Here is a 72,089-nt window from a genome sequence, read left to right as displayed (position 1 = left end):
TATGGTGGATCAAATGCTAAAATCAACATCATTAACAAAGCGATTAGATGATAATTAAGACGTGATTAGTGAGTAATTAATGTAGGCATGGATAATCAAAAACCAGCAAATTCTCATTAGGCCAGTAATTAACTAATAGCTTAATGTAGGCATGGATAATCAAAAACTAGCAAATTCTCATTAGGCCAATGCCTCAATTTATAGTGTTTACATCCAAGCATCTAATCCCACTAATTTCTCCTTGATTCACTCCACCTCTTTTGATTGATTCTCTCCACCTGTCCCAGAATATCTCCACACTTCCTAAATCTTCTCATGCTACCCTTTATTCTCTCCCAGTAGATTCTTCTCACTTTTCACAGGTTCTTTCACATTTACACATTCTCTTTTACAGCCTCTAGCCAAGGGCTTGTTCCTGCACACACCCTATTCACTTGGTTATTTCAACACCTCCCCTCAAGTGAATACTGCTAGCACACCTGGACCCTATACCAAGTTTCCCTCTTACTTGATAGTCCGTTGACCAGTGCCTAGCACACCTCTTCTCAAGTTAACTTAGCACACTTGGACCCTATATCAAGTTTCTCTCTTACTTGATAGACCGCGACCAGTGCCTCAAGTCCCTAAACTCATAGTCCTTGACACTCTCTCTCTCTCTATGTGTCCAAGGCTTACTACAAGTGCCCGCGACCTTGACTAAAGTGCTCACACATACATCTATCTACCACGTGGCCTACATCATCGGTGGCTCAGAGGTGGTTTTACTTTGTTGGGGCAGGTTACATTGGGTTGTGGGGTTTCTCTCTCTCTTTCTCTCTCAGAGATTTTCACATGGCTCCTCACTCTTTGGAGCCTCGCATCTTCTCGTCTTTAGTCTTCTTGTCGTGGCAGCTTCTCTTCACGCGTCCATGTCTTTCTCTTCTTTCAGTCTTCTTGTGGCAGCTTCTCTTCTCATGTCCATGTCTTCCTTCAATGCTTCCTTTAGCTTTTCTTCTTGGTGTGGATCTTCCTCTTGGAAAGAGATGTTCTTCTTCTTTCATGGCTGGGGCCATGAGCTTGTCCATCAGGTCTTCTTACTCCATGTGAGCAACATGTTTAAATGTTTATTTGACAGTTCTTTTGGGCTTTTGATGTTTATCTTGTATCATTATATCATTATGCAATGCAAACCCAAATCTATGCGGGAGGTCTTACCTCTTGCCTTATTCTGGACAAGGGCAGTGTCTGATCCCATTTTTACACTGATGTAATGTGCCCAATACATAATGCATATAGCATTCATTCTTATGCACATTCCCAAATGCAACTCTGGCTATGAATAATCTTGAATTTAAGTGAGATTTACAGGTATTAACCAAGGGTTAAATACAAAATAATGATTATCACAAATTTACTAGCATAATTTTACCAAAAATTACATTAAATTTACCAGCATAATTTAACCAAAAATTACATTCAAATCAAGGGTAACCAATTTGTACGGAATGGTTGGAGTATTAAACCAACTCCGAATCGAAATCTGAAGTTATAGGGATCTGTATCAGATACCTGATGGTTAATTTGAACCCTCAATTGCACCAAAATACCTGATGGTTAATTTGAACCCTCAATTGCACCAAAATATAGTGATTAGCATTGATTAATCTCAGTGATTAGCAAATTAATCCTCTATTTTGTGTGCAAAAAGTAGAGTATGCGAGGAGCCCAGATCTGGGGCCTTAGACTTCAAATGAGCTCAAATGCTTTCAAGGCCATCAATAGCAATTAGTCTAGTAGAGGATTAAGCCAAGAAACACAAGATTTAACTAAACATTGAATGCTTAATCTCTGTTTTACCAAAGTCACCTGTAGATTTGATGAAGAGCTTGGATCTCACTGTAGACTTGATCAAATCAATTTTTGACTTCACCAGCTTGTAGAGCATGCTTGAAAACCCCCGGAGCTAAGAGGAATTAGGCTGATTTGATTCGATGAAGTAGAGATCTTTGATTTGCTGCAAAAAAATGATGCCCACTAATCAGCAAATTTTCGGAGTTCTACACGGCGGTTTGACGTTCTGTCTTGATGGGCTGAATCGTGGGAATCATAGATGTATGTGGCTAGAAGCAATGGGCCTAATGTTGAGCATGGAGGGAGATCAAGCCCCTCCACCAGCTGGGGGTGCAGAGAATAGTTGGATTCTAGGCTTGGCTCTGATACCATGTTAAAATTATAGCAATGTGATGAGCTATGGTGGATCAAATGCTAGAATCAACATCATTAACAAAGTGATTAGATGATAATTAAGATGTGATTACTGAGCAATTAACTAATAGCTTAATGTAGGCATGGATAATCAAAAACCAGCAAATTCTCATTAGGCCAATGCCTCAATTTATAGTGTTTATATCCAAGCATCTAATCCCACTGATTTCTCCTTGATTAACTCCACACTCCACCTCTTTTGCTTGATTCTCTCCACCTCTCCCAATGTCATTTCTATACCCTTATGGATCCCAATAAACACAGGGAAGCATGCCATGATTGAGGAGATAGAAACACCAAGCACGGTGACATCAGCTCATGAAGCAAAAAAGGCAGCAATTCCACAATCCCTATGCAAAAAGCAACCCAAGTCACAGGGTACACAACATTGGGTGCCTAAGGGTCAACTTGGAAACCAGCTCTACAAGGATGAGAGGAGCATCAATAAGGAATCAACAAGAAGGGTTCAAAAGGGAAACAAGGGACAAAAATGGTCTTCATAGTAGGTAAGTTGGCGGTACTCCAAACAAAACAACACTCCACAAAGCATTCGTAAGCAATGGGTCCGAAAGGACTTGCTAATGGTACATGGGTGCCCAAACTCCACCCAGTGGCCATCGTTGCAAACACCTCGAAATACAAAGGAAAGGGTAGTAAAGGCATTCAAAACCAACTCCCAACTAAAACCAATGCTAAAAGTGCATAAACACTAGTGTGGAGGAAGAAGCCAACCCAACACGATGGGTTAAATATAACCAAACCAATACCTGTAACCACCTCGATCAAGGAGCTGGACAAGGACCTTGAAAGGAGAAAAAAGAAGGTTCAACAAATGGACACTAATACAAGCCCCAACCCATAGGACTTAATAGAAACACTATTTAGTTGGGTGGAGGGAAGAATCAAGCACTCCCACACGGAGTTAAAATGCCAGCAACAACACCTACCCAAAAGTGCCAAAGTACCACCTTAGTTTCCATGGCAATAAAAAGATGAAGGTATCCATTAGTCACAAAATGGATACAAGGTAAAACTAGGTATCATTCACTCCTTTAAATGCATGTTTGAATGTCTAAGCATAAAGAGAAATATAGGGTATCGATCTTGCACACACATGATCCAAAAAGATTCATGCTATGAACTGATCCAAAATGCTTCACGTAGTGAACTGGTACAAAAAGGTTCATGCCATGAACTGATCTTAAAAGGTTCACGTTGTGAACTAGTATGAAACGGTTCATGCTGTGAACTGATCCAAAATGCTTCATGCTGTGAAACGATTACTTTTTCTAGACCAATCATAGGAAGACACATGGAATTCTTCATTAAGGGAGCCGCCCAGTCCGACGACTACGCCATAAATTTGAAATTCTTTCCTTTTTCATCATTTTGCAATCGCCAGTCATCGTGTGTACAAATGCAATCGTGCCTTCCTTGCATCGCCTTCCTCCTCGCCTCTTCGAGTTTAATCGACACCTACGTGAGGTGGGAGCTTGGGCCCTTCTTTGTTGCTTTTTTCCTTTCATATTTTCAAACATTGATCGTAATCAATTCAATGCCAGACAAACACTGTCTTTATATGTCGAACAAAGTCCTTGCATTTCAACAATGTCTTAAATTGTCGAAACACTGTCATCATCATTAATTGCCTCGTGATTCCTTACACAAAACTCTGCTATATGATCTGATCCAATAATGCATTCATCAAAACGAAACATAAAAACTTCACATACAAAATCCTACAATTCAATGGTGGCTATGGACAAAACCTGCAAACTCACGACTATGGCCAAAACATGTAACCTCACGGAAATACGTCTCATAGATTTTCTTCTCACGGAAATCCGTCTCACGAGACTAACTCTCACGAAAATCCATCTCATGGAAATCCACCTCACGAAACTAACTCTCACGGATTTCCATCACCTTACGAATCTAACTCTCATGGGAATCCATTGCACGGATTTCCATCTCACAAAACTAACTCTCACGGAAATCCATCTCACGGATTTCTAACTCACGGAACTAACTCTCACAGGTTTACCTCGGTTCATAGGATTACCCCTCACAACCTGCACTTTCACGGTACTTAATTTGACCTTGTTATATCACAGCAGCTAACATACCTCGTTTATTGCTCGCACCACTAACACCCTTCCCATCACAATTAATATTCTTGCCATTTTTTTTTCAAAGGAGAAAAAAGACAACAACAAGGAGTGGCACATGCCCCACCAGTCTATGGATTGATCTTTTTTCATTATACAGATGTCAACCTAAGACTTAGAAGCCGTAGAGACCCCTGTGGTAATACAGGCCAGTGCGACGAAATCCCTAGTGAGCCAGAAGAAAAGACCAACACGGGGCCCAAAGATGAACTACTTGGGTCCATACGCCCAGGCTTTCCATGGTGCCATCATCAGCAAAACAACAAGGAGATCCAAACAGCACATGGAAAGGTGGCCTTGCAATATCACAGCCCGGAGTGTCTCCCTAAGAGGCAGAAGTTAAAGACAAGCTAGAGAAGGTGGGCCTTGGCAGGATGGCACATCTTCTCCCCCGAAACATCAACATAGAACTTTATGCAGAATATAGAAAGACGTATGACAAAGCCACCAAGAGGGGGACAATAACAAAAGCAGATGGCACCACGGAGCAAGTACTGATCACATAAGAGTTAATACGTGAGGCTCTGTAGCTCCCAACACCAGTCAAGATACATACACATGCCTTTGACAAGATGCCCCTAGATGCCGTGTTGAAGAAGAGCTCCTACAACTCTAATGCAGCTGAATACGAGAACATCAGGGATGAAGTCATAGAGAAGGCATGTAGGGCGATGTCCTTAATCGTGCAAGTGAAGCCGGTGGATAGGTATAATAGGGTGCCACTGAATCGAATTGCAAAGGTGCATGAAGAAAAGAAGGAGGATTGGACATATTACATCCACAGGGAGATGGAGAACTACCTTAAGAAGGCGCATCAGTCAAAGATATGCAACCCATACCTGATGACACAGGTACTGAACCATGTGGCTCAGAGGCCTCTCCCACAACCAGAACCAGAAGAGAGAATGCAATTGACACTCCTAACAGAGCAACCAGTGCTGAATGCTACAAAAATGCAAGAAGGATAAGCTGTCCTCATGGAAATCAAGGCAATGATGAAGGAGATCAAGAGAGGAAGAAAAAAGAAGACTGAAATAAAGATGAGAGGTGTCATACCAGATGTGGCTGAAGAAACACAAAGAATTGAGGCTGAGCTCACACAAGAAATCAAGTCGTACCAGGAAGTACTAGAGCAATAAGATGCCACTATCAGCGAGGCCACACAAGAAGAAGCACAACAAATGACTCTGCCTCAAAGCTCAACTCAAAGCCCAGCTCAATTAATCTTCAAAAACCTGTCTCCCCTAAAGAATTCTACTATGTTACACCCTATAGGGATGCAGCTAGAGACTGAAGCAGAAGCAATGCTAGCAGAAGAACCCCAAGGATTTGAAGAAGCAACATCGCTCCCAATGCAAGTCACAACAATGCCATTGGATACAGGTAAAAGTTCAAGGGATGAAGATACACCCAGTCCAAGCAAAAGGAGGAGTCTAGAGGACAAAGAGGTGATACCAGAGCCATTATTCCTACATAATCTGGACTATGAAAAATTCTTTCAGGAAACTCTGGAAGGACTGGATAAGCTATTAAATCTACTGCATGCAAGATTGGAAGGGGCAGCGGCCACAAGTGCTTCACTGTGGGAGCAGGAACAACGAGTATGACGGTGCCATCTCCTCATGACACATATACTTCATGATCGCAATGCCACCCTCTAGAAGCAAGTTCAAGAGGCTAACAACCAAGTACAAACCTTGCAAGAACACTTAATAGTGGCGGAGGCCACCCATAGGGATGTGATCCTGAAGAGTTTAAAGGCAACTAAGGAGCAAGAGTTTAAAGGCAACTAAGGAGCAAGAGGCTAGGTACCAAGCGGCGCTGGAAAACAATAATTTGATTCTCAGCCAAACTATTGTGCAAAGAATTAAAGAGAATACGGATTTGAAAGTGCAACTCGAGCAGGCTAAAGAGCAACTTTAGAAGGAAGTCACCCATAACCAAGAGCTAGCAGCTATCCATGCCCAACATGTATAGGAGCTCCAGACACTTCCCTAGCCAAAGAAGAAGAGCTACAAAGCCAGATTCCAATGTTATCCTTAAGTCTCAAGGAAGCAAAAAGCAGAGTGACCCACTTGTAACAAGAAAGAGAATAGAATAACAAGGCAAATGCGGAGAAGGTTAGAGCGCTTAATGACACCATCATCACCAATCAAGCTGAGATGCAGAGAATGATCATTGCACACCAAGAAGCAATGGCGCAAGTCACCCAACAACTACAAGATAGTCAAAGATTGGCTACCAAAAGACTTCAAAGAACCACAGAGGCTCAGGGAAGGGAGGCTACCACTCAGACGTGCGCAAGAGGAAGTAACAAGGCACTTCCAGGAGCTGGATGCTGCCAGAATGGTCAGAGAAATAGCTATATCAAACCTCCTTAGCACCAAGGACTCTCATATCCAAGAACTGGAACGTCAACTGGCCATATAAGACCGAAGTCAAAGATAAGAACCTACAGATGAAATGCGTCTACTCCTTGAGCGAGCCTCGGAGATAGGTCAATTACTAGTAATTCCTTGGGCCCCTCCTCAAACTCTTACTCTTTTTTTGTCTACACACCCTCTCATTGCTTCAATATGATATAAATCTATACGAGGACCTAATCCTAGGAGAACTAACACTCAGTGATGCTGATCCCACTATCATTATGGGAATTTTTCGGGGGGATGTAGTATTAACTAATCCACAGGATATTTACTTTTATCCCTTGCACCCAATTGTGCTAAACCTTTGCAGTTGGTGTCAGGTGCTCCAAAACTGTAAAATCCTAGACAACAGTTTGTTCGAGAGATGATATTCCTGAAACACCGGCCAACTACGAGGTGGTAGCCTAGAGTTATCAATGGATTATAAGCCATGGGTGGCTAGAAGTATACAATATTCACCAACCACCACTTAAACTTATGTGAATCTTCCTTATATCACCCTTTTGGTATTCTAAAGCTATATCATAATATCTACAAACATTTAGAATCCATGTTAACCAACGTCCTCTACACTTTTGATAAAACACATATTGAATATCCTAACATAAGTCCTAAGGATGTCACTGAGCTCCAAGATTTTATGAAACTCCACAAACCTAGCCACCCACCCCCAAGCTCAGGCCATGGTTAGGAAGAGACATCCAGTTCATCATCTAACCCTACTTACCCCATGTATTCTAATGTAGCCAGTAAATTACTTAATCCGTATCCTAATGCTCCGCCTACTGACAAGTCTCAAGAAGACTGCATTTTTTATGCTCTCCCTTCTCAACCTTAAGAATTTCCCACTAACACGCCCCCGAGGAGGTACCAGCACACCTGACCCGTCTCCCCCACGGCAAACTCAGGAGGTACATCATACTCTCCCACAAGACACCGTTGAAGCTTTTATTGATGATACTATTCTGGAGTCCTTGTCTCGTGCAGAGTATGAAGGATTCATAAGAGTGGGCAATCCACTACTAAAACCAAAACTGATGTTCAAGGTGCTAATGCAAATAACACCATTTGAACCAACTAGGCGGATTTTACGAGAGGCCTACTCATATGTCACACCAACAAAGCAACATTATGTATCATACCCTCTCCGAGCACCTCACCCGAAATTAGAAGAACTTCTACCTTTGGTTGGAGAGGGCACATTATGGTCTAACGTGGCACGGCACACCAAGTTAGAAAATCCACAATTGGCTAACCTGTTGGAAATCAGAATGGTGACATTTATGATCAGTTAATTGCTTCCGCACGTGGAGGAAGACTCACCCAGTCCACACAAGAGGGGGGTATACAACAATTATCACAGATGATGCACACCCCAGGCTAGAAGATTTTGGCATATAGCCAGACTGGAGAAAGGAGTTCCTCACAATTCCATAATACAACCATGAATATATGTGTGCGCCACCAGCTCAACGAGTTGATCCCTTGTACATGCCACTAAAAAGGAGATGGACACCTTTGGAAATTCAAGAGGTCAAGCAGCAGGATTCACATGTCTGTTATAACTTCCCCATATTTATACCAGCTACATTTACAGACATAAGGGAACAAAGAAAGCAGATGCTGAATTGGATACAAGCATGGCATCGTATCCCGGACCCAACAATAGCGGCCAGTGTTAGATTCTTAAAAGTTCTCATGGTCTTGATTGATCAACCCAAGGAACAGTATGATGGGTATGATGCTGAGCAGTTGTAGTTTGACATGAATCAAAGTTCCTCTCTGACAGAGGCATGATGCTGTACTATCATCGCCTAAGGTTTCCTCCTACCTACATACATGTCACATTCAAGGACATGCCGACACCGGGTTCTGGCAATCACACTCGGCATTCTGAAGAACCCTAAAAAATCTTCAATCACACTGTAACTTCTACCATCACGAGTTCGACAACCAGGTCTTTCAACCTCGATAACAAGTTATGGTGAGGACAAAACCTACATCAGGTGTAGGGGGGGATGTTAATCCATTTTGGATTAACAAGTATGCTCTTCCATTTGAGGACATTAATAATAAGTGTCATACAAAGGCACTATGAAAGTTGTACATTATGAGAAACTGGCCACCCAAGGCCTTAGCTAAGTAAGTTTTGGGTGCCCAAGTGTGAATAAGGGCCAATTGTATATAAGGCATTTTCTCATAAATGAATAGACACAATCCCCCTTTGTGCAATTGTTGAGAGCTCTTGTTTGTGTCTTGAGAGAGCATTCTAGCACTTGTGCCTCTTCTATGCTTGTATGTTGCATGCTTGTGTTGAAGAGTGAGAGAGTGACTGCCTTGTGTGATGGTGTGCAAGCAACTCTACGGTGGATGTGAAGCTTGGAGGATTGGTGTGCGAGCAACTCTACGGCGGTGACAGCATGGATGTGAAGCTTGGAGGATTGGAGCTTCTCAAGTGAGCTTGGAGGCCTCAAGGGACTCAAGTTCGAAGCATTGGTAAGTGCCCTACGATGATAGTTGTGTTCTATTTCTCTTCCCTTAGGTGAATGCATTGAGTTCTCTCTTGGAGGTGTGGTAGCCCATAATAGACTATCCCCCCATAGATCCACACGAATGCTCCCCACTTCAGTTTGCAACATACACTAAGGAGGCACCTTACTTTGTATCCTTTTGCATCTACCTTGGAGCACATATTTGTCACTTGATACATTGATTTGATGACAACAAGTGTGCCATTGTCATCAAGTACAGTGGATGCCAGGTCAAGTAAATATTACTCATCGCTCTCTGCAATGTAGTTTATAAATACTTGTAAGTATGATGAAATACTCTTCCGAATGCAATCTATTATCTTTAAAATCACTCACCACAACCAATCTCATTCTATGTAGGGGTTGCGTCTGTATCAATACCAAACATAGGCCCACTAGTTAGCTTCACGATCAACCTATACTCGTGAATCAATTCCGCAAATTTTGAAGGTGTCCGCCGTGATAGTAGCATTACCTTGAAGGTTTTAAGGGAGGTTAATATATTATTTATTTACTTTCAAATTTCTAATGGCCTGTCCCATTTTCACAAGGTTGCTAACGTCTTTATTTTCCTTGTATCTAGAGTCCTAAAGTAAAGAAAAGCCACTTTGTAATTGATTGGCTAAAAACTCATTTGCTATTAGAAAAGATATTATTGTATAGTCAAAAGTAAGCTTACTATTTTTTTCTTAGAATGGATTAAGAGATGAACATTTTTGTACCATCCTAGCAACAGTTTCACTACCAATGTATAGTGTATGATGGCCTTCCTCTATGAACAATTTAACTTTTGGTGGATTTTCTATACATTATATAAATCCATTACACATCAATGAACATTCTTAGCTATACCTGGTTCGTTTGACATGCTTACACCTGCCTCTACATTGATGGACATATTTTGTAGATGAGAGGCTGGGACACCTAGAATGTATTCTTCCTCTTCCTCATCACTCAAAGGTAGCTTGTCTCTCCAAGAATCGCAGATTGACTCCGTAGCATTTTTCCCTTTGCATAAAATAACATTGTCCAATTTAAAATACACAACTGATGCTTGTTTTATATAAGGATGTAAACCCCATATAGTAATTATGTCTTGTTTAACTAATACAACAAATTATTAAAATATAACTTACCACTCTTATCTATTTTTTTGGCAATGCCTGTAGATATATTTTTCTCTCATCTTTTAGATACTCATCCTTGGGGTAGTCGAGGAATAGCGGACAAGTGATATATATAGTTATACCACACAGATGTCGCTTTCATGATTAAGGACTTGCCGTTCCTTTATAATAGGTGGCACGTGCTTTAAGTTTTTTTGTGCATATCCATCTGTTAATGTCCACGTTTTATTATATGAGAAAATGCTTATGCATTATTGATGAGGAAATGCTTATGCGTTATTTTTCAAGGTCATGATAATATAAATTTGCACACGCACCTGTATACAGCTCATTTGGCGACAAGTTTAACCCAAGGATGTTGTTCGATTGATTAAACAATTTTGATTTTTTTGACACACTCCTTGAACAAGCTACCATAATGTAAGCGCTTTAGCTTCATAGTGTCCATTATGTATGATTGGGGAAACCTCACCTTGTAAACATCCTCTATTTATGTGATGAGCTTCATGAATGCTATACTCCTTGAACAAGCTACCATAATACAAGCACTTTAGCTCCATAGTGTCCATTATGTATGATTACGAAAACCTCACCTTGCAAACACCCTCTATTTCTATGATGAGCTTCATGTTGTACTCCACAATCTGATGCCACAGAACCTCAACTTTCCACCAAACATGCCATTGATCTCAGTGCTAGCTACAAGACAAATGAAATTCAATTAGCATTGGATCATACCTAATACACCACAAATGTAGTTAAACAATATATAGCATAGTTAACATCTTAAATTTTAGAAGTTTCAACAATTATAGCCTCTTCTTCTTGTTAGACACCATTACTGACAAAATACTAACTTTGTGCTCTTTAGGCAATGTGCATGTAACTAGGATATAGAGTCGCTCCTCATTAATGCAATTTGGCTTCTCACCCCAGTTAATTTAAGCTACTAGACTACATCACCATTGAAATACCACATTAATACGAGTTTAAAAGTTAAATTAATGTACATATATCGCAAACTTCACCTTAATCAATCTTTCCCTATTTCTATGTTTGCTACCACAGCTAGTTTCCTTGTACGTATCTTCGAGCTGGGATCATTTTTTTATTATGCTTTCCTCCACCTATCTTTAAATTCTTCATTGCTAATAGAATCCTTTAATATTTCTCTCTCTAGTGGCATAAAGGTACTCATCCTACATATTGTATTAAGTATGTTTATTACCTTGTATTTATATATAGCTTTATACATTAGAAATTATCATATTATTACCTAAAGTATGATTTGTGCCATGATTAAAAGAAGACAATTATACCAAGAAGGTCGCCCCCTTCGTTTTTGCTTCAGTGTATATTAGACATCATACACAAAATTTAGATTAAAAAATGTCAATTATCTAGATTTTATGACGTGCCTATCACATAAGCACACTAAGAGAAGGCTAAGCATATGGAGATCCCACATAACCCATTTGCACAGATAATGTATGGACCATCCAAGGTCATGATTTATAGATGATACAACCTATCACACATGTATGGACCATCTAGGGTCATATGGACAATACTAAGCATGTAAAGATCTCGAGTAGTCCATTCTAACCATGTACATGCCATATTCATCATACAAGCCACACCAAGGAAACAACACGTGTGTAAAAATCTCGAGAAGCTTGTTTCAAATATATATGCATGAATCACATACACTGTGTAGACCACATTGAGATGACATCAAGCATGTGAAGATCTTGGTAATCCATATTCTGACCATGTACATACCACATGGACTATGCAGAGCACACAGTGAGAAGAGAGATATACAAAGATCACATAGAGCCCACTCCACCCATGTATGGGACACATGGATTGTATAGACCACATGGATTGTACAGACCACATCGAGAAAACAACAAGCATGTAAAGATCTCAGACAACCCACATGAACTCGTTATATGTTGACATGGACACGTCAAATTACCGCATCATCAGAGTAGTTCATATAAGCAAAACCCCTAGAACCAAAGCTCACCAAATGCTTGCCAAAAAAGGTTCCCATAGTGCATCTAATGATCCAAGATCTTTATATCAACCAAGCTTAGGTTCACAAACCCTAGGAAGTGTTGTTGGTCTCAGGTGCCAATGGTATTTTGACACTATGAATTAGAGGGATGAGAGTGAGGATTTCAACTATGGGTATGCAATAGTAATAGAAGGAATTGCTAATCCAATAACACCACCCTCACTTGCATAGTCCCAAAAGTAAGCATTAGTAGGCTACTAAGCTAATATTTCGATATTTATGGGGCACAATCCCTTGGGCTATTCTATGCTAAGGGGGATGATATTCATCTCCATGTTTTTAGTGGCGATTCATGTATATCATGGCTTAGCACGACAGTGTATATCATGGATTTTGCTTTCATCTTGGTGGGCTAGATGTTATGGTCCATGAGTGTCCACTAGAGGCTTTTACTTTCATCTTGGTGATTCGTGTATATCATGGCTTAGCACACGAAAGTGGCCACTTTGAGTTGTGAAGTTGAGCACATGACAGCTTTTACAAAAACTATGGAGTGTGTACGGCTTAGACACCTTTTTGACAGATCTTTGGTGTTGGGACAACACACATTGATAGCCAGAGTGCATTGGCCATTGTGCGAGGAACCTAGTATTTCATACTCTCACACAAAGCACATTGAGGTGTATTATCATTATGTCAAGGAGGAGATTGCACAGGCTTATGTCTCTACACACGATAATGTGACAGATATGTTTGTAAAGGCCCTCTCATGATAGAAGTTTGAAGCTTTTCGCAAAGCTTGAGGCTTATTGCCATTTGGGGATTGATTAGCCACATGATCCTTGTACATGTTCACATCATCACAAGAAAGATTTGTAGCCATTTTCTTGGAAGTTACGTCCACGCGGATGAGAATGCATTGAACCAGTCTAATTCTCGAGAGGTACATCCACATGGATGCGAGTACATTGAGAACAATCCAATATCTTATTATAAGCTAAATTAGGTTCACATCACTCTATAGATTCTCAGGGGAGTGTTACTAGCCTAAAATGACATCTAATCCATGGATGGAAGACATGAAAGGTAGCAAGAATATGTAGTCAAGAAGGGGACTCCAAATCCAATCATACCACACTACTTAGGGGAGTGTTACTAGCCTAAAATAACATCTAATCCATGATGGAAGACATGAAAGGCAACAAAAATATGTAGTCAAGGAGGGGACTCCAAATCCAATCATACCACACTCACCAATTGTAACATCCAACTACCTATTAGGGAGAGCATTAAATTTATTTGGAATGATCCTTATGGTGGAAGACCCTTTTTAGAGGGACGCAAAAATCTCGGTTAAAAACTTTGACCTTGTCTTGAGGAAAACCAATGAAAATTTAACCTTTTTAGTCATAAAATCGGACAATCATAGGATTTTGATGAGCTCCAACCTTGCCCTTTTCTCACTAGCTAGGATTTTTTTTTTCACGAGCACTGGTTTGGCCTTTTAAGACCGAAAGCCTTTCTCGTTCTTGTGTTTTCGTCAAATGGGACCTTTTGACCGTATAGAAATTAGGCGGGAGCTTATGTACCCAGCTTTGAATTTGTGCCCGCCTCATGTGTTTTACCTTCCAAGTTGCTTAACTACAAGTCGTGGGGCATAGTAGCAAACTCAGTAAACTGAATCAAATTTTAAGGCATTAGAAAGTGAGTCCAAGACATGAGGTTAACTATTAAGTTGCACTCCGGCTTGGACTTCCATATATGGTCCAATCGAGTCATACAAAGATCATCATAGATCCTAAAGAGATGTCTACTTCAAAATAATTGTCTAGTTGTGACTTGATGTCTATAAGCTCAGGATCATCATAGATCCTAAAGAGATGTCTACTTCAAAATGATTGGCTAGTTGTGACTTGTAATAGGTGCTTTTCCCAAGTGCCTCCTGGTGTAGCAATTTACAACTCCTTTGAATTTGGGTGCGACAACATTGTGCTCTTTTTTCCAACTCTTTATGTTTCTCATAGCTATACAACATCAACGAATGATGTTCTTGAAGCTCTTTGAGTGTAGGGTTCAAGGGTAGATTGGACTTTTTTTGTAGTTATCGGCTAATTGAGGTTATAAAACCATCTCAAATTGCTTTAATCGAGGCCTAAGTTGTGACCCCACTATTCTTGAGGTTCTCATTGTCTACCAAATTCCGGGTCTCTTGAGGTAGTGTAAGGTTAGAGAAAGACTGAGTGATGATCAATTATTGCTGCGTTTCCTTTTGAGATTGCATAGCACCATCTTGACTAAGTCTCGTTAAATTCTATGCAAAAGAGCATTTAGATGGTTAAAATGGGTTCCCCTACTAGGGCTATACATGTGGGGTTATTGGTAGGTGTCCCATTTTATCAGCCCGTGTGACCTACATAATCTTGAGCTTATAAGCATCAAGTCACAACTAGCCAATCAAAAGGGCCCTATTTGACAAAAACACAAGAACGAGAAAGGCTTTCGATCTTGAAAGGCCGAACTGGTGCTCCTGAAAAACTTTTTTCCTAGCGGCCAAGGTTGGAGTTCATCAAAATCACATGATTTAAAACTAAAAATATTGAATTTTCATCGATTTTCCTTAAGACAAGGTCAAAGTCGAGATTTTAGAATTTCAGCCACCAGTGAAAAAAACACTAAAGACTGAGTTTTTTCAAGCACTGGCTTGGACAACATTGGGCCCTGAGACTCAACAATTTTAACAATTTCACCCATGCTTGTCACACAGGCCCCAAAATCAAAGTCTTGGACATCAGGTCACAACCCATCATCCTGTCTCACCATGCAACTTGGCTCCATCTATTAAGCGCATCTTTGCACATTTCACCTTTTTGTCAGGTCACACCCATGTCATGTCTTCCCAGCCTACCTTAATGGCCTTGGTAGGCTTGGGTCATGTCACACGAGCCCCAAAATCAAAGCCTCGGGACATCGGGCCACAAGGTGACCCATCATACCGTCTCACCATGTAACCCGGCTCCGTCGACTGGCCGCCGTGGAGCGCGTCTTCATGCGTTTCACCTTGTTGGATCACACCCGTCTCAAGTCTCCCTGGCCCAGATTAATGGCCTTGGTAGGCTCATGTCATCCCTTCCATCTCGGTTCCATGATCCCACAGGCTCGGCCTCGTCAGCTCGGCATGGCTCGCCATCTCGGGGGCTTCACTATTTCCATCGTTTTCCTTCCATCGGTCCCATTTCTACATCGGCAATCTTGCCGTCAAGGTGGGGAGGGCTACTCCCAAAGGCACGCGGCACCACTTAACCCCAACTGCAACTTAGGAGGCTGAACATGCCTACCCGGTGCATGGGTGCATATTTTAAGTGTGCCTAGGTATGAGTCTGTGCTACGCCTCTCCTTTACACTTCTCATCCCCATATAGATGTATGAAGCTCGGCACCAACTAGCATCCCCCCAAAAGCCCCAAGGGTCCTCGATAGAAATCCCAACCTCATATACATCCTTGTTAATTGATTTTTGAACTAGGGTGCATGTCTTTATCATCTCTATTATTTATCTTCATTATGTGTCTATGTGCTGCTAAGATAAAACAGAAAGTGAGAGGTCTTAACCTTGCTTTATTTCCATGAGCAAAGTCAGTATCTAACCCATTATAACAGTGCATATTTTTGTATTTTTGATCTATTTTGGCCTGGACTTCAAGCCCCGGCTTGAGAGTCCCTCGAATCCCCAATGTGGGAGATACCAAACTGTTGCATTGGTCTCCATGTGTGTGACTCCTATCTAAGTTTGATGTCGATTTCTTCTAGACAATGCAACACTTGCCTTGTATACCACACCACTACATTGGCCTTCAGGAATGCCTTCTTCAAAGATAGATTGTTGATGTAATTTTGTGACAGTCAGCTATTGAGTCCTGTATGTTATGGCCTTCTTAGTCGCATTCCCAAGGGTTCCCAATGATGTTCCAATCGTCAAGGAGGTCAACTTCATTGATTGTCACTCATGAACTTGTTTCCTCTTAGCCTCTCATCACACCAATCTAATCATATGCCATTCCAATCTTTGTTGTTGGTGTTGTTAAGGACAGGGTTTTCTTGGTCAAGCCAAGCCTAGCTATCTTGACACCAAGATAAGCTGTGCCCGTTCTTTTTTCATTGATTCCTTGAATCCTTGGGCTCATTTGAGCATGTTGCCCTGTTTTGACTCGTTTGCATTGTGGTCCAAAATAATTATTATTGGACACGAGTTGCCCAACCTCACTGACACCATCTCGGCATGCAATGGTCTTTGTCCTGTCTATCTTCTATAACCTTGTTCAAGTTTCTTTGACCTTTGTGTAATGATTAATCTGCTAATGCTATTGGGCATAAAGTCATTTTGCTTGAGCTTGCCTTCATGACACCATGTTGGCCTTTACATAACCTCTTACCTTTGGAAGCTGTAACTCTGTAAAGGTGAGGCTTGGCAACCTCTCACCTTTGGAAGCTGTAACTTTGTACATGTGAGCCTTGGTGCTTGAATCCGTGTTATGTCCATTGTCTTTATGAGCATGCATGCTCGGATGTAGAAGCTTGAAGATACAAGTAGCTTAGTAGGCTAATCCTAAGTACATGTTTGAGTTGTCTTCCAACTTTGAGTACATGTTACATCTTTTTTGCCCTCTACGGGCTAAGTATAGATGCTTCCACAAAAACCAAGTGTTGCCTTGGATTTCCATGCTTTGCCACTAAGCATCCACTTGTACATAGCACAATTGCCACTTTGTGCGCATGTAGTTTCCATCTCAGTTTCAATCTTCAACTTCACTTGCCCCAAGTCACCATTTGACTTCGATGAGAGCAATTGCCACCTTGCTACCATCATCCAACCAAAAGTACATTGCCACTTGCACTCCTGGCTATTTCCATCCTTCAAGTTCCTCTTGGTATGCATGCGTGTCTTCATGGTCCTACTTTGACCTCATGTAGCACGATGTAGTACATAAATGTTTGCCCTCCCTAGATTTCTCCAGTTTGTGCCGTCCTGGACCTCGAAGTGTTTGTGACACCTTGGAGTCCATGAGTGGTGGTTCTAGTTTTGTGACATTTCGTGCGATACTGGTTGCATGACCACCTTGATCGTCTTTGATATGAAAAGTGCCAACCCTCACCCGAATGTTGTTTTATGAAAGAAAAGGGGAATGTTGGTGCCATCTGTGGACTTACCCTCACTCAAATGCTTTCTTCATTGTCAGCTTTACTCGCTCGATTGTTAACCTGTGAGGACTCTCCCTCATCAACACACATTGTGTTGTAGATCATGGGGTTCCTCCCAAAGCCCCAAGGGTCCTGGATAGAAATCCCAACCTCACAATGCCATTGTTTAGGAACGATGACACCCCTAGGCGGAAGTTTTTAATGGCCGCCGCGTGAGGCTATATCCGGGCGGACTTTTGTGAAAGCAACTAAATAATTAAATGTCAGGACCTATTTAACAAATGGCAGTGGCCCAGAGGCACAGCAAGAGTTTCTGAGAGCAGGAGATTTCGCATCGTTGCAGCCATGACGGAGCTTCTCATACGGCGGCGCAAGGGCATGAGCAGTGTGAAGGAGATGCCTGTCCTGCAGGACGGACCCCCGCCAGGAGGCTTTCCCGCTGTCCGCTATGCACGCAAGATCCCCAACTCCGGCCCCGGTGGCGTTGCCGTCTTCTTGGTCTCCACTGTCGTTATCTCCTATGGATTCTACCAAGTAGGCCAGGGCAACCTCAAGCGAAGGTGATACGCCGCCCCTCCCCCCCCCCCTCCCCTCCCCCCCCACAAAAAAAAAACATATGTATGCATGTATGTTGGGCACGCACATACAACCACTCATCGGCCCGAAAATTTGAAAAATTGCACATGTGCTTTTTGTAAATGCACATGCCGCATATGTATGTGCATTTGCTTCACTGCATATACCTAACATGTCTGTCTTTTGAAAATGCATCTGATCGCTCCAGTGTGCTGTAGTAATTTACTGTCCTTGTTTTTATGTCTATGTCCATGTCTTTGTTTGTATGTGTATGCATGTCAAGCATACACATTTGAGAAAATGCATGTACTCTTGAGCAAATATGCCTTTCGCGCAGGAAGATATCCAGGATTGGGAAATATTTAGTTGGTGTTTCATTGGGGCAAAGAAAGGTTTACCCATCTGAGATTTGGAAATTTTTTACTGCTGTAATTGCACAATTACAGTGTGCGTATGAGTCCTTGACACACCTTGTCTATATCATCCAGATCACACCATCCTTAGGTGGATGGTGCAGGTCAAAGATAGATGGCAAAGACAAAAGTAGAGTCAAAAGCAAGATTTAGTTGGTTGAATTTCAATATTGTGTACAATTGCTATGAAATGCTCCTAAATTCTAATTTCAGCAGTTAGCAGGTTATTAGACGATTAAGCCTAAACATGGATAAACCCTAATTACATATAGGGCTAACTTATTCTTTCCCACCCAACCATAGTATGATCTATTTTTCATGCACAACTATGGCCTATTCTTCATGCATGACTCGTCCCTATCCAAGAATCATATAACTATTAGGTATCTTAGCACTCTCATCGTGCATCAGGACCCTGTCCAAAACAAAACACCATTGATAAAACATATCAGGCGTGTGTTCAAACTAGAACACCATTGATAAAAACCTCTAGTGCGAGCCAATATTCGTTAGTGCACATTCATGAAACGACTATACAACAAATCATCGGTCCTTTCCCAGGGATGGCTGCGCCTAAATTTATACCTTGAAGTTCTAGACTCTTAGGGAAATCTGGGCTCCCAAAACCTATATTAAACATTACCTAGCTGTCACCAGGAGTCATATGGTCAGCATAATCAAAGGTAAATCTGACCAATCAAATGATCTCTTGTGTTGAATGCATACATCATTCCACCACAATCTGATATATCCTCTGCTGCTTGACAGACTGAGAACAAATCCTTGACTGATCGAAGCTTCCAAAAAACTTTAAGTTTCTATCAAATACTTTGTCAAGATAACTATGTTGCGTACTCTATTGGACGTGGGTGGAAATAGTATAATCTCCACCAGTCAACACATTACCACATAGTCTAGGACATCTTAAAACCGCACATGTGGTAGATCCTAACATCCCATACTACCAAGATATGTTCTACAAATCCATCACACACCAGATTGCGTACTCGCGAACGTTCCATTGAGGTATAATAAAGTTGCATGTTATTTTCTCCAAGTTCGATTAATTAAGCTAGTATATTCTAGTATTAAGTGGAGGCTTTGCAATGGTGCTATTGTCCGTTTCAGAGATAGAATGTTGGGTAGAGTGGATATCGTGCATGGGGACCATGGGGTAGGTCGGCTGGGGCTCCCTCTTTCTCTATGCAAGGATTCCCTCTCTCCACGTAGTTCATAGGGAGTCATGCTGCTTAGGACCTTTCCTCCCCCTCTCTCCTCTCTTACTCTCTTGGCTTTAGATTTATATGTAGATAAGAAAGATCTTTCTCTGTTTTGATGAAGCGAACAAGATTGAGTGGCATAGACTCCCCAACAACATCCGCGGAGCACACAAACGGTGTAACCTCGGAAGAATACCGAGAAATCAACTGATATCAACTTTGGTGATACATGTTCTGAGTACTGATCATGGAAAATAAATAATATGCACACGCATCCAGATCCACTAGCCAAACAAAAATATTTGCATATTGGCTTTCGGAGCACTCAGGACTAGTAAAATATAATAGCTTCACCATACTAGTGATGAAACAAACCGTTTCACCAATCATAGTTGCAATAACAAGTAACAATCCTCCAATCATCGGCAATCTTTATTCTCACTCCCCCTCCCTCCTTGTAGTTATCCACAAACAGGGCTTCTTGCCTTCGTCAACTAATAACATCCAAAAAGAAGTAGATTGTAATTCCATCGGTTGGTGTGTAATTTTTGGTTGAACACAATGCTAATCAGTATACGTAATTACACTAAGATTTAATGGACAACAAGTACAATACAAAATGTAATTTGTTGAATTGACAAGAGATGCACAAAGAGCCGGAACGGCTGACCCCTTCTTCAAATAATGTATATTGATCTTGGGAGAATCAAGTTCATAGCATCACGAGCATTTTTGACTAGATTTTCATACCAATGCATATGAAAACAGTATTACAAACAATATGGATGTCGATGAAGATCTCCAAGGAACTGCCTTTCAATGCATATGAAAACAGAATCGCAAACAATATGGATGTCGATGAAGATCTCACACTATCCTCTCAAGTGTCCATGTTGCCATAGGTTGGTTGTTCTTCCATACTTTTGATGGTATACTTTATTGACGAGACGGAAAGCAAGGTAGTATATTTGGTTCAATCCTTCTTTGTCCTTCATTTGGATTTATTTCGGGCGTATTTATCCTCAATTTACGTCCTTGCTTACTAGTGGATCATCCAATTGATCTCCAAAACAAACTCGTCATCCGTGGATCACGGTCACTAATGATAGACGTAGGCAAGCCATGATACTTGAAGATGTTCGCCATGAACAACTTCACCATATGATCCACTTTGATCGTCTTACGCACGGGAATGAAATGAGCCTGCTTACTGAACCTGCATATGATAGTCCAGATGCCATCATTTCCCGTTTGTGTCCGTGGAAGATCAAATATAAAATCCATGGCAATGGTCTCCCAAGGTCTATCTGGAATAGGTAAAGGCTGTAATAACCCTGGTGTCTTCTGACGGTCAAACTTTACCTTCTGACATACGATGCATTGCCTCACAAAGGCATCAACATCTCTTCTCAAGATTGGCCAATAAAAGAAAGTCTCCACTGCTTGTACCGTGGCGTCAATACCTCGATGACCTGCATACGGTGGAGCATGACTTTCAATCATAACCTTGAGTCGCAATGGCTTGGTAACACACAGTCTGCCATGCATCAATAAAAACCCATCTCTGAGAGTATAGTGCTCATGCCGTTGACCCTCAGACATCTGATCATACAACCTTTCAAAATCCTCATCATGGGCATATTGCTCTTTCATTTCATCAAGCTCATGATGATAAGCAAGTGAAACTGCAGAGACCTGTGGCTTGCGTGACAAAGCATCTGCCACTACATTCTTTTTGCCTTCCACATGCACAATTTGGAAGTGAAACATTGACAAAAAGTTTGCCCAACGCATATGCTTCTCTGAAAGCTTAGTCTGCGTGAGGAAATAACGCAAGGTTTGATGATCTGTCTGTACAGTAAAATCAGCCCTAAGCAAGTAGTGTTTCCATGTAGAAAGAGCGTGAATTACAGCCAACATCTCTCTCTCATAAACCTGTAAATGCTTCTCAGCATCTTGCAAAACTCTACTCTCATAGGCTATGACATGTCCCTCTTGCATGAGAACCGCACCAATGCTACTTCCACATGCATCACACTGGACAACAAAAGCCTTTCGGAGGTCCGGTAACACCAATACTGGGTCCGAAGTAAGCTTTTCTTTGAGCTTTTTGAATGCTGTAATTTCTCGATCAGCCCATCTAAACGGAGTTGCTTTCTTCGTCAAAGCATGAAGAGGCGAAGCAATTTCAGCAAAGTGCCGTATGTAACGCTTGTAATAGAAACACAATCCTAGAAAGCTGCGTACATCATGCACGGTCCTCAAAGCTGGCCAATTAAGTATTGCTTCCACCTTTGCTGGATCCATACGGACTCCATACGCAGACACAATATGCCCCAAGAAATGTATCTCCTGCAAAAAGAACTCACTCTTCTTGCCATTAACAACCAGTCTATGGTTTCTGAGTTCTGCAAACACAATGGCCAAATGCCTTCTATGCTCTTCCTCAGTTTGTGAATGCGCAATCATATCATCAAAGAATGTGCCCACAAACTCTCTATGAGGCTTGAAAATCCTGTCCATCATTCTGTTAAATGTGGCAGGCGCATTTGTCAAACCAAAGGGCATAACCAAGAACTCATACAACCCAAACGTGGTTCGGAATGCTGTCTTATGCACATCCTCGGGTCTAATGCGTATCTGATGATACTCGCTTTTCAAGTCAATGCGACTAAAAACTGTGGAGCCCTGTAAGCAATCCAAGATGTCATCGAACCTCGGTATGGGGAATCGATTCTTGATGGTACTTTTGTTCAGCGCCCTGTAATCAATACACATGCGCCAAGAACCATCCTTCTTGTGCACCAAGAGTACAGGTGAGCAAAAGGGTGATGAGCTAGGCTGTATCAACCCTTTATTCAAAAGCTCCTGCACTTGACTCATAATCTCTTCCTATTGGACTGCACTAACACGGTACGGCGGTCTATTCGGTGGAGTACTACCAAGAATCAGATCAATGGCATGATCTTCTGGCCTCTCAGGAGGAAGTTCCCCTGGCAATGACTCGGAAAAACAGTCTTGAAACCCACATAAGAAATCAGTCCTGTCCTTATCTAACATAGACAAATTAGACTTAGACTCATCATCCTGTGCATCCTTTACATAAATCAAGTACGCGGAAAGATGCTTTTTCATTACTGATGAAATCGCCGAAGCGGATACAATAGGAACAGATTTCCCTTTGAGTTTTACATCCAATACATGTTCTTTCCCTCTATGAGTTAGAGTGATTTTCCTATTGTAAGTATCCACCACCGCATGTACCCTATGGCACCATGGCATCCCCAACAAAACATCACAGCCATCCAAAGGCATGATGAAGAACTCTTCGCTGTCCACATAACCCTGCAAATGAAGCCGAAGCTTCCCAATGATAGGAATAACGGGTTCTGCATACCCTGGACAAGCCATATTAGCCTCATGTAACGGCCCCATCTCCTTTGCGCGAATCCCCAATCGGCCAGCCAAATCTGGTGAAATGAAGTTGGCTCTAGCACCTGTGTGAAAGAAGATCAAGGCATTCTGATCTCTCACTTTGTCCCATGTCCTGCACAACTCTGTAGCTTCACCACCTGGCTGTTGCCCCACAAGATCAGGAACTAAGCCTGCAGAAGGTTTTGGTTTCTTTGACTTGGGCTCTCCTTTATTGTCAGAGTTCTTTTGGGACTTTATTTTGGGACAATTGAATGACATATGCCCCTCTTCAGTACAGTAAAAACTCTTATGAGCATCTCTCCAAGCCTGTCTTTCCTCAGAAGTCCTCTTGGGCATTGGCAACTTCTTATACTTTGTCTCTGAAGACCCTTTAGCATCACGAGAAGCATGCCCAAATTTTTCAGCTTTCTTGCTCAATTTCTTACTGCCTTTAAACCCAGATGATCCACTAGTGAGTAACGCATTAGCTGTCATAGCATTTTCAATCATGTGTGACATTTTCGTTACTCGTCTTTATACAATAATCTCGTACCTCCTTGGGCAGCCCATAGCAATACTTCTCTACCTGCTCAGACAATGGCACTGCACGATAAGAAGTCACTGGGAGTAAAGCTTTCCAAAACTTCTTGTTATAATCCTCCAAACTATCACACTTTGAAGCATCCAATTTGTGCCATGCGGTCATAACATCCACCTCAAATGTAGATGTGAGCCATATGGAAGAGAAAACCTGTTTAAATTGGACCCATGTAGTGGGTGCTATGCCCTGCAAAAGAAGAGTAGACCACCACTGCAAAGCATTGCCCTTGAGAAAAGTGGCAGCTTTCCTCACCTTAGAAGATTCTGTGTAATTCCCACCAGAAAAAGCAGCATCAAACTGCTGTAAAAAGGTAAGTGCTTTAAGTTTATCCTTGGCTCCACTGAATGTATCAAACTTCACTGTAGCTCCCCCTTCCTTGTAATCCTTCGCCTTTCCCATAGGCGTTAGATTATCATATGGAAGTGGTTTCGCAAGATTGTTGCCCCCAACATTCATGCCCATCATTGGGTCAACATTTCCCATTCCCACACCAGGCATACCATACATTCCAGCCATGTTTCCAAACATTCCGTTATGCATACCTGGCTGCATACCACCAAACATATTGCCTTGCATCCCAGGTTGCATGCCTCCAAACATATTTCCTTGCCTACCGGACTGCATACCACCATACATATTCCCCTGCATACCAGGCTGAAAATTAGCTCCAAAAGGCCCGTGCATACCCATGCCTCCCTGAGGGTAACCCCCAGTCATAGATTGGAACACCGAGCCACCACCAAAATAACCTGGATGCATATTCTGCTGAGGAATAGGTGGCTGTCCATAGAAGGAACTCTGAGAGTTTGCACCTTAAGCATGCTGCATGTTCGGAAACTGGCCAAAAGATGGTTCTTGTGGGATGGCACCACTATGACCCTGTGGAAGATTCTTAGAACGAACCTTCTTCTTCTTTTTCTCGGGCTCTGTGCGGGATCTCATAAATTCAGCAAATCTCTCACTCTGTGTGAGCTGCAGAAAAGTTTCCATAACACCAGCCAAACGATCTTTGAACTGAGCATCATCATCCTCTTTACCATGCACATCTTCTGGCTGTGTTACATCCTCATAAGGCTCAACATCTGCAGCTTGTTCTCCTGCAAAAATATCCTCAGATACATCTCTCTCAGGAGAAGTCTCTTGCTCTTCCTCTTCATGATAGAAGTACTCATCCTCTGTATCAGACATGTTTGTTGAATTTTCAGCGATGGCTTTCTTCAAAGCAACCATGAGCTCACCCCCTTCAGAAAGTTGATGATTGGTCCCAGGGCGGAACCTTGAAACCGGCCTCTGATAGAAACCAGAGTGCGGTAGACTAGCAGTCACCCGTCCACTTGTAGTCTAGATATGAAAACAGAAAAGATTGGGGCTAGAGTGCCCAAATCTGAAGACAAGGCGACACCTGTTGGCCCCAAAGCTTGGCGCCCCTTGCGGTATTTCTTTATTCAATTCCAAAAATATGAATGGCTGAGTACAACAAAAATCAGCCAAGAGATTACACCTGTATGTCCAATCTGACGGCCCACAATACCTCTTAGCACAGAGGATCTATGCACACAGATCTGTGTCTCAAAATAACACACTGTGCCTCCCTCTGATCAGCCAAGACCACTAAGCAGGGCAGCCATGAGCATACATCTGGCATAACTCAAGTACATGATTCAACATCTTAGCTCATACATACATGTACTGTCCAACCTTTGTCTCAACCCTTGTCAATCTGCCATACCCCTCCTCTCACAAGGGGCCAGATAGCTCACATCTGCAACAGACATCAAGCAGTAGAAAGAGAGATAGATGAACAGATGTGGAGCTTACCAAAATCAGGCCGTGAATCAGCACTGGAGGAAGCAACGGTACCAATCTGTACTTGCAGGCACTTGTTTCCACAACCCTGCTTCACACGCATGCACGTACTTGTCTGTACCCTCCTCCTCGTGTTCACTTCTATGCTGTCTTTGATTGTACAGTCCTGAAAAAAAGCCCCGTACCCGTCTGTACTACCTCGGGATACGTGCCAGGAGTTATCCTTGTATAAGCCGCCTGCAGCCAACACTTGTACTCGCCTGAACCTGCGCAGCCAGACCTGTCCAGCGCCGCCAACAGCAGTTCAGTCCAGCGCCGCCAACAGTACGGCTGTACCTGAACTGTCCGTACACTGTACGGCAGTCGTACAATGCTGTACCAGCAACTACAGCTTGTCCAGAGCCTGTGCGCAGCCTGTCCAGAGCCTGTACGAAGTCTGTCCAGCAGAGAAATAGGCCCGCAGCAGTTCCTGTGCGTAGCCTGTACCAGGAGAGAACCTGCAGCCTGTCCGTACAAGGCTGTACGGCTGGTTTGCACAGAGAAAACAGCAGCAACCAGAGAATCTGCAGTCGACTTGCTCCCTTCCTTGCTTTTCCACGCATGAGCACAAGCGCATCAATCCTCCACGACGGAGGAGAGAGAAGCACACACTCCAAAAGTGGAGTGGCCCCCCTCCCCATAATAATCCTAGGGCCCCAAACTTTAAAAGTCCCTAGGGGCCACTAAGGCCTAGGGGCAACTTTAATAAACATTAAAAGTTTAATGTTCTAGTCCCCCCCCTTCACACCTAGGGATGTCCACACATCTTTAACTCTGTCCGGGCACCCCCCATGTGAATCATTCAATATTCTGACTCAGCAATCACCATGCCCACACTTGTGCTGTTCCATTTTCACAGGGCCATGACAGATGCACGTGACAGTGGATGACTTCTATGTAGGAAGAGTATAACTCTATTCCGAAAAATCATACGTGGGATCTTGTAGTCTTGCCTGATGGTAAGATTGTGATTGGCACAAAGTGGGTTCTCAAAGTGAAGAGAAAGTCAGATGGATGTGTTGTTTGACAGATAAAAGGCTTGACTTGTTGCAAAGGTTATTCCGTGCAAAAGGGGATTGACTATGATGAGACCTTTGCATCCATTTTCAGGATGACTATCATCATTTCTGTGATTGCATTGGTGGCTCATATGGGATGGAAGGTGCATCAATTGGACATATGGACAGCCTTTCTTAATGGGGATTTGCATGAGGAAGTGTGTAAATCAGCCCATTAGCTATGTGGTTCCTTGCGAGGAAAATGAAGTTTGCAGATTAAATAAAACATTGTATGGTTTGAAACAAGCTCCACGAGCTTGGTATGAGAAAATACACACATATTTGGATAGCTAGGGTTTTCATAATACTCCACTGAGAGCACAGGTCATCATTTTGTATGTGATGACATACTACTTACAGGACTAATGCGGAGAAAATTACAGCTTTCAAGCTAATCTTCATTTGAGATGTCAGATTTGGGCCTTTTGTCATACATGGGCTTCCTAATTATGTGGGTAGAGTTGCTAATTATGTTTGGAAGGATTTGGGGCTTGTGTGGACAGTCAAAAGCTATGTTGTTGATCACATGCTATGTTATGTACTTCGACACTAATCTATGGATTAGGGGTTAATCCGGTGATTTGGAGAATGATTTGTCACTTTGGGGGACATGGGTAGTGATAACTGTGGTAATAAGTTTAGGGGGTTAGAAATAAGTGCTAGGGGCACAATTAGTGTCTGTGAGTATTTTCATATGGTGGTGAAGTTAGGAGTACAGAAGGTGTGTACTTGCTTTCTTATCAACTAATGCAACTTGTGGAAGTTTGTGTGCTTCACTCTCTCTGCACTTGAGCAATTCGACTGTGCTTTCTATGCTTCATTGCTTGCCCTAAAGTTAACCCTAAACCTAACATCTTTCTGGCCTATTTGCACCACTTTTCATGGAATAGACTACTTTTGATTTGTCTTGCTCCATACTGTTGCCTTTGGCTCCCAGCTTGTCATTCTTGTAGGCCTATCATCCAAGGGAAACCCTTCACAAGTGTGCACCTAAACTACCCATGTGCATTTATAACCCCAGCTCCTTGTGCCCTCCTATACAAACATGGCTCATAATGGTGAGCACTCTGCCTAACCTAATCGTAGTATTCCCCAGGAGTCATGACACGTGTGTCCGATATCCTATATCATCTTGAAATGGCGAGCACATCATGCTGTCCACGAGGTGTGAGACTGAACTCCCACACGTAGAATATATGACATAACCCACTACAAAAAGAACAAAGGAGAGCGGTAAAGTAGTTGATCTCCTTTTTTGGTGACTTTTTTGAATGCCTCTCTTGTCTGTGTTTTTTCTAGGGCACTGAAGCAAGAAAAGTTTGAAGCACGCAAGGCGATACTTCCCTTTATCCAGGCAGAAGAAGATGCAAGGCAAGGGCTTTTATGTATTTATTATCATGACTTGCGATGCTTCATTCTGAGTTTAAAAAAAATACAAATTATCCTTTTGTTTTTGGTGCGGTTGAGGCTGACATGTTGTTGCCATTTTGCTGCCTTCAGATTTGTACGAGATAGACAAAAGTTTTTGGATGAGGAAGCCAAGATTATGGCCAATGTCCCAGGCTGGAAGGTTGGTGGCAGTGTGTACAACTCGGGAAGATGGCGTCCACCTGCATCTACGAAGATCTATGCAGATTATCAATAGTAAAAGTGATTTTAATGCAACCATGTAGGAGTTTAAGCCCACTAAAAAAGTGTTTTAACCTGGAATTGAGCCCAACCTGCTACTTAGTGAAATAAAAGCTCGAGACTCTATTTTGTGTGTTAAATACTGTTCATAATTTGGGATGATTATTTCTGAAAACGTGTGTTTGTATAGGGTTTTCTCAACACTCTAAGAACTTCTGTATCCTGGAAGGGACCACTCACTTTTTATAAGAGGAAGTTGTATCTTTGAAGAATGTTGTGGGCTCTTTATGAAAGGAACTAGTTCAGAGAGACGTTTACTTGAGGTTAACCATGTCAGTCAGGCCGGCAATTAGCCTGCATTGGGGTGGTTTCACTTCAAGCCACCCATCTGGGCCAACCTGTGAATGTGGCAGGATCAAATTGTGGACTTGGCTTCTGACAAGCTCAGCATCATTAGATTTGTCAGATGCTCCTCTTTTGGAAGAGGGCAGGTGGACTGCTTGATCCTCTCCTTAGTAGGCTAGATGACTAGGAGAGGACTTATGTTCTATGCATGGTTCATATTTTGCTACGACAACGGAACATATGAAGGGAAAGTTTTAAAGCTAGTTGCAGAAGGTGGAATCTATGTTTGATTGGATACGGTGGTTTTTGGGCTTTTGAGTTTATTTATAGTTTCAAGGTTTTCAAGTGGAATGATGGAATGCTATCCAGTAATATCACCATATAATTTTGTATGACTTTAAGCTCGTTCATGGTGCTGTGTCGTTCATGCGTTCATATTTATTGATGCCTCGTGTGTGGTATTTAACACAGCAATGGAAGAAGATTTTGTGGTTCTTCCTGATAAATCTAGTTTTTGTAGAGTAGGACTGAAACCTTCTTTATATATTTAGTTTTAGTGAATATAGGACAATTTTGCCAAACCAGAAATTCTTTGTTTGTGCTACAGTTAGGAGCAGCTAGGCCATAAGGGAGCTGTACAATTGCAGAGAAGTCAGAAAAAATAGAGAGTGGACTCTGGCTGCTTACATTAGATGCTCCATACTCTCGACTGCAGCAAAAATCTCAGAAGCCTCACGATTCTGGTCCTCATTGTAGGAAGTGATGATTGTATTGCTGATGTCAGATAGGTCCTCCAATACCAAATCTCATTGCATGGGGAATCCCATATAAATCAGACATGAGAAAGCAAGCTCTCTCAAATGCAGAGGTCATGAGTATTGTGAGAGTTTAAAAACAAGCTTCGTTACCAGCACAGATTACACCATATGCCCTTGTGGGCAGTCATCGGCCATGAGGGTCACAGATACCAACCGCCCCAAAATCTTTCAGAAGTGGAGAAATTCCAATAGAGCGAAGACTTTCACATGGACTAATTGAAACTGTGGTGCAAGTAAGGATTCACCTAGCTGAGGGTGGTGGTCTTTCTGCAATGGAGAGTATGCAATAAGTCAGTCGAGATTGGGGAACAGAGTGGAGGCTTTCACATGGACTGAAAACTGGAGTGCAAGTAAGGGTTCACCTAGCTTAGGAAGAGGTGGAAATAAACAAAGGTGGCAGTCATCCATTCCAAATTAGTAAAATTTTAACATGAGGTTATATGTCATTATTGTGGCAAATTGAGACATGATAGAAGATTGTGGAAAGAAGACTGATACGAGAATAGGACAAAGGAGTAACTTTAGGCAAGGCAATTACACAATTGATGATTAGCCCAAGAATGAATGATGACCAACATGATGTTCGGTAAGCATTGAAGCTATGGGTGATGCCTCAACTTCAACATTTGATGTAGATCAATCAACCCAACAAAATGCATGTCATATCAATGCTCCTTCACTTTAATATGGAACCTTGGTTTATAGATAGCTCTTCTCATATGACATGTAGTAAATATGTATTTTTATATGTAAGCCTATTTCAAATCCAAAAGCTCTCATCTGTACTGTAGATAACACTCCAAGTCCAATCTATGGTAAATGTAAAATTCTCATACAAATGCATATATGTAAGAAAGGTTTTGTCAATGATGTTTTGTATGTTCCTAACTCAAAGAAGAATGTGATCTCTCTTGGAGCCATGATAGAGGAAAGCCATATAATTATTTTTCATGGAAATGAATGTTTGATTCAAGATAAAGCCAACCATAACCAAGTGATTGCAAAAGGTTTGAAGCAAGACAATCTTTTTAGGTTTATAACATGAGTTCGTGCAATGTCTTTGAGCCTTGAACCCTTATATTCTACAAAATTATGGCACAAACTTTTTAGGCTTATAACATGAGTTCGTGCAATGTCATTGAGCCTTGAACCCTTATATTCTACAAAATTATGGCACAAACGTTATGGGCATTTAAGTTTCAAATCTTTGGTTAAATCGGAAATCAAAAATATGATGATTGGAATGCCTTTAGTAAAACTTGTGGATAAAGTATGTGAAGTGTTCTACATGGGCAAACAAGCAAGGTCTAGATTCAATCATAGTGAATCTAGATCGAGGTACACTAGACCGCATTCATTCAAATATTTAGGGACCATTCCAAATCCTATCCATAGGTGGTTGCAACTATTTTATACCTTTGTGGATGATTTCAACATGTATACTTGGATTTACTTTGTTTCTCTCAAAAATTGGATGCCTTAGAGATTATTTGGATGCCCATCTCATGCACAAATACCATTAAAAGTGAAATGAACTAAGAAAGGGGCTCATAAAGAATGGGTTAGTGAGCTAAAAAAGTGATTAATAGCCTAAAAAAGGGGAGGTGGTCCCATACAAATTGTTAGCACTCACAAAATGTTACCATCATATCTAGTTGGCATTTTCTCCAATGCATAACACTCACTAATCCCAAGATTGCATGCAATGAACTCTTTATGATAGATGGTTAATTTTATTAAACTTAAAATGTTGATTGCAATGATTGGGGTTGTCTCTCCAGATATATTCTTTCACTTTGCTTGTCATAAATCCCAATGGATTTTTTTTGTTGTAGTTAGCACATTTATAGATGTCAAATGTAAATAAGCGGCTAGGTCTAGTTCCTATTACTTAATACCTACCTTGGGCATGACATCAATTGTTTCCAATACATGCATCCAATTTTTGCAAAGTTTGGCTCAAGAACTGGCGTATACATAAGAGATTCATTTATGATCTCTTTCCTTTCTTGACAAGAATGAGAAACTAGAACATAGGCTTTTCTACATATAGTATCAGATTCTTCAAACCAAATAATCCACTACCCATGGGATGTGTCTTCCATGGTTTTAAATTTTCCTTTAAAATTTGGCTGCCCTTTCTGAGATATACATGATCAATAGATTAATTATGCAGGAGTTATCTTTCCCTTATACAAATCTGCCATAATTTGACATCATATGAATTTGGTTGTTTTAAGCCATTCACCACACATGTAGTATGACGTGAAACATGGAAAAAAATATTTTAATTTTGAGATCACATATGATACCTATAGGCCTTGTAGCCATTCCATCAGCCGTTTTGAAAATTAAGTCCGGTCCAAAGGCAGTTTACCCCACTTCTCTCAAATATGTTTGGTTACAACCACAACACATCACATCACCTCACCACCTAGGATAGAATTGGCTTTCCAACCTCTATACACTACTAGTAAGGTTACATTTAAGTCATCGTGATCAAAGTAGTCACACCAAGGTTTTTCCTTCAACAAATGACCTCAACACTAGGTCTGGTTCTAAATCTCCTTCTAATTGTTCTTTAAGTACTTCTAAGATTTGACTCAGTACGTCTAAGTATTTTGTAGGCTGTTGGGTATATCTCAATCAGGGCCCTTGCTATCGTTCAATCTAGCTTCAAACGTTTCTTGGCACTTGTCGCACGAGGTTCTTTGCTTCTTCCAAATAAATGATTTCTTGTTTAGGGTCAAGATTTTATCTATTTTCTTTGGTAGTTTTTGCTTGATTCTCTTTTTTGTGTAGACCAGCATCGTGAACCTTACTTCTTATTGCTTGCAATATTGTAAAAGCATGCAAAGGTACCGTGACACAAAGTTGGGGGTTTCACTTTTCTTGAAGTTAGAAGTACACCCACATGAAACTACACCACGCTGTCACGTCCATTAATTTGATTCATAGATGGAAAGTGACCCTCTCTCACCTTGTTACAACCTACAACAATAGAATCTTCAATCCGTGATATAAGGCCGGATGCCACTATCAATTGTTGGCTACTTTTGACATGAGTCTCCTTGCATTATTTAATCAAAATATCTTTGACTTAGTGACTAGATCTAATCCCACCTTGAGTCCACCCAAATACACATGCAAAGTTCTCCCATGTCCACCTAGGATTTCTAAGAGGATTCCACTCAATTATGCACTCCTCCACACTTCTTCCACATGCTTCCATTTGCCCCCCACTTCCATAAGGGATAACAACAAGATGAAGAGTTCAGGGGAGATACATTTTAAAGGGACCTTAAAATTGGCTTACATAGTGCAAGGGCACAATTACCTTTAACTTTGAAATTGATCTCAAAATGATACATAGTTACAATCAAATGAGTTATTAACAATTCAAGAACCTAAATTCTATTGATGCTGAAAGGTTTCACGAAATAATAGCTTCTAGAACATCAAAAGCTAATAAGGTATATTCATCAAAAGCAACAAGAGTTGAAAGAAAGGGAATGCGGTGATCTGAATGATTTGACTAAGGTTAGAGCATTTATTCTCTTTAGATGGAAGAGCAAGACAATGTTATAGATCTCCACAAGATGAGGAGAAGATTATCTTTGAATTATTAAAAGAGGCTTTCATGATTGTATTTTATCAGAGTGCAGTAACACAATTGAGTAACATTACTCAGAAACGGTGTAAGGACTCCAATGAAGCACCCAAATCAAAGATGTGAACCAGTGCCCTTGGCACGCTTTGATTTCCAATGACGACCTCAATGGAATGGGTAGCACACCTGATTGCGTTGCATCTTCTTTTGACCTTTGATTCGAAGTGCTAGAGATAGCAATCTTTTCATCAACAAGGCTTTGGTCCATGTAAGAAGTGAAGATTAAAGGTACTTTGGGATTCCTTGGAGTGTGGCTTGCTTGATGCCAATAATCGTTTTTTGCCTCTTTGATAGATGTGGGAATAGGAATCTTTGGGATGTTTTCTGACTATAGCTCTTGTAGACTCTTGAAGTTGATGGGAGTTCCTAGATTTTCTTTTCTTAAACTATTCCTTGTCCTCATTCCATGGCTCTTCTACCTCGGACTTGCCTGTGTCGATATTTTTAGGTATTCATACCTAATTTGGTGCAACATGTTGGTGGATATTCTTTAAGCATGTTGATGATATTCTTTTTAGGTATTCATATCTACTTTGGTACAGCATGTTGGTGGATATTCTTTAAGCATGGTGATGATTTTTGAAACCATTCTTTTTTCCTTACCTGATGGGTACACCTTTTGGCTTGCTTCATTTTTGGTACCCAAATATGGCTTTGTCCTTGGTAGTATCCTTGGGCTATTAATGAGCTTACACCTCAAAGAGACCAATGAGCCTACGTTGTAAGAGTCTTACATCCTTAAACGACACCGCAATGCTATGGGCCTAAGTGGGCATAAAGGGGGGCACTACTTCATAGGTTATGACCTATATATAACCTTTAGGATGAGCCGACATGGCACCAAGGGGGAGCGTTGAAAGAGGTGGTACCATATGTGTTGCCACACACACATAAGCCTAGATTAATCCCATATGCATGGCCAAAAGGGGAAAAGGATGTTCCTTCTCCTATAAAAGGAGCTATTTCTAAGCAATGAAAGTACAACCATCTTAAGTTTCTCTATGAGTGCAAGCTAATCTATCTTGCAATCTAATCAACTTGAGTCCATTCATTTCTTGTTTAGCTTAATCTCTATAAGTTCATCTCACTATCATCCACCATAGCTCACTCTCACTCTCACTTTCACCCCATATCCATGAGAGAGCTTGATCCATGTTTTGATAGTTTTAAGGTTGTGAGATTTAAGCAGCACTTCATGCACATATTTAAACTGATTCCAAGTTGTGATTTTTTTGAATAGTTTTTTTCTCTTCTCCTATCCTCTAGATCAACTAGTTCTATCAGATTGTTTATGTCTCCTAAGTAGTGTCAAAAATTTGCTCTATTTGTTTCTCAAAATTGTAGGAGAATTCGATCTATTTGTTTATGTCTCCTAATGTATAAAAATTTACTCTATTTGTTTATGTCTCCTAAGTAGTGTCAAAAATGTGCTCTATTTCTTTCTTTAAATTGTATAAAAATTTGTTCTATTTGTTTATACCTCGTAAGTAGTTCAATTTTTTTTTCTATTTTTTTGTCAAAATTGTATAAGAATTGTGTTAGATATCCGTAATGCCGCTACGGGCGTTAACACAAGAGGGGACGACCTCTGGCTCACCACCTAGCCATAGAGGAAGAATGAGGATTGCCCCTCATCCCCCAGGCTATATAGTGTGTGGCCTGCCGTCCACACTAGCTTGGCCGCCCATGACTCCGCATGGGCGTCCTCCCCCACTGAACCTCGGACATGGCCATCCGGTCTGCCGTCGGTCTCACAGGCATTACAGCCTACGTGACATTACCTCCCCCTTAAGAAGAGTTTTCGTCCTCGAAAACAAACTGGGGAAACCTTTTGGAAATTGCACTACGGCGTTCCCAGGTTGCCACCTCCTCATCCCTATCTGTCCATTTAACAAGTACCTCCTGGTACACTTTATGTCGAGTTTGTCTATCACGATACTGTAGAATCTTTTCAGGTTCATGTGGTATCTTTGGTGACTCTATCAAGTCCACCAAAATCTCTGGAGAAACTGCGTTCTCTAACCCGTGAATTGATTTCTTCAGTTTACTGACATGGAAGACAGGATGGACTTGAGAACTCTCCGGTAACTCAAGTTTATATGCTATGTCCCCAATCTTCTTAAGGATTTTAAAAGGACCACAATATCTCGGATAAAGTTTATTACACTTTCTCGTTTTCATGGTTTCTGACTGCGCAGGAACCTTGAGGAATACAAAGTCACCTTCTGCAAAGATCACCTTTCTTCGTCCTTTATCCGCATAACTTTTAGAGCGATCCTGGGCGCTACGAATGCTCTCACGTGCGGCTCTGAGCATATCATTCATATCTTCAAGGAAATCCTTGACAGATTGAATCTTCTCCTTTTTTAGGCCTACAGCCATCGGAGATCTCGGCTGGAATCCATACATTAACATGAATGGTGTAAATCCAGTCGCTGAGTGTTTGGAGCTGTTATAGGCAAACTCCAATAAGGGCAAGTACTCTTCCCAATTAGATTGCTTCTTACTAACATAAGAACGCAACATATCCTCTAGAATTTGGTTAACTCTTTCAGTTTGACCATCAGACTCCGAATGATCTGCCGTACTCATCCTTAGAGTAGTATCCAACTTTTTGAAGACTTCCCTCCAAAAATGACTGTTGAACTTTCTATCTACTATATCTGCGGGCAAGCCATATAGCTTGTAGAGATGTTCAATAAAGAGTTTTGCCAACTCTGGCGTTTTAACAGTTTTCTTCGTGGCAATAAACTTTGCCATTTTAGTTAACCTGTCCACTACCACCCACACCGAGTCATTCCCTCGACTCGTCTTGGGTAAACCGGTAATGAAATCCATGGAAATGCTTTCCCATTTCCCTTGAGGAATCTCCAGTGGATGGAGTAGTCCTCCAACCTTAAGACGTTCATGTTTATTGACCTGGCACTTACTGCATTTCAGCACATAAGTTTGGACGTCCTTAAACAAACTAGGCCAATAAAACTGTCTTTTTACTAGTGCATAGGTCTTCTGAATCCCAGGATGACCCGCACTTGGACTATCATGACTTTCTTTAAGAATTTGGGCCCGAAAGTCACCAATAGTTGGTACACATATTCTACCCTTGTAGAGTAAGTACCTGTCGTCAATGGAGTAATTAGCATATTTCTCCCCCCGACGAAGTTTATCACTCCCCTTTGAAGCCGTGACAGTCAAAGGTGATGAAGGGCCTACGTCAGAACTCTCCGGTTCCAAACTATACCCAGAAGACACGGCCAGTCTCTCCGAACTAACTCTCGCTTCCCTTCTCGTTGCACCTTCGGCCAGTCTCTCCGGACTAGCAATACGTGCCAACGAGGGAGGTGGTCGCGTCTGTGAAGAAGTAAGTGCGTACGCGTACAGTGCGCCAGACCTCTGTAAAAGATGGATCGTGCTCACATAAACCACGTAGTGACTCCAAGAAATCATTCTTGAAGACTGTGAAACTAAGTTCATTAATCTGTGGCATGCGACTAAGTGCATCTGCCACCACGTTATACTTACCTTTCTGGTAACGTATTTGAAGGTCAAACTCCTGTAGAATCTCCGCCCACCGAGCTTTTCTACCCTTCAGTTCATTTTGACTTGAAAGCCATTTCAGACTTTCATGGTCCGTCCGGACCTCAAAAGTAGCACCATATAAATAGTGTCTCCACTTTTTCAGTGCATGAACTATCGCTAGTAACTCTCGCTCGTAAGCCGAGTAGTTACGCTGCGCACGATCTAACTTTTTACTTTCAAATGCAATTGGGCGTCCCCTTTGCATAACTACGGCCCCAATGGCCTCATTACTTGCATCTGTTTCCAAAACAAACAGCTCATCTCCACTTTTTCAGTGCATGAACTATCGCTAGTAACTCTCGCTCGTAAGCTGAGTAGTTACGCTGCGCATGATCTAACTTTTTACTTTCAAATGCAATTGGGCGTCCCCTTTGCATAACTACGGCCCCAATGGCCTCATTACTTGCGTCTGTTTCCAAAACAAACGGCTCATTTGGATCCACAATAGTCAAAACAGGTGCAGCTGCTACGGTCACCTTAAGCCTATCAAAGCTTTTCTGTTGGGCTTCCCCCCAACTAATGTTTTTTGTTTTTGACCGTAATTAACTGGTCAGCCAACGGGACTGCGATCTTCGCGTAGTCCTTCACATACTGTCGGTAGAATCCCGACATGCCAAGAAAAATCTGCAGTTCCTCGAGATTCTTCGACGCTGGCCATTTAAGAATAGCCTCTACTTTTTCTGGCTCCATCCGCGTACCATCGGCGGATATAATATGGCCAAGATAGTGAATTTCTGTTTCCAAAAATTCACATTTGCTCTTCTTCGCAAATAGTTTGTGCTCTCGCAACAACTCGAACACTAGACGCAAATGCTCTATGTATTCTTTCTGTGTCTTACTGTACACAAGAATATCATCTAGGAAAACTACTACGAATTTTCCCAGATATGGACGTAAAATGCTGTCCATTAGCTCATAAACGTCGCTGGAGCATTGGTTAGCCCAAATGGCAAAACGGGTCCGAAATGCTGTCTTCGCAACATCTTCTGCTTTTATTCTAACCTGATGATACCCAGATCTCAGGTCTATTTTTGTAAAGTATCTCGATCCATAGAGTTGATCAAACAACTCATCCATGCGTGGCATTGGATACTTGTTCTTAATCGTTATCTGATTAAGAGCCCTATAGTCTATGCACATCTGCATAGATCCATCTTTCTTCTTTACCAGAAGAATAGGCGATGCCCACGGACTTGAACTAGGCCGAATAAAGCCTTTGTTCAAATATTCCGTTAATTGTTTTTCCACCTCCTGTGCCTCGGAGTGGCTTAATCTATAAGCAGGTTTGCTTATAGGTTTTGATCTTGGCATAACTTCGATGCCATGGTCTACTTCTCTAGATGGTGGTAAACCATCTGGTAAATCATCAAGAAAAACATCCTGAAATTCCTCTAATAAATTTATTAAAGTATCTACGTACTTTTTCTTTAATGTCTCATTCACCTTGGATTTTTTCTTGTTTGAATCACATGCATGCCAAACATGGTTTTCAAACAGTGGGTCTCGTCCAAGGTTATTTTGTTTTTCTTGTTTGTCTATGCAAACATCATTTATCGTTTCATCTACGGAAACAGAATTCAAAAGAGGGTAACAAGTATATACCTCTGCTATCTGGTCTCTGCGGACCGCTGTACACAGCTCCATGGAGGAAATAAGTGGTGTGGCAAGGACAGTACGGTCGCCCTGCAGGGTGATGACTATACCTCCGTGCTCAAAACATAGCGTGTTATGTAAGTAATTCCGAGCTAGACTAGGACCCAAGCCATACAGCCACTCCCTGCCTCGATATACGTCTGCTCTGGCTAAGTGCATGACCTGAAAGTCAAGCGGAGCCTCGTAGTCCTACATAGATAATGGGATCCCCAATACTACAGTATTAAATACTGTTTTGTCATATCCATTGGCTAGGCCAACAGTATACTCATGATCACTCCGGGTCTCAGTCAACCCCAACTTCTTGACTAACGAGTAGTTCAAGAAGTTGTGGCTAGCTCCATTATTAATAAAAACTGTGACTCTACTACGGCCACCTATGGTGCCATACATGCGCACCATGTCATGCGGACCTACAGTAGGCTGCCACATCGCTGGTGTCACTGAGCAAGCGTGATGCTCATCACAATGACACACTGCCACCTCTCTGAACTCTGTGGAACTGAGAGGTAGTCTTTGCACTGTATGCAACTGCCTAGAAGATTTACCATCTTTTTTGGGCTCGTTGCCACTCGTGCTGGCTTTAGGCTTTGGACACTCAGCCTTCGTGTGCCCTACTTCATTGCAATTAAAGCAGCGATTTTCCTTTCGCGCTTTAATATACTGCTCTTTCTTTTGGATTTCGGTGTCTCTTTTCTTCCTGGATGGTCGCGGTTTTTTAGACCAATGACCACCCTGTCTTCCTGGTCCGTCCTATCCCCTTGTTTATCACTGCGGAACCCTTTTCTTTTGAGGCCTGACCTCCTCTTTTCACTACCCTCGGCCCTGCTAGATCCACCACGCGCACTACGGTGCTTGATGTCATCAAATATCTGTGCATATTGAATTGCCTCTGCTAAGTCTTTAGGCTGTAAGGGCTCTACATACTCAAGGTAATCATCTTTGAGGCCTCTCTTAAAGCCTCGCAATGTTTGGAATGCATCGATTCTCTTTAGCTTGAGTACTATCTCCCTGTAGTTTGAGATGTACTGAGTTAGGGATTTGTTCTCCATCGAGCACTTGTCCCATAACTCCCAGCTTCTCTCTGCCTCATTAACAGGCAAAAATTCTTTTCCAAACATCGTTTCAAATTCCGTCCAAGTGGCAGGGCGAGTTGTCAAACTCATCCACCACTTGTACGCTTTGCCGGTTAATGAGAGGCTAGCCTCTACGGCCTGTATACGGCTAGGCTACTGTCACAGCGCGTGCAAATCTGACCACTTTGCTAGAAACATATTGACTGAGTCCTTGTTTCTCTCCTTTTCCTCGCCACCAAAACTAGGCGGCTTTAAGTCTTTTAACAACGACGAAGCTGTCGCTACGGACGGCCCCGCAGTAGGTGCATCGGCCTGTACTCCTGCAATTACTGGCGAGGCTACGCTCACCCGTGCCGCAGGAGCTCGGCTACCACGAGGAGTCGGAGTACTAGCCGAGGCGGCTGTCAGTGCATCTTACCGTGTGGAGATGCTCTGTAGCATCGTTACTAAATCAGCCTGGACTTTACCCATAGTGTTCAATTTGGCATTAAGATATTTAAACAGTCCACTAGAGAGCTCCGTCTCTGTCAGGACATCAGCAGGGTCCAATAGGTCATAGTCGTCGTCGTCATAATCCAAGAGGTCCTCCTCGGTCCCCTCGGCGACGTCAGTGTTCATGTCCTCTGGCTCATCGGCCAGAAAGGGGTCATCAGCCAATGCGGCCGCTGCGGGCTCGCTGGGTCCTAAGGCGGGGTCAATAGACGAGGAGGGCGCTGGCGGATCACGCGTGATCGACGAGCGCACTCCGGACCGAACAACGGTCGGGCGTGTACGGCCTGACAATTCGGTCGGGGTTAAACCCGCGACCGAGGACAAGAGACTGGAAAAACCTAGAGATGTAGAAGGCGGTGGGGACACACTACGTCTAGCAGACATTTTTAATTCTTGCAAAAAATAATGCGAGAACTCGGAAATTACTAAAAAAAAACGCTAATAAAATGAGTAGTGGTGGAGAGAGAATAATAGTCACCCCCCTTTACGGTTGTTTGTCGATTTGTGTTGCGCTACGAGCCTCTACAAGGACGCTTCCGGGATGCTCCGATCCACGAGAAAAATGCCTGCAACTCATATCAAAAATAAATTTTTGTTCAGGATTATCCCTCCTCCCCAGCCTAGAGAGAGGGTTTGTTTGAATTGAGTTTCATTTTTAATTTCATTAAAAATGAATAAAATATATATTTTAAAAATAAATAAATAAATAAATATATTTTTCTCCTTCTCTCGCTGGTGTTTGCTGCATTGGTCGGCTGCCTCGCCGGCTGCTCTGGTTTGGCTAGCCGCCGCTCCTGGCTGGCCGCCGTTGGCTGGCCGGCGCCGGCGCGCGCCTGGCTGGCCGTCCATGGCTGGCCGGTGCCGCCGCCGCCTGGCTGGCCGTCCATGGCTGGCCGTCGCTGGCTGGCCGCCTAGGCCTGGCTGGCCTGGGCGCTTAGGCTGGCCGCCTAGGTGCAAGTCGCCCCCACTTCAACGCGTTTCTTCGCTCACGCAAGTCGCCCCCAGTTCAACGCGTAAGCACTTCTTCCTTCACGCAAGTCGGCGCTCAACGCAGGGCTCTGCGCTGGTTTTTGCTTCTCCACGCAGAGTTCGTCAACATTTCAGCTACTAGTCGGCTGTATTTCGCCTTGGGCTTGCTTTGCCCCCCACCCCCACACACGGTAGTGTGTTTTAATAGCTTCCGTGGGGCTGGTCTGCGCCCCCCCACCTCAACACACAGGGTTCAACGAGTTCTTTCGCAGCCATTCAACGCAGAGAAAAAAAGAAAACGAAAATTGCTTTGCTTACCTGCGTGGAGACTTGCTGTGTGTGACGGGGAGAGAGAGAGAGAGAGAGAGTTCTTCCCTTCAAAAAATGGCTTGGCCGCCTCCCTCCACACACTCCCTTGTGGAGATAAGGTGAGAAGATGAATGGTTGAAAACCATCGAGTGGGCTCCGGTCCCCCGTTCACGCGCGCTCTCACGATCCCCTCGAACCATGCTCTGATACCAGTGTTAGATATCCGTAACGCCGCTACGGGCGTTAACACGAGGGGACGGCCTCTGGCTCTCCACCCAGCCATAGAGGAAGAATGAGGATTGCCCCTCATCCCCCAGGCTATATAGTGTGTGGCCTGCCGTCCACACTAGCCTGGCCGCCCATGACTCCGCATGGGCATCCTCTCCCACTGAACCTCGGACATGGCCATCCGGTCTGCCGTCGATCAGGCATTACAGCCTACGTGACAAATTATTTAGTAAATTTTTAAATAATTAGCATGATATCATGGTAATTCATTAGAGTACTAACCAAGATAAGGGTTTTCATGTTAGAACAGATAGAATTCATCCTCTCATATTGTTGCTCCGTTATTTCGCTTGACTTTTACTCTTTAGGTATTAATCTCTACACCTCTTCTATAGTCAATTTAGGGAGTCGTAAACCTAAGAGGTATCTACTAAGCTTATCATCAATGATGTTACCTGCCATGTTACAAAATGGAGGTGGTGCCAAAAGTAAGTAATCTGATTAAAGCAATTATACATTATTTATAGCGCAGTGTGAGTTCTCACTTTCCCCATGCCAACATTTTACTTTCCCCATGCAATTTTTTTGTGCCATCTTTCTTGTATACTTTTCTATTGTCCATGCAAATATTTCGTTTTTCTTCTTTTTGCACAATGGAGCTACTTTTTGCATTCCTAACACACACATTCATTTTGCCCATACAAACATTTTTTCTTTTTCAAGAAAAAATATTCTTTTCTTTTTTACTATTTCAGATGTAAGGGGGGCCATGGTTTAATGACTTTATAATGTTTTAGATTTCATGACCTATGCGTTTTTTAAATTATAAAGTCTTGGTGCATTTAAAAGTCATGGTAGATTAGATATCATAGTTTTATTACAAAGCTTGATTAGATATCATAGTTTTATTACAAAGCTTTATTGCACCACAAAGTTTACCATGGATCATATGGTTTGATGACTTTTTTGATTGTAAAGTAAAGAAAATCAGAATTGTGAGACCCCTCTGCCCCCTCCGCGCACCGGGATTCCCGGTTGTTAGTAGCGGAAGTAGCTTCCTCTTGCGCGGGGCAGGGTTTTCCACTTGGGGCCTCGCCCTCGAATGTCCGGGCAGCACGAGATTAATCTGGTGGTCATTCCAAAACCGACGGAAAAATTTCCTTGTCCGAAAAACGGGAACGATTCCACCTTTTTTGATTTTCTTAACGAATTTTCTAACGGGGTCAAGAGAACTAAACTATCCTTCACCTGATTAAACCAGAAAGAAGGAAAACTACTACAGACTTAACTTGAAGAAATCAACCCTTTTTTCCTAAACCGAATCAGGCACAGCCGTTGATCTAATCATTAAGTCTTCAGGTTTTTATTTAACTACTCGAGTTCTAAGCGTATTCCTATTATTCAATTTCATTATTAAAACTCTACTGATTCTAGCCTACCCCATCGGGCCCATGGGTTAGCCACCACCCAACCACTGGAATCGGTAGAACCAGACAATTACTCACCCACCCATAATTGAATGCCTTTCTTAACTTTTGTTTTCGAATGATTCCAGCCTACCCCATCCGGCCCATGGGTTAGCCACCACCCATAATTTAATGCCTTTCTTAACTTTTGTTTTCGAATGATTCCAGCCTACCCCATCCGGCCCATGGGTTAGCCACCACCCAACCACTGGAATCGATAGAACCAGACACTTACTCACCCACCCATAATTGAATGCCTTTCTTAACTTTTACTTTCCAATACAGATACGCACACACTCCTCTTTAAAATTTTAACTTATAAAACAATCCATTGACAAAACAATATGGTTTACAGACATCATAACTCAAAAATTCCATCCAGTCCCTTGTTTCTCAAAAAACAGAATCACTCTGGACTCTCCGTTGAGACCAGCTGCTGGTCAGCAAAACAAGATCCAGTAACAGATTACAACAATCTTCCACAACATACGCATGGGTGTCCTAGGCACCGCGAGCCCGTGCATTGCCTGGTCAGAATCCTCTAGGATCCTCCTTAGGTGTCCTGGCACTTCACTCACGGACCGCTTCGTTGGCCCTCATCCATCGTATCGGAAGCGCACCATTTTAACCGTACGAGGCTGGTCAAGACCTGGGCAGGCTTTGCCGCGTGAGTTGTCCTTTGAACACTCCCCGCCAGCTGTTGCAACCGAACTTCCCTTAGAAAAACATATACCAAATATTCCCTCCAGCATTCTGGCGTAAGACAGTCCTTTAAGAAAACACGGTTTCTATGCAAGTTTTCGGTTTGATTTTCTTTTGAATACAATGAGTATATCTTGAATCAATATCCCCAAAACTTCATGATCGTAATATTGAATGTAAAAACAAAATTTCTTGAATTCTGTAACCTTGATCCACAGATCAATTTGAAGGGTCTCAAACTTAGTTTCAGATTTGGCGAGAGATTTGAGAGTATTTTCTTGAACTGGTCACATCTTTTCTCGAAACTGATGAAACAGTTTGGTCTTGGTCATAGTCTGATTCAAGGTTCGAGTCTGATGAGATTTTTCCTAAACTATCTTTCTCAAAAAGGTTTGATAATTCAGTTACTAATTTACTGAATTTCATTCATATAAATATTCACTTAACTGATTTCTAAATTAATTATGAATTATGATGAGGAATAAGTTAATCATTTATCTGGATATTTCGATCTCGATAGATTTCTTGAATTTTCTTTTTACAATCTGTGAGAGTATAAAACGATAGAATTTTCTCTCTTAGAGTATTTACTTATTCATTTATCAAATACTCATAGAATTTAAACTTAGAATTAAGGAGAAATCTAATTTTGATATAAAAATTCTTTATGCATCTATTTATGCATAAAAATCAACTTCAATGGAAATAACACTTTTATATAAAAGAAAATCCTTTTATGCATCTATTTATACATAAAATCAAATTTAATAGGAAGAACACTTTTAAAATAAAAAGAATTTCTTTATGCATCTATTTATGCATAAAAATCAATTTTTATAGGAATAATGCTTTTATAATAAAAAAATTCCTTTATGCATCTTTCTATGCATAAAAATCAATTTTAATGAAAAAAACACTTTTATAATAAAAAAATTTCCAATATGCATCTTTCTATGCATAGAAATTAAATTCAATGAAAATAACACTTTTATAATAAAAAAATTTTCAATATGCATCTTTCTATGCATAGAAATTAAATTCAATGAATATAACACTTTTATAATAAAAAAATTTCCATTATGCATCTTTCAATGCACAGAAATAAAATTCAACGAAAATAACACTTTTATAAATTTCCATTATGCATCTTTCTATGCATAGAAATTAAATTCTATGAAAATAACACTTTTATAATAAAAAAAATTTCATTATGCATCTTTCTATGCATAGAAATTAAATTCTATGAAAATAACACTTTTATAATAAAAAATTTTTCAATATGCATCTTTCTATATGCATAGAAATTAAATTAAATGAAAATAACACTTTTATAATAAAAAAAATTTCCATTATACATCTTTCTATGCATAGAAATTAAATTCAATGAAAATAACACTTTTATAATAAAAAAATTTCCAATATGCATCTTTCTATGCATAGAAATTAAATTCAATGAAAATAACACTTTTATAATAAAAATTTTTCATTATGCATCTTTCTATGCATAGAAATTAAATTCAATGAAAATAACACTTTTATAATAAAAAATTTCCAATATGCATCTTTCTATGCATAGAAATTCAATTCAATGAAAATAACACTTTTATAATTAAAAAAATTTCCATTATGCATCTTTCTATGCATAGAAATTAAATTCAATGAAAATAACTTTTTTATAATAAAAAAATTTCCATTATGCATCTTTCTATGCATAGAAATTAAATTCAATGAAAATAACACTTTTATAATAAAAAAATTTCCATTATGCATCTTTCTATGCATAGAAATTAAATTCTATGAAAATAACACTTTTATAATAAATTTTTTTTCATTATGCATCTTTCTATGCATAGAATTTAATTTTAATAATTAATATCAGTGATATCCATGCATATCCATAGTAGGTGAATATGTACATGGAATAAATTAGAATATTTCTTTTAGAATGCACAAACGGTGGGAATTACTCTTTTGGAATAACATAAAAATAAACTTTCTTTTCCACAAAATTCTAGAAAATTTTGCCATAACCTCCTTTATAGTATGGCTGACCATTTCTCATTTTTATCCTTCCATTTTAAACTTATATTAACCCCAATTAGATATCTAGGATTCTTATCTACACAATTTTTAATTTCCAAGAGAGTAAACAATAAGAAAAGTTTAATTAATCTTTTTGTTAATCATTTTAGGATAAAGAAAGGGTGAATTGTAAGGAAGAGAAGGGGATGACCTTTTCATCAAGGCATAGCATCAAAATTTACTTTAATCAACTATAAAAAACAAGAAAATCAAGAAAACCATAGATTTAAAATTAAGAAGTAAGAAGAATTTAGCTTACATGGAGTTTGTAAGCTTTTCTTTGGCTTGAGGGATTGAGGGTTCTACTCTTGTTTGGATCAAGAAGGGCCACCAATTACTTTGGAGAGGATTAAGTCAAAAACAATTGAATTATCAAGAAAATTCAATGTAATTGGCTCTCTGGGTAGGAGTAGAGTAACAATGCATAAACACTATTAAGCTTTTACAAAGGGGAGGCTTCTATTTATAGGAAAAAGTGAGCCTCAAACCAAGCAAACTGATTCTAAAATTTTCCAAATCAGTTTGCTTAATTTTTGACCATTTTTGGGTCAGTTCAGCTTACTTTTTGGAACTAGACTTGAAATAGGAGAGAGGAGAGAGAAAATATCTCATTTTATTGATTTAAAATTAGGGAGTAATGATGAGAAAAAAAGCGCCTCCTTCATGAGGGGGAATCCCCACTCTGAGAGGTATCAAAAATCAGTTTTTTAACTATTTTCTTTGGTCCTTAGTTCACTCTTCATCTTATGTGAGCATTTACTCATTTTGGGAGAGGGGGTTCTTTATTTCTTCAATTTATCTCCTCCCTACATTTGGATTAATCTGATTGGTCCCTCAGAACCTTAATCCAAAATTTTCAGAAAATCTGGACCCTTAGGCTAAGGTCTTTTGTACAGATTATAATTTATTTCTAGTGCACCTAGGAATTTCTTTTTAAACTTCTGTTTCGGGGGAATTTATTTTAATAAGAAAAGATATTTTTCCATCCAAAGATATCTAAAAAGTGAATGATCTCTCTCTAGAATATTTTCTCTCTCTAGGCCAAAACAGGTAGAAACAAGATCTTTTTATTATTCTGAAAAGGGGATTGATTCTAGGGGAAGAAATTGGACATCTTGAGGGGATGGGGAGGAATCTTACATCCTCTCCCACTTGAAAAACGCGAGATGTCCTTATCTCACAAACTGGGGGTAATCTCGCATTAGTTCGGCTTCTTTCTCCCAGGTGGCGTCTTCAAAAGGATAGAACTTCCATTTGACTAATAATTCTCTTAGAATTCTGTTCCTGAGAAATTTCTCTTGAACATCAAGGATTTCTTCATGTTGGAGTAGTTCAATCAGTCCTTGGGGTTGAAGAAGTTAAGAGTTCATCATTAAGCACATGATTCGGGCTCGGTACATACTTCTTAAGTAGGCTGACATGAAATACATTATGTACTTTGAGATGAGGAGGATTCCCTGCCACCACAACATGACCGAAGTATATCTTCGATTACTTGGTTCACCCTTTTTGTTTGACCATCGGTCTCTCGGGGTGGTAAGCTGTGCTGAGATCCAAGAAAGTTCTTAGTGCTTCGAAGAATGCAGTCCAGAATCTTGACGTAAACTTGGGATCTCGATCACTTACTATTCTCCTGGGTAGGCCATGCAATCTGAAGATTTCCTTGAGGAACACTCTGGCTACATCCACTGTAGTGTAGGTTTCTTTTACTGGAATCAGATGGGCAACTTTGGTTAGTCTGTCAACTACCACGAAGATGGAGTTGTAACCTGATTGCACTGAAGGTAGTCCAGTAAATAAAAATACTGATACATTCCCACTTCATCTGGGGGATGTCTAATGGATGTAACTTCCCAGGCATTTTTACTCTCTCGGCTTTGACTTTCTAACATATCAGGCATTGACGTACATGGTTAAGTACATCCTTTTTTAGTCCAGGGCCAAAAGAAGCTTTTTTTTACAGACATGTAGGTCTTGACGAATGAACTCAGTTCAACTCCTGAGGAGTTTTGCTTTCCTGCATAAGTAGGGTAACAATAGGGCCAAAGAATCTATCCTGCATGATCTTCTCTCTTGCTTCATTAATCAATGGATTTGACACCACTGTGATTGCAAGCAAGGAGGCGGTACTTGATTTCAAAATCAAATTCCTGCGGGGTCTGCATCCACCTTCTTTGGTGCATGTTGAGATTGAGTGAAGATCCACTTTAAGCTCTGATAATCTGTCATCAAAGTGAATCTCTAACCCAGTAGGTAATGTCTCCACAAATTCAAGGCATAGACTACTGAAAGTAGCTCCAGGTTGTGGACAGCATAATTTCTCTCATGCGTTGTGAGTTTTCGGGATTCATAGGCCACTGCATGACCATCCTACATGAGTGCACCTCCCAGGGCAAAACCATTGGCATCAGTTACTACCTCAAAGGGTAGAGAGAAATATAGCAACTTCTGAACGAGATTGGTTACCAAGGCGGTCTTTAGCTTATCAAAAGCGCTCTGACACCTGGCAGACCATTGAAACGGGGTATTCTTCTTGAGAAGATTAGTCAAGGGGGAAGCTATGAGAGCATACTTAGGTATAAAAATTCTATACCCAGTTAATCCTAAGAATCCCCTGACTTCTTTCACTGTCTTTGGTTCAGGCCAATCTATGACTGCTTGGACTTTTGCGGAATTTGGAGAAATTCCATCTTTGGATACCAGGAAGCCCAAGTATTCAACATGGTCGGCAGAGAAAGTGCATTTACTCTTTTTTGCAAAGAGTTGGTGCTTCCTTAGAATCTCAAGAACTTTACGGATGTGAGCTTCATGGTCAACTTCATTCCTTGAGTAAATCAGAATATCATCAAAGAAAATAAGAACAAAATCATCCAAGTATTCTCTGAGAATGTCCTACATAAGGCGATTGAATGTAGCTGGGGCATTTGTCAATCCAAACGGCATGATTATAAACTCATAGTGTCCATAGCGAGTATTGATGGGCTGTCTTCGGGATATCTTGTTCATTAATCTTGATCTGGTAATACCCTGATTTGAGATCTATCTTTGTCTGGGCTCCACTTAGCCGCCTGTCCAGAAGCTCATCAATTCTAGGGATAGGATACTTATTCTTAACTGTCACTGATTGAGACCTCTGTAATCCACACAGAGTCTTAGCGTTCCATCCTTCTTTTTCTGGAAGAGAACTGGCCCTCCCCAAGGTGAAACACTGTGTCTTACAAACCCTTGTTTCTAACAACTGCCTAAGCTGTTCCTTGAGTTCAATGGCTTCAGGGATTGGCATTTTGTATGTGCGTTGGGTTACTAGTTGAGCTCTGGGGGTCAATTCTATCACATGATCTACTTCCCGAAATGGAGGCATCTCTGTTAGCTCTGCTGCTGTGGGAATAAATCATCATACTCATGCCAAACCAGTCTCAGTGGTGGCAGAAGCTGTCAGAATGGTAATGCATTGTGTAGAAAATGAATGGACAAGATTTGTGTGGTAGTAAGATATACAGAATATATAATATATGTAAGTGTGTATATATATACACACTTATATATATATACATATATATTACATTTATACATATACATCGTACATATACACACACACACACACATGCTATGCAGATGTATATATACATACATATCATAAATAAATAAGTAAATAGATATATATATACATTTATATACTTATATATATGCATATATGTATATAAACACATATAGATAAGCATGTACACACACACACACACGCACACACATATGTATATAGTAAAAATTGTAATATATCTATAACTAAGAACTCACAGTGCATATAATTATATTGTCTTTACCTAAAGATTTCACACACATACATATACATAAATAAATAAATAGATATATGTATTTATATACTTATATATATATGCATATATGTATATATATGTGTGTGTGTGTGTATAAGCACGTATGTGTACACACACACACACACATTTATATATATATATATATATATATATATATATATATATACATATACACACATTCACACACACACACATACACGCGCGCGTGCGCGTACACACACACATATACATATACATACATACATACACACACATCTACATATAAAAATACATACACACACACACACATCTACATATAAAAATACATACACACACATACACACACACATGTATGTGTGTATATATGTGTATATATATACACATATATATGTATATATATGTGTGTATACATACATATACACATATGTATATATGTGTTTGTGTGTGTATATGTGTACACATACACACACATATACTCATATGTATATATGTGTGTGTATATATATACACACTATATGTGTGTGTGTGTATAAGCGCGTGTGCATACACACATGCTTATATCACACACACACACACACACGCACACACACACACACATATACATACATACATACATGTATGTATGTATGTATATGTGTGTGTATGTATGTACGTATGTACACACACTATCACACATACACATACACATACACACACATATACATATATATTGTATGTATGCATGTGTGTTCCATAGGCATTAGAGGGGTAAGAGTAACGTTTGCAAACCTTAGTTTATTAAAAGTAACGAGCTAGGCTCATTATTTAATACAGGAACAAATGAGACGGAATAGGATAGTATGTACTATGGGTAATGTAAGGTGTCCCTATTTTTGATGTCAGGTTTGAACATACGAACACATTTCTTTGAACGGAAATGCAAGCATTCTACAAGAAAAGCCAGGCATCCTTCGTGTCAGCTGAAGGACGATGGCCGTTAACCGTTACCGGCCACCGAGGGAGCGTGGTGGTGGAGGCAGTACGCAACAATGCCTAGCTGGTAGGTAATGGAGCAGCCCTCTCTCCCGCTCAACTTCTACTGTCGTAACGCCCGTCTCTATCTCAAAAAGGCTGCCTTTTGCAAGAAGTCCCGCCTTCTCTCGGACGAGCTCTCTCACCTGCGAAAGTTCGAAACCCTCGTGGCCTCCACTATCCCTGCCCATCCTCAATTTGCCCACAGTACGAAAGAGAAGCAGGTGGCCGAGTTGCAGGACTGCCTTTCCGATTGCAGGAAGCGCATTCAGGACCTGCAGGCGGCCACCGGTGAGAAGGCCGACGATTATCCCACATACAAGAAGCCGCCCAAGTCGCCCAAATCGCCCACTATACACAAGAAAGGCAAAATGTCCAGTAGCAGAGGGCCACCTCCTGATTCTCCTATATCCTCCAGGCGGCCTGGCGACTCCCCCAGCAAGAAACAGCAGAGCTGGGGTATCTGGACCGCCAATCCCCAGCACGACTCTCAAGGCAGCAACTCTTCCCCTCTGGGCTTTGGGGGCCTGTCCCCTCCTAGCTCCAGAAAACGTGCCCTCCTCAAAGGCAAGAAGCCTGCTGCCGGTGTGAAGGAGCCCATTGTTGTCCCCGCCTTACCATTGAGGGCGAGCTCACCAGGTGAAGCATCAATCCATCCCCTTTGCCTTATTCATTTTGCATGCTTAGTATTTTGAAGGACAAGTGTGTTTTCCTGTTTATAGAGGACATACCCAAGAGAGTATTAGCTTTCCTCTTGTCGGGCGCATTTTTGCCTGCCCTTCCTTAAAGGGACATTTGTGAAGGGACATTTGGGGGCAGATGTTTGTAATGCTTCCACCCCGTCACAAAGATTATCCCTAGATGCCCTACCCATCCTACAGGAAGGCTTGGATGGGCACCTGTTATGTCTGCACCCAACCTAAGCTTTTGAAGAAGAGATTTGGCGTTTGGGATTATTTTTAAGTAAAACTTCAAGCAGCCAAGCTCAATGACCTGATTTATCTGACAATTCATACAAACATGTTATCATGGTGTACTTTCTGATTTTTGCATTGATGGTGCTTTTCATCGTATGCAGATCAGAGACTGCAGGCCATGATTGGAGGATGTGCCCTTCTCGCTACCCAGCTTCAACCTTCTGGTGATGGGAAGTACGACCCAAGCAACAAGTCAGCTGCAGACCCCAGATCATCCACAGCCTTCGAAGCTAAAGAAAGGTCTCCAAATTTGCAAATGGGTGGGTCAAGCAAAAGGTCACTAGAGTGGCTCCTTTCCACTCCCAAAGGGTGTCATAACACTGGGGAAAGAAAAGACCTTGCCATGGCCCCCCATTGCAATGTGGAAGGCAACCGGAAGTCCCCTGAGAAGATTGGGCAGAGATTTCGATTCGCTTCTCAGTTTTTGGAGAAGAGATTGAAGGATAGGATGAACCACATACAGCGTCCATGCCCAGACACAGACGAAGATGGCTCTGCAAGCTCACCTGCAAAGGTAAGGACATCTTCAGACAGGCTTACCAGGGACACAGTACTTCATGAAGAGGAAGGTAGCTCAGCAGAAGAAAGTGCTGGCCCTGGAGCTTCCTCTTCTACATTGGAGATGTTTGCCAGGCACTTAAACACTGGTCTGGACCCCTCTTCTATCACAGGAAGGCTGCAAAGAATGTCTATATTGGATCATGAAGACAACTCTACAGAAAGAAGCCATGTGGTTTCTTCTACAGATGATATATGGGCTAGAAAGCTTGTGCCTGTTGTGGAACAGAAGCTGTGCCATGACATGCTTCGCCGTCGCAGCTCATCTCACAAGGCTACACCAAGATCCACCAACAGGAAAAAGACCAGAAAAAGGGGTGTTCTTGGTGTGATGGATGATGTCATAAGGCAGGCCATAGACTCTGATTCTGCCCCCTCCAATGTCACCTCACCACTCCTCTTAGGGAGTGGTCAGGACAGCCTATCAGAGATAAAAAAAAGAATCGAGAGTACATCACTGCAGGAAGGGTTTCTGCAAGGATTGCAGGCGGAAGCACTTGAGGCTAAAATCACCAGTTTGCAGAATTTGGTGGGGGAATTGAGAGGCTGTATTGAAGGGTTTACTGCTCGAGTGGAAGAGGAAGGTGAGAGATGGCAGAGTGAAATGCTTGGACTTGAGAAGAATTTGCATGTGTGGAGAGAGGATACAGAGAATGAATTGACAGGAATGAAGACAAGTATCAAAGATGAAGTACAAAAGATGATGGATGAGGTCAGAAGAGGGCTGAGTAAGGTGGAGAGGCTGCTGGAAGAAACCGAGGCTAGCAAAGAGAGCTCTAAGCAGAAGCAGATGGAGGATTGCTCCACAAACATGGATTCCATAAAAAAGCAGATGGAATCATTGGTTGCAAGTATGAAGGCGGATGTCATGTTCGAGCTTAAAGAGAAGATAGCAAGTGGGTTGAGAAGAGACTTGGATGTGCTTGAGCTCGGGATTGCCAAACAGTCCGAGGGCATGAAGAAGGACATGGAGTCCACCCTTGCAGAGACTGAAAAGCTCAGAAGATCTGAAAGGCAACAAGTTGAAGCTTTGATAGATGAGAAGATGGAAAGAAGACTCTCGCAACGTATGGAGATAGTCTCCGGAGGCAAAGAGAGGGTGATTGCTGACATGAAGAATGAGCTTCGGCTTTTGTGGGCGGAGGTTGATCTGCTCTCCAAAGGGAGAGAAGAGATAAAGGACAATGTGGAACAGCTGGCCAACATAGCCCACGAGGCCAAGCAGAGCATCGGCAAAGAGCAAGGCCTGCTCAAATCTGAGAATGGGAGCTTGAAAAAGCAGCTGCAGTATTTCAAGAAGGAGAGCATGCAGGTAAGAGCTGACACTGAAGACTTCAAGAAGGAAATTGAGCTGGAGATGGATCAGATCAGATTATCCTTGGAGAAGGTGAAGGAGGAAGGAGAGGGCACTAAGAAGCTTATGGATAAGATGGTGGAAGATGAGCTTGGGAGGAACAAAGGCAGGAGCTCAAAGGCTAACAACATTAACAATGAAGGGATCCATGAAAAAATGCTTATCATGGAAAAGGTGGAGGGCATTTCCCAGCTTTACCTTGGAGGGCTCGAGGACGTGAGAAGTGAGCTTCTCGGCTTCAAGCTCGAATGTCAGGACCGCATGGAGGAGCTTGAAGTGCACTGCGCAGACCTTAGTAGACGGCAACAAGAACAAGAGAGTGATGGTGCTGCTGGTGCACATTCAAAGCTTCCATTAAGGGATCTTGTTTTGGATGGGTTGGAGTCCAGAGTCTGCCACCTGGAAAGCAAACTGGAGCAACATGGAAATCTTGAAGAAGCAAGGCTCAAGACTTTGGCTGCCATAGAGAAAGATAGAGAGCAAACCAATGCGGCGTTAGATCATGCTACAGCTGCTGCACAGAAGGCAGATGAACTTGTTTCTGAGATGGTGGAGAGTTTCTCTTCTGAGATGGCAAACGTGATGAGGCAAAGCCATGAAATACAGGAGAGTTTGGCTGCTGAGAGGGACGCAGCTACAGCTTCGACTGGTGAATTGAAGAGGATGAGTGAAGACACGGAGAAAGAGATGCATATAGCCATGGCGATGATATCTGAAACAAAGATGAAGATAGAAAAGGAGGTATCCATATTGAAGGGATCAATAGTTTTGGAGAAGGAGGCAGCTGCAGCAGCTGCTGTCAATGCTGTCAACGCAGCAGCAAATGCTGAGGCGGCATTAGTGGAGATTTGCAAGACCCAGAGGGAGAGCTTGTCGATTTCTGAGGACATTGCCGAAGCTGCTGGGCATGCACACATGAATTACAGCAAGGAGCTGGACAGCCACATTGAAGAATGGCGAAAATTGATGCTAGATGAGGTAACTAGGGCTAGATCATCTGTGGAAGGCATCGAAGAGGAAAAAAGAAGACTTCTTTCCACCATCATACCAGCAGAAGGGTCAGTCGTGGCAAGCCACTGTGAAGAAAAGCCAGTGTCGCAGGAGGATTTTGATCAGCATATCAAGAAGACAGAGGATGCATTGGCTGATCTGGAAAGAACGGTGCGAGACATGAGTGCTTCCATAGAGTCTCGGAGTGCAACAAGATCAGAGCAGCAGGATGACATGGTGAAGCATGAGATAAAGGACTTGAGGGAGAAGGTAGAGGAAGCTTTAATGAGGCTACATGAGGTCGTACAATGCAGTGCAAGATCAGATAATGACATAAACTCCTTACATGCTGCAGATAATAACATAGAGGTTTATGAAAGAGAGCAAGCTCTAAGGCAAGACATGAAGAACCTAGAGAGCAAGATGAGTGAGACAGCAGCAGAGCAGGCAGATATGGCTGATAAGGTTACCGAGTGTTGGAAGAAGGTCCGGAAGCTTGAAACCATGCAGTTGAACACAGCTTCCTCAGTGGAGGAAGTGCAAGTTAGCACTGGAGATTTGCAAATGTCGGCTGCGATGTGGTTGCAGAAGTATGATGCAGCTGGTAGGCTGCTACAGGAGTTGGAGAAGAGGATCTTGACATTAGAAAACAGCTTCCCAGGAGGCAATAATTGTGCTGATGAGAGATTGGATCATGTGGACAAGGGTGATAACATGGCACCAGCACAAAAGGAGAGATTAATCAATCTATACAGTGAGTTGTCTGGCTTCATACGAAGACTGAGAGCTCGTGAAGGAGGTCAAGATGATAGCAAAGAAGGGGCCAGTTGGACGCCCTTTGACACAAGGCTGGTGAGTTTGGAGACCCGAGTTGCCCAAGTGGAATCAGAGACTTTCTCCAATTTAAGGTAATACTCTTCCTCATAATTTTTCCTTCTTGTTGCATTGTAGACTGCATGTGATCCCTTATGTGGTGAATCCTCCCTAGCCCTTTGCAGACATCATGTACACCCAGGTGTAAAGGCCCATCTTGACTGCCGTTCCCTGTCAGCCTTGAACAGGGGCATCTACCCCATTCAAGTGCCCTGCTCCCGCCAAAAGCATTTTTCTGTAAAGAGCTTTAGCCCATTTGACATTGAAAGCATGAATGCTGTTGCCATCTTCAGCTGTAAACACTGTGCTGCCTGACCACTGCCTCCATGTGGTTTTGATGTTCTGTTCATAACGGTCCTGCAGAATTTTGGATGCCAAAATGGAGGATTTCAGCGTGGGCGTGCAAACAGCCCTGGAAGGAGCTTCCATGGCAGAGAGTAAATGCAGTGCTCTAGGAGGAGAGCTTGTGAAGTTGTTTCGCATGATTGTGACAACAAGGAAAGAGAGCCCGTCCAAGATGATGATGATGATGGCAGATGCAGCAGCTGATGGGTTAAGCAATGAGCAGCAGGAACAACATCAACATCAACACCATCATCATCATCAACATTCTCGCACTGGCAGGTCTGTAGGAGTGAAAAGCAAGGCCCAGCCTGCATGCAACTACTGCAAGAAGGCAGCCATGAAAGGCGGCTCCGGTGACCTTATTGAGGGTGGAAGGGGAGATATGAGAGAAATGATCCATAATCATACAGGTATCCCAGATGGCTATCCCACACCTGCTGAAGGAAACAAAACAAATGACTACAACAATGAGGCCAGTGACATTGAGCAAAGAAGCCCAATAGCTATGGAGAGAAGCTTCAAAGCCTGTGCTGTTCATGGAAAGCACTCACCCCAACATCACATGGCTTCAAAGCAAGAAAGCCACCACGAAAACCACACAAGGGATGCCTCACCTACATCAAAAATCATGAGACAAAATCGCGAGAGGCCACAGAATAGAGATTTCTCTGTCTCAGGAAGACTCGAAGAGCCGGGTGCCCTAGAGTCCATGGGGAGAAGGGCTCCTCCTGATGGCAGGATATTTGAAGGGAAGCTGCCCATAACCCTTGATGAGAGGAGGGTTGATAATGCCAAGAAGCTAGAAGGCGCCCATGCCGGATCGGGGAAATCCGAATGCCAATTAACCAACATAAGGCTAGAGGCAGGCAAGGTGCATGTTAATGTGAGTCATCGCCCCCCGTCATCTTTGACTGGTGCCAGATTGGTTAAGAGGGGAGATGCCATCTCTGCTCAGCCTTAGAGACACTCTACCAGCATGCACCATAGCATACACTACATTGTAGTAGCATAACAAACACTACTGCCATGCTTTCCCTTTTGACTTGTTCTAAGCATTTCACTTGTATTGACAGCATCCTTGATTTGCATGCAAAAGCTGGGTCCGCAATTTTGAGGATTGGGGAACCTATCAAAGCTACCCCTCAATCTTAAACAGGAAATGCAATGCTGGCCATCTTTGTAAAGAACCTTAATTTATGTGTTTTCTATGAACCTTAGTCTCATTGCGATAGATTTTCAAGCTCTAAATAGCCCATCTAGCAACCAGTAGCTCATCTAGCCTACGGAAATACTCCATGTGAGCAGAGGAACTGGTAGCTACTAGATATTGGGCAATTTTTAATTTTTGTTTTTTGTTTTTTGCGCAGGGGTATTTTATTTTATTTTTGCCACAAGCGTATACCCGGCAAGGGCGCCGTAGATATGTAACTCACAAAAAAAACCCCTCAAAACCCTTCTATTTGAACTCACGTACTATCGTACATAATTTTCAGGCAAGGGTTGTTTAGAGAGGTTAGAAAATTGGGGCTAGGTAAAGGCGTAGGATTCGCAAGGAAGATGGACGTGGTAGTTGGATTTACTTTCAAAAAATAGAAAATGTAATGTGTGAACCTAAGGTGGTAGCCCCCCACTAATTTTGATGTACATAAAACATTTCATGTAAATATAGTTTTTTTAAAAAAAATGTGAGTACCACTAACAAGAGGATGCATGCATAACCACATCCAGAATCCTGTTGCAACAAAAGAAATTTAGAGTTTCAAATTTCTCTCGCATGGCTATGCATGCGGATAGGGGCACGTGGCTAGAACAACACATGTAGCCACGGGCATAATCATGTGTATAGCTGTACTATAGTTTGTGCAAAAAAAATTGAGGGGGGAGGATAGAGTGGGAGAGAAAAAAATATCTCTCTCCCATTCTGTTACACTCCCCGCCACCCCACCCCACCCCACGCCACCCTGCCCTGCCCCCTCCCCCCCTTAACACATGCATGAAAAATGCAACATTTATAACATATTATAAAAAACATAAAATGCATTACATGAACAAGCTTCATTTAAAAATACAAACTTATATTGAGAGTAGTCCAGATTAAGTTTCACATACCACATAAGCCCCAAAATAATCTCATCATCATCTGTATCCTCCCTATCACCACCACCTTCACCTTTATCCTGATCACTTTCATTCTCCTCCTACATTACATAATGAAAAAGTACACATTTAGCCCTAAAACACGCTCATATAAATCTTCAAAGAAATTAAGTACATGCGAGATCAACTACTCATCGCAGAGTTGCAATGGATGTCATCGTCAATCTCGTCACTCCCTCTTGCTTAAGCCACTAGATGTCATCGTCAGTCTCATCACTCCCTCTTTCTTAAGCCACTAGATGTCATCGCCGGTCTCACCACTCCCTCTTGTTTAAGCCACTCTCACGTTTCATCAACATGAGGTCTGCGATGTTCTCCCATTCTCTTGGGGTGCGACCAACTATCACTTCCTACAATTACAAACATGTAGCACATGAAATTAAATGTATAGAAAACATGACACATATTTAGCAACACATAAGAAACCACATGTATTTGAATACGAGTTATATAACAACTTACGAATATAGAAATCCAAGTCACCTTTCTTCCATACCTATATTTGTCGTACTTCTCCAATTATGAACGGTGCACCATACTTCTCCAATTGTGAATGGTGCGCCCCCTTTTGTTGTGGTACTGCCTGTCCTGCTTGACATTCTTGACCACCTTCTCTTTGACTCTCTGTGTGCGTGTGTATGTGTGTATGTATGTATGCATGTATGTATATGTTCCTCACACACACACACACTTTTTTTTTTTTGGGGTAAAACCAGTTGAAATTGCATTATATCATAAATGTACAAAGCGGTTTGACACACACACACACACACACACACACACATTGTATATTTATCATGTTTCTTCATGTTTTTGGTGCTTTTCCTCATTAAATCTTTTGTTTACTAGCTCTCACAACAACGAAGGACACAGAGCCGGACCAAGGTTCCTCAACTCATTTGGCACACTAACCTTCCTCTGAAGCACACTATGTATGTATATGTTCCTCTCTCTCTCTCTCTCTCTCTCTCTCTCTCTCTCTCTCTCACACACACACACACACACACACACACACACACACACACACACACACATTGTATATTTATCATGTTTCTTCATGTTTTTGGTGCTTTTCCTCATTAAATCTTTTGTTTACTAGCTCTCACAACAAAGAGGGACACAGAGCCGCGGACCAAGTTCCTCAACTCATCTGGCACACTAACCTTCCTCTGAAGCACACTGCCCTCCCTCTGGACGAATCTTCTTTGCAAGTTTTTGGCTCAAGAGAATCCTCTTTGCGAAAACAATGTTCACATATAATTGTTTCTTATTGCTCAAATTTCACCAATTAGGCTTGCAATGGTAGGCTTAATGGACATTGTATGGACATTTCTCACCAATTAGGCTTGTAGTTATGTACCATTAAAAGTGATTTGGGTTGTTCACTTGGGCTAGAATACCCGAATCGCTTTTGTTGGTACTTGGCACATTTAAAGTTAAAAAATGTCATTAGGCTTGTAATGGTAGGCTTGATGCTTTTTCAACATACAAATATCTCGGGGGGTTCACTATAAGTAAACCCTTTGTATCACGTGCATTCAATGCCTATTTTAAAAATCACTTATTTGTGATTTTTTCATGAATAAAACATACCCTTTTTCTATTCAACTTGTGAATATCCCCTTTAAATGGTACCTTTCTGTATGTAAAAAATGTGTAAAAAAGGGATTTTAAAAATCCCTTTTGTTGAACCCATGTGCTACGCTTACATATTTATGAGTGACCCCCCTAGACAAGTGTGGACATTTCTCACCAATCAGGCTTTAGTTGTATGCTTCACTTATTTTTGACTTGGAATACAAAAATTAGAAGAAAAGCGATCAAGTACCATCAAAAGAGATGTGGATTATCCCCTTGGGCTAGAATGCCAAATTGCTTTTGTTGGTACTTCACTACTACATATTAGCCTAATACCGGGGCTTGTACCGGCGCTATTTAACGGGGTCTAAAAAAGCCTCGTCATCGGTATAAGCGCTGGTATAAGCGCCGGTATCGCAGCGTCGGTATACCTGTCGGGTATTAATACCGGCGCATATAACGGCGCCTATACCGACGCTAACCGGGGGTAATACCGACGCTTAAACCGAGGCAAATACCGACTTATTTACCGACGGATAAACCGGCCTCTATACCGGATTATGTACCGAGGCTGATACCGGGGTAAATACCGACGCTGATACCAGGGCAAATACCGACGCTGTAGCAGAAATTTTTTTTTGGGCAGAATAGTGCTGCCTGGCTGTTGCCTAGCTGCCTGCAATGAGCAGGATCAACAACAGCAAACAGACAGCACCATTCTGTCTACAATAGAGCATAAAAACAACCGTGCTCGTTTGCATATTTTCCTGATCGACAAACAAGAAATTAAATTAAACATCAATACTCAAGTATGTTTTGATCATATTTCATTAGTTTGAAGGTCATCTTACATCATGGTAATGTCTCCCAATTGACGGTCTCTCCTTCTTCTTCAAGCATCTCAAACAAGGCCACAAGGCCATGTTTGTGAGCGTACTTCTCCTCTCGCCTGCTTGGTGGGCGATTCATGGCCAACTCCTGCACACACGATTAACAATTATAACTTTTAAAAAATCAACATTTAGCCCACATACATACATTTAAATAAATAAAATTGCTACAAACACTTACGAATTCATGGCGCATGGTTTCGTAACCACCACTCCCGAGATGAGAAGCCCTTACTGTTTGGAGTCTTGCCCTTGCCGCCTCTCTTTGTTGTTGAAACCTGTCTGGTGTCTCGGTGAGCTCCTGAGCAATGGCTGCCCACTCCCTGTCATCTAGCCAAACAGGTTTCTCCTTCCCCTCTCTGAATGCGTCCCTCGCCTCTGACCTACGATGCTCCATCAAAATGCGAGCTGTATACTGTATCCACTCATTAGAGACGACATTCATAGGGTCAGATGGCTGGAACTCTTGCTTTATCTTTGTGTTTATATAATTTTTCTTCCCCTTGTCTTGCTGATCCCATTTAGTCATGACAGAGTCATGAAACTGTATAGTGCACAATTGTCGAATGCGTGTCTTCATTGCCTTCCCTGCACTATCCATTATTGGTGCCCCATCCCTAATTGTGTAAATCTTGCTGTTGTCATGGTCATGTGCACCCCAGGGAGTGGAAGGTGACCCTATGGGTGTGCTATCAACAGATGAGAGCGAAGGACGACGCTCACGTGGTGGTGGTGTCACAGCATCTGTGGCACTACCACCACAACAACCTCCCCCTGAAGACCTACTACGTGAGCGCCGTCTATGTGAAGAGGTGGTAGATCGAGCTGTAACAGGAGTGGAAGGCTGTGTGGTACGAGGTGTGGGAGCTGCTGTCGTACCCACGGGTGTGGGAACTGGCGTCGGGAATCCAGATGGTGAGGCAGATGTCCCTGCTCCAGAACCCCAATAACTCTGAGCCATGGCTCTCTGCTCTGGAGTCATGGACGAAAGAAAACCATATAACTGCTGGGGACTCATGCCCTGCGGTGTAGGATTAAATGAGAAATCTGGACTGTAGTCGTAGGGCGGTGAGTCACCCATGGCCTGTTGGACAAAAAACCATATGACAAACTTGTACGGAATGAAAATTACACGGTAAACAATGAATGAAAGAACCATAAGATAAACATTAACAATGATAAACAACATTGATAAAACTATATCAACTTGCTCCTACAGTAGTGATTATGATGGTAAACATTAACAATGGTAAACAATGAATGGACCTTCAATGTCATAAAACCATTACAAATATGTCATAACTATTTGCATAATCATTAAGATACATCATTTTATAAATCATTATCTATTCTATCATCCTCATTAAGATCAGTAGCCCCAAAGAGATCTATGTCTATGCACATTTCAGCATCCTCATCATTAAAAGTCCCTTGATGAAGGATGTCTTCATCATCTATGTCTTCTTCCTCAACTTGTTTTTCAGCTTCCTTGGTTTGCACCTCTTCATTTGGATCTTGCTCTAGTTCCTTCTCTTCATTTGCTTGCTCCTCTTCATTGTTGATATCGTCTTGTTCTTGCTGCTCTCCATTACCCTGTGCATCCACATCACCTTGCTGTAGCTCAAATTCTTCAAAAATTTGCTTACTGCGGGGGGCGACTTGAACCACAAACAGCCAGCGTGGATCTTTTGGATCCGCTTTAAAGACAACCTGCTCACAATGCTCTGGGCGCACAAAAGTATCTTGCTGATCGGTCCATACCTTTGTGGAGTCCACTTGGATGAGGCCACTCTTGTCTCTACGTACAGTTGCATGTGGCCCATTCATGATTACCTTGAACCACTTCACATCAAAGATAAACAACTCAAAACTTCTGAAGCCAACCTTCAATATATCTTGAATGGTTCCAAAGTAATCAAGCATTCCAGTAATTGTGTTATCATCACTTGCACTTGCACGACTTTCTTGAACAAACTGTGCTGTGACACCACAATCAAAGGTTGCTCTTCTTTGGTCTATTCGTTCTACTCGAAAATGACGTCCATGTGACCAAAACGCCCCATATTTGTGATACTACAAATAGCACAAAAAGTTTGTTGATGGAGAATCAAACACAGAGATATGTAGAGAAAAAAATGAGAGACATGTAGAACTTAAACACTTACATGCCAATCGCATCCTTTTGTAAGCTCCTCCTCCTCCTCTGTTATAGGTAAACCAGCACGTTTGGCTTCTAAAATTGTAGCTTCTAGCCATCTACCTGTGGGAAAGTCCGGAAGAGCTTGCATACCTTCTGGATATGGGAGATTTCTTGTAGTGCGATTCCTTCTGAAACTTAAACGATCTTGTACTCGCTGTCGCTTGAGAGCTTCATATGTCTCAATCCACTTCTCCATTACATGAGAGTTCAAGATGCAAAATTTGTTGATTTTTTCTCTCAAAGTGTTATCCATCTTTCTCTTAATGCCTTGGCCTTGAGGTTCCTCACCAATGACTCGCCTGTTGGACTCTTGAGACCATAGTCGAGGTATCTCTGGATCTGAGGAACTTAAATATTCAGTGATGTAAACAAGGGACTCTTGTATCAGCCACCCTTCTGACATACTACCCTCTGGGCGAGCCATTTGGCGAACAAATCCCTTTAATGTCTTCATAAACCTCTCCAAAAAGAACATCCATCTTGAATGGACTGTTCCAGCAACTGCAACCTCATCTACAACATGAACTAGCAGATGCATCTGGATTGTTAATAAACTTGTAGGGAAAAACTTCTCTACCATGCAGACTGCCTCTATGGAGTTTAAACGCGCTGTCTCCAAAGTGTCTCTCTTTATCTCTTTAACATGTCCTTGGTAGACATTCTTTCGTAATGCTTTTGAGTATCTTGAATCAAGTCGAGGACCATTTCTCTTCAATGTGTCTCCATGCGGGTGAGTCTGCAGGCACACGCATCACTTCATCTGTGGATCGAGTTGTGGCATGCCATGTCATCAAGCTTGCTATTGATTTGCACCTGAACATGCTTTTTATCCTTGGAATGATTGGAAAGTGCCTGAGAACCTTTACCGGGACAGCTTCCCCCTGAACATCTTCTCTATATCTGTTAGAGCCACAATGGGGACATTCTTGCAAATGCTCATATTCATGGCGGAAGAGGCAACAATCATTGCGACAAGCATGAATATTATTGTAATCCATGCCTATGGATTTCAATAACTTCTTCGCATCTGCACGAGATGGAGGCATCTCGTTGCCAGGGGGCAATATTTGATCTTTCAAAAGCCTGCAAGTATGGCAATATCTGATCGTTACTATTAAGATTTTCTCAAATACAAGTTGATAATTTAACATTTCAACAGTAGGTGTAATCTCCAAAAAAAGACCTTACTTGAATAGTTCAGTGACACTTGTATTAGACCATCCAAAAACTGACTGCAAATTTAGCATCGTAAGAGATGCACGCAATACAGATATGTTGGCACCATTGTATAATGGAAGGCGTGCAAGTTTACGCATGGCCTCTTCCTCTGGTTCATAATTTGACCGTTGAGAATGTCGTGGTTGATGATCTTCATGTTCATGCTCCTCGAAGAGAGCTTCTTGTTGCTCAATGAAGGCATCCAACATTTCTTCCATTGGACCTTCTTCCATTTCCTGACCTTCTTCCATTCCCTCGGGTGCTGTTAATTGAGCTCCATCTGTCACTCCCTCCTGCGATATCCTCATCCTTTGTTGGGGACGAGAATTCACAGGCGCAATGTTATCAAGATGCGGCTGCACACTTGCTTGGTTGTACGATTGAAACCGTAAATTTTGCAAGCGCTCCATTGGAAATATTCCAGCGTCATGAACATGCTCGTTGCAAATCCTTCGTTTTCGAAAGATTTGGTACTTACATCGCATGCATGGACACGCTATTCTCTCTTCAAGATTGAGAGGCTCCATCTAGCAGGATAACATGTATATGCAGCTCGTTAAACACAAATCAGCTTATCTCCTCTCCATACAAAATTAAATAGAATTTGCACAAGGATGGAGAGAGAAGCTATCTCTATTCATAAATAGCTGTTTATATATAAAGGCCTTATGCAATAATCTAAATGCATATTATAAGTATAAGCTTGCATAATAAGGCTGCAAGACTTATGCATAAGCTCTATGCATAAGCCTTATGCATAAGCCTTATGCATAAGCTCTATGCATAAGCCATATGCATAAGTCTTATGCACACGCTCTATGCATAAGTCTTATGCATAAGCTATATGCACACGCTCTATGCACAAGTCTTATGCATAAGCCATAAGCTCGAACCTAATCCCAAAAATCCTAGGACTGAATTACGGTTTTGTAAATTCCGCCAGAGTCTCCTTTGTAATTGGAACCAAATCTCAATTGAAAATGCAACTTCTTAAAACTTGTACGCAATACTCTTTGCATCCCATAATGTCATGAAAGATCATATGCATTTGCAATATCCACACAATATGACAGAAAAGGGGCCCCATTGCCCAAATGCATCCACAAAGTCGATGGTGAGGATTGTTGAGGACGCGCGTTGAAGCTTGCCGATCTCCCGGCCAAGCTCTTCTCACCCCTTCACCGAGTTTTCCTCCAAGGTGAAGGTTGAGGCCATTTCTTCACACCGGTGTACCTAATCCCCCTTCGTACCGCTTTACCAAGCAATCACGGCACAAAGAGTTCAAGCCATTCTCCCCTTGGCCTCTCCAACCAATGCCAAGGTACCCTCACACATTGCTAGATTCTATAGAAACTTGAAGTGGTTGCAATGGTGAGTGTAGGTACAAAATGATGTGGATAATATCAAATGATAGAACAAGTTTGTTGGCTTACAAGTATTGAGCATGACTCATGCCCTTTTACAATTTAGAACTCAGCAATAAAGCATGGACTCATGCCTCAATCCATCATCCAAAAGCTCCAACACAAACCAACAATTCACAATGCCCTCACCATGGCATTTGCATAAGCATTTGTTAACCACAATCAAGGCATTTGCAATTGCATTTTAACAATCCCTTTCATATAAGCCATATGCATAAGTCTACCTGCGTACGCTCTATGCATAAGCCATATGCATAAGTCATATGCATAAGCCTTATGCATACGCTCTATGCATAAGTCTTATGCATACGCTCTATGCAAGACTTATGCATAAGCTCTATGCATAAGCTCTATGCTATATGCCTTATGCACTATTATGCTAACCCTTAATCCCTTTCACATAAGCCTTATGCACACGCTCTATGCAATTACGCTCTATGCATAAGCCTTATGCACACGCTCTATGCATAAGCCTTATGCATAAGCTCTATGCATAAGCCATATGCATAAGTCTACCTGCGTACGCTCTATGCATAAGCCATATGCATGTCATATGCATAAGTCTTATGCATACGCTCTATGCATAAGTCTTATGCATACGCTCTATGCAAGACTTATGCATAAGCTCTATGCATAAGCTCTATGCTATATGCCTTATGCACTATTATGCTAACCCTTAATCCCTTTCACATAAGCCTTATGCACACGCTTTATGCAATTACGCTCTATGCATAAGCCTTATGCACACGCTCTATGCATAAGCCTTATGCATAAGCTCTATGCATAAGCCATATGCATAAGTCTTATGCGTACGCTCTATGCATAAGCCATATGCATAAACTCTATGCATAAGTCATATGCATAAGTCTTATGCATACGCTCTATGCATAAGTCTCTTGCATACGCTCTATGCAAGACTTATGCATAAGCTCTATGCATAAGCTCTATGCTATATGCCTTATGCACTATGCTAACCCTTAATCCCATCACCCAATGGTGTAATAAACATGATCTTGTTTTACGTACATGGATAATAGAGATTGCAAGCTTATTATAGGTTTTATGCATAGATATTAAATTAATCCTATGTGTTGTAAGCTTACAAGAACCCAAAACTAACCCTAAACCATAAAACAAGGATGCAAAAATTCATATAAAATAGCATAAACAAGAAAAATCAAAAGAGGATCTACCTCTTTTTTGCAAAGCTGAAGGAGAGCTCGAGGATTGGTGAAAGATTGGTGAGGTGAAAGAGCTGCAAAACAAAATATTAAACAAACTAATTAGTAATTTAAACACAAGAAAAAGAACTAATACAAAACCCTAAAATCTCTATGCATGCATTAGGAGATCTATGCATACATAGAGAGCTCTAGATCTCAACATGCATAGAGAGCCAAAAAAACACAAAACCCTAAAAATCTTAATTTTCCAATTAAAAACTAAAAGCAATTGCAATAACATGTTAGGAGAAGGAGAAGAGGAGAAAAGAAGAATGAAGGAGAAAAGAGGAGAGAGGAAAAAAGAGGAGAGAGAGGGAGAGAAAGCACCTCTTTCGCTTGATTACTTGCGCATCTTCTGCGAAAAACCAGAAAATAGGCTCTCGGCTGTGAAAAACTTACGAGCGCCGGTATAAGCGACGGAATATGTGTCGGAATATTCGTCGGTATATGCTACGGAATATGCGTCGGTATCGGCGTCGGTATAGGCGTCGGTATACGCGACGGGAAATGAAAATTTAAAAAAACCCCGCCATACTTGTCTCCTCCAACATGACGACGGACATATCGACGTTCGACATTTGCGTCGGTATTTTGGCGTCGGTATGTCCTCAACCTCTTGTAGTGCTTGGCTCATGTGAAGTTCAAAAATGTCATACGATTCCCATAATGGTCTCTTTCATGTACCTTTTCTCTCTCTTTATCTTCCTTGGACTCCTCAAAACCCTTTTCTCTCTCTTCATCTTCCTTGGACTCCTCAAAACCCTTTTTATATACAAAGTGAAATAGAAAAAGTCATTTGAATTTGACCTTTTTTTCTTAGTTTTCTTCCAAAATGTGGGAATTCTTACAAGGCCCCAAAATGACATATGAATTTCCCTAATGCAAAGACCTAAATTCAAAGAAAATGATAAGCTTAAAAAATAAGAAATAAAAAATAAAATTAAACCAACAAGATAACACTCATTAAGACTATATTAATAATGAGAGCAAGAAAGTACATCTTTTTATAGCTTAAGATTGCACTCCATGCATACTCAACAACCCATGTAGCTCCATCACATTATACAGTGCTCACAATATATTATCCATGGCATCATCATCATCAAGAATTCTCCTTACCAACTTACAAATCTCAACTAATCCTAGGCCTTTTACACCTTTTAGACCTTTTCACACATGACTCAAATACAACACTACTACAAGATCTTCAGCCTTCGATAATAGCTTTTGAATGACAAGTCATGTCATCGAAAAAATCGTCACAAATATGCATCGAAATAATGTTCCAGGTTAGCGTTATTCTTTTCATATCATGTACTGTCCATGTCACACATCACATAACAAATATCCAATTAACACATTAGTGTCATTTCATCATCATAAATCTCCTTGCACCACGATTGCAATCCTGAAACTAGTACAATACGTAACAATGAGACTAAACACTCTTGGACCATAGTGATAATCGAAGGAGACCTATAATCTATTATATCCACCTCAACACGACTGCCAAATAATCCTAGGAGTTACTTCTATTGGCCGTCACATATCCTAGAAGCACAATGTGCATTTCTTGTGCAAGCAAGTATTTATGGTTGGTTTTCATGCTTCCAGCAAAGAGTGGTGAGACGTGCAGCGAATGATACATAGGAGAGGTATGCCTTAGGGCATGGCACATATGCCCTCCTCAAGCACCTTAAGAGAGAGGGTGTCAACGTTAACTAGATAGATGTGGTTGATATGGTAAGCACTCTGCACTTTGCACCCATGCTAAACTTTTGCATCACTTGCCATTTCCCATTTTTTACGTTATGAAAGTTTTTTACAGGGACCAATACCAAAACCCCGAGTCCATCAATTAGGTTCAGCCGTGCTGGGCAAGGCACTATGTATAGGAGAAAAATCTTTAAGTACTTTTTTGTCAGCTCCAATTGTGTGACTATATATTGTAATCCTAAAGAAAAGATGATATGAAAATTGGTTTAGCAATAAAAAGCATGTTTTGTGAAATCTGAGTACAGTTGATGTGGGTACTCTTCACTGCTAGCATAGTGGTGCATCCAACTACTATTGTAGGCCTGCAATCCAACTGGATACACCATTATGCAAAAAAAAAACTTGCATCCTTCGATATAGCAATCATAATACCCATCAAAAAAAGTGTCGAAACATCTGTTGATATTTTGTCAAAACATTCGTCGTTCTCATAATGTTTACTTTCGACGTTTTTTGGAACACTTTTTTTGATGATTTTTTGAATGGTGTTTCGACGCATATTTTGATGATTCTATACCGACGGTTATTTGGACGTGCATTTTGAGTTCTTATATATGTATATTATACCTTTTCCTTGCTTGCTTGAGATTGCAATATGTCGACATGGATCACACAATCAAAGTTAGGAAGTGAAATTGTATGATGTGAGTTGAAGAAGTTGGGTTGCATTATTATTAAGAAAATGAATCACAGAATGCGTTGTCACTGAGATAAGGAGTAGTGATTGGCAGTTGTTAAGTGTGATCACGCAATTTCAAGAGGAGTTGAAACTAGGCCTTTATTGGTGATTGAGATCAACGAGTCATATTTTTTTTTGGTAGAAGGATTTTGTGCACGGGTCACAATAATTCACTATGTCTAATGCATGCACCTTGTAATGTAGTGCCCTACCTATGCATAATGCGAATGCAAGAAACTCAGTGAAGGTCCATGGATCACCGATAATGATGCCTCTATCCTATGTGCTCGGTTCATGAGTGAGGTACTCTTGCACTAGCCTGGGTCTTCAAAGCAAAGGAGGTTGTTATCTATGGTGAAGAAGCTTTTAACAGCATCTTTGCTTCCTTCCAGAAGTCCTTTGTGAATCTACAGTCCCACCACGTCCATGACACACATTAGCATGCAAAAATAAATTAATTTTGTGCCTATTTCCATGCCTTCCAAGGCAAAGGATGTTACCATTTTCTAAATATAGTTATTATGTTCTGCTTTTTGCATATTGTTGCTACCTATGGCATGTCCCAAATATGTGCATGTGGACTAATCGTTTAAAGAATAAATACAATTATATATCTTGTTCTTATTAAACCAAGATGTAAAAGAACCTTGTTGTGAAGTAAATTTTTTGGCTCTTTAAAAATTGTATTATATAATAATAATATTAAATTTAATTTAATTTTATAATAGGCATTAATTTAATGTAATTGTTATTTTTATTTATAAATTTAATTTATGACTTTCGTACTGTGTTGTATTTTAATGTAAATGTTAATAATTCATTAATTTTGATGTATGATTTTTGTAGTTGGTGTTGAAATATTGTAAGCGTTTTTCTAAGGTTCTTAAAAGTTTAAATCTAAGGTAAAACCTTAGGTTATGTTTAATTAATTAATAGAGAAAAAGTGAGTAAGTGTGCCACGTCTGGCCATAGCGGATAAGTAGCACAAATTTAAGTCCAAAACCTCGTCACTTTGTTTCTTGATTAATCCGTCGCTTTAAAGGGCCTCTAAAGTATGTCATCCTAATTACTCCGATAATATGTAGTCCATGTCTTTCAACCGCAAAAAAAACCTTCATCTTTGTAATATAGTTCAAGGCAAAGCGGATGATTAGAAATATTCTTAGTTTTCTTTTCAAATCACGAAAAAATTGTATGTTCTGTACGTGAAGAAGCAAATGAACCATTAAACTTGAAACCAGGTATAAGAGCGTTCTTTACTTATTTATAAGAGCCTTGGTGATTGTGTTCAGTGCTTAAGTGAATTAGCAAAAGATTGAGCTGAGATTATCAAGTGAAATCACACTTACCTGCAAATGAGACAGTAAAAGGCAGTTATAACCAGAGTTTACTTACAAGAGCATGGCTTCTTCTAACATGTGAAAGGGTCGAAACTCATGCTTTGGCACGATCTTTAATAACAAGAATTTATTAATACCCAAAAATTGTAGAGCAAGTTTCAGCGAAATCATGTGCTACACGAGCAGGAAAATCAGCAAGAAGGGAGAGTAGGAGGTGGTGGAGGAAGCGACTGGCTGGGACCATTGCCGTTTTCCACTAGAAAAGCCATTTCCAAGCCCCAGCTAGTGTGCACGTCTAAATGGCAATGCAGCAGCCATACTCCTGCAAAAGATCAAACCATATAACCAGGTTTAACAGCATGAATATAAGGCTTGGCATTGTACTTTATTTTGTTATGGAAGTTCTTTATGTATAATTAATTGCTTCCATGGCACTCTTTTATGTATCAGTGCTTGCAATGGTTATAACTTATGATGCTCCTCTTGAAAAAGAAACATATGATTAAAGGTGGGCATTTTGCTTTTCATGAGGGCATGCAATGGCATTGAGAGCTTGCTAGAATGAATGAATGGATTGTGGGCTATTGCTCGTATAATTATGAGGAGAATGGATTGATTCATGTGCGTGGGATGATGGGGAAAGACAGTGGGTACTCACCGGGATTGTCAGCTGTGAATCTCAAAGCGGCCCAACCTGCAGCAGGTACGGCGAACGTGTTGCGCTCTTGAGGGTCGACAAGGTTGAATGAAAGTGGGTGTCGGTGGGGGTCATAGTTACCAAGCCCTTGGCCCACTATGTGGAAGTTGTATCCATGGATATGGATGGGATGGCTCTCGGTGCCGAGAATGCTGGTATCTTGGAGGATGAGCTGAACATGGGTGCCGTAAGGGACTTTGGTGAGCCGAGTGCCCACCTGCGGCTGCAGGTTGGCGGGCTGCGGACCCGTGTAATTGAACGGCGACGGAGGATTGTCGGGGAAATCCGCAGTGAACACTCCTGCTTGTGTGCCAAAGTAGTAAGCTTGCAGGATTGATGTCGTCGGGAGAACGAAGGAGATGTTGTTCACGGAAGCCGCCAACTTGCCTCCCGACTGGCATACTTGTCCTGCCGGACAGGCTTTTCGAGCCAAGCCCACGGTGTAGAAGAGGTCCCGCTCCACGTTGTTGGGCACTATCGCCGGGTACTCGATCGAGTTCAAGCTCCTCAAGCTCGTGCTGAACTTGGTTGCGAATGTCGAGTCGTTGAAGGCAGGCAGAGATGCGCGCAAGGGCGGCGCCGTCGAGGAGGTGTTGGAGTATTGCAGAATGGCTGTTGCTGTCGAGTTGTCGAAGCTGATATTGGCTGCCGTCACGTGGGGACCGGCCGCCATGATGTAGCTGGTGCCGAGCTGGACGGGGTCGTCTGCGGTGATGAGGACGGTGGTGGTCTGGCCGGGGGCGATGGAGATGAGAGGAGTCTGAAGAGGCTTGGTGTACGCGGCGTCCACCTCAACGACTGTCATGTTGTGGTGGGCGATGGCGAAGAAGAGCTCGGTGTTTAGGGCGGCGTTGATGATCCGAAGAAGGAAGGTTTGTCCGGGCATCGTCACAGGAAGGACGAAGGCATCTGTGGAAAAACTTAAACATCTTCACAACAATACTGTAATTACATAACGTACTTTGATGATTGAGAAGGTCTTCGCAGTCGTAACCTGCAGCAGAACAAGGGTAGAGCAGCCCTGGCTGGCCGTTGATTGTGTAAGCGTCCGAGACAGCCGGAGCAGCTCCGGATTGCAGAGCCTGCTGGATCACCTTTTCTACGTCGGCATTCCACCATTCGCCTGAA

General features: G+C 41.6%; 3 protein-coding genes across 3 annotated transcripts in view; 2 read left to right on the top strand and 1 right to left on the bottom strand.

The window, feature by feature from the left end:
- Nucleotides 1-17,993: 17,993 nt before the first annotated feature.
- On the top strand, nt 17,994-28,742 carry LOC147630789 (NADH dehydrogenase [ubiquinone] 1 alpha subcomplex subunit 13-B-like). Its single transcript, XM_086810776.1, has 3 exons — nt 17,994-18,274; nt 28,141-28,212; nt 28,342-28,742. The coding sequence occupies exons 1-3, from the start codon at nt 18,060-18,062 to the stop codon at nt 28,484-28,486; spliced, it is 432 nt and encodes a 143-aa protein (XP_086666902.1). The 5' UTR covers nt 17,994-18,059; the 3' UTR covers nt 28,487-28,742.
- Nucleotides 28,743-50,717: 21,975 nt separating this feature from the next.
- On the top strand, nt 50,718-57,076 carry LOC147630788 (uncharacterized). The gene is made up of 3 exons (XM_086810775.1): nt 50,718-51,321; nt 51,761-55,469; nt 55,798-57,076. Exons 1-3 carry the CDS (start codon nt 50,718-50,720, stop codon nt 56,738-56,740), a joined length of 5,256 nt encoding a protein of 1,751 aa, XP_086666901.1. The 3' UTR covers nt 56,741-57,076.
- A 13,305-nt stretch (nt 57,077-70,381) lies between these two features.
- Nucleotides 70,382-72,089, bottom strand: part of LOC147630787 (laccase-11-like) — a 2,684-nt gene continuing 976 nt past the window's right edge. The window contains exons 4-6 of the mRNA XM_086810050.1: nt 71,956-72,084; nt 70,923-71,870; nt 70,382-70,586 (exon numbers count right to left, since the gene is read on the bottom strand). Coding sequence (XP_086666176.1) covers nt 70,456-70,586; nt 70,923-71,870; nt 71,956-72,084 — 1,208 coding nt within the window. The 3' untranslated portion in view covers nt 70,382-70,455. The remainder of the gene's footprint in view (nt 70,587-70,922; nt 71,871-71,955; nt 72,085-72,089) is intronic.

Source organism: Cibotium barometz, chromosome 16 (genome assembly GCF_041138505.1).
Source record: "Cibotium barometz isolate CiBa-2024 chromosome 16, ASM4113850v1, whole genome shotgun sequence".
Taxonomy (NCBI): domain Eukaryota; kingdom Viridiplantae; phylum Streptophyta; class Polypodiopsida; order Cyatheales; family Cibotiaceae; genus Cibotium; species Cibotium barometz.
This window is presented reverse-complemented; position numbering and strand designations above follow the sequence as displayed.

Coding starts and splice junctions, on each gene's coding strand:
- LOC147630789 (XM_086810776.1), top strand. CDS start 18,060: ATGACGGAGCTTCTCATACGGCGGCGCAAGGGCATGAGCAGTGTGAAG. Junction 18,275..28,140: donor CAGGGCAACCTCAAGCGAAG/GTGATACGCCGC, acceptor TGTTTTTTCTAG/GGCACTGAAGCAAGAAAAGT. Junction 28,213..28,341: donor CAGGCAGAAGAAGATGCAAG/GCAAGGGCTTTT, acceptor TGCTGCCTTCAG/ATTTGTACGAGATAGACAAA.
- LOC147630788 (XM_086810775.1), top strand. CDS start 50,718: ATGGAGCAGCCCTCTCTCCCGCTCAACTTCTACTGTCGTAACGCCCGT. Junction 51,322..51,760: donor ATTGAGGGCGAGCTCACCAG/GTGAAGCATCAA, acceptor CATCGTATGCAG/ATCAGAGACTGCAGGCCATG. Junction 55,470..55,797: donor GAGACTTTCTCCAATTTAAG/GTAATACTCTTC, acceptor ACGGTCCTGCAG/AATTTTGGATGCCAAAATGG.